Below are 57,067 nucleotides of genomic sequence, written 5' to 3' on the forward strand. Positions count from 1 at the left end.
TCACTTTTAAATTGTCAGTTGTTTCTTAAAGATGGGAAGTCCTTTTTATGTTTGTTGCATTGGGATTTTTTTTGATTTGGTTTGCTTTTTTTTGGTACGGTTTGGAATTGGAGAAGGATCTCCTCCATTCATCAGCTCCATATTACACTGCCTTTTGAATAAGCCCACTCGCTGGTATGTGCCCAGTCACGGTACTTGTAGATGAGGAAGAAACCGAGATTGCATTTCCAACCAAAAAGGAATTGAGAGTGGGGCAGATAAAACAGTCCTGTTGAGATACAGGCGTTCAACTGTGAATATATAGTGTTTTGGTTCTTGACAATTTGGTTTGTATAACTAATTGTGATCTGTTTGCCTGGATGAGAGTCTTATTGGAATGAAAAGCAGAAAGATCAGTCGGTGTGCTCAGAAGGGGCTTGTCTGGTGCAAAGCTGTAAGAGAAACGTGCGGTGAGAGCGGGCGCAGCCTCCACATCGCAGACCCAGGGTGGAAGGAGGTGCTGGTGGTGCAGGAGATGGGCACTGGGACCAGGCAGATCGTCTGTATTGGAGCCGTGGGCTGCTCCTGCACTGCAGCTGTGCTGCGAGATGTGCACAGCGCTGCGATTCACCGTCCTGGCTCTGTGCGGGAGCAGAGGAGGGAAGACCAGAGCAGATGTCTGCTCGCCCGGTCGCCCTGTAGCTCCTGGGCAAGGTCTGTAGGGTCTGTGCCGCTCTACAGAGGAGGAGGGCGAGCGTCCTCCAGGCACCCCAGTTCTGCCACAGAAACTGGGGACAACGTGAGTGAGGGACAACTTGTGCAGTTATATGTGTGAGCCGGCGCAGCAGAGAGCTCTGGAACAGAGCACATAAACCCCGGAGTTCTGCTCTGAGAGCAAACGTGTCACTGCAGAAATGTTGAGGGCATCGGGCCAGCCCGCTGTGCGCTGCCCCGTGTGCCACGAGCGCTGCCCCCCGTGCCGCGAGCGCTGCCCCGCGTGCCATGAGTGCTGCCCCGCGTGCCGCGAGCGCTGCCCCGCGTGCCATGAGTGCTGCCCCGCGTGCCGCGAGCGCTGCCGCAGCCAGCTCGGAGCTGCTGGGGGAGGGGGAATCCTGGAGGTGACTGAGGATTGCGCTTGATCAGTCAACTGGTTTGTAAGGGAGCGGAATAGTTTTAAGTATGCAATTTATGGGTATTTTATTCGTTTCTGAAAGATGCAATGTGGCTTCACGCAGAAAAAGCATTTCCATGGAGTATTTGTTGCTGTAATTTAGTAGTACGACTAATCAAAGATGCTGAAAACAGCGCTTGGCCTGGTCCTGCCAAGGGCTAAGTAGCCTTTACGGTACTGACCACCTTCATGTTTTGCCAGTAGGAATGAAGGAAGGTACTCATGCTGCTCCTGAATTAGGCCGTTAGCTGGTTCAGCTTCGTATTTAGTTATAATTGTGTTGCAACTGTCATTAATGCTGCAGACTCGCGCCCCTCGCGGGCTCTGTCGGTCGCACCGTCTGCCCGAGGCAGCGCTCGCTGAGGCCCCGCGCCCAGGAGGAGCGAACGGCTCTGACGTACCGGGGAGCACAACAGGTCTGATTTTCAGATATCCACATAACAAAAGAGTGTTTCTTTTGTGAGGTCCCGTTTTTCTCTGCCAGCTCAAGCTGTTGATCTGGGGGAAGAGACTTTCTTGAGAAAGAGAATCATTTGGGCTCGAGATAGGCTGCCCTCAATTTGTAAAGCATTCATCCGAATGAAACAGGTTTGTATTCCGTGTAAGAAGTGAAGAAACAAGTGACAGTTTCTGTTTCTAGTATAGCTTTTATTTTTCTCCTACCCACAAAAGAACAGACAGCCGTCCTTTAAAAGGAAAGCACTTTTTTATGGCACGCGTTTGCTGGACATGCAATATTAATACTTATGTTGACAGACTACACGATTAGATGATTTTTTTTTCCTATTATTTATTTCAGCATCTCTGCTTTGCAAAAAGACACCACCACAGCTTCCTGGGAGAGAACAGGTATGAAAAATAGGAAAGCAAATGGTAGCATCTTTTTTTCATCAGTGTATGCCCCAGCATACACAACATTGTCAGCACTGGCTTTGTAAAGACAACTGCTGGAATAAGAGGCCTTACTTTTTATGTTATTAAATACTGTATTTATTTCTCTGCATCAGCAAATCTAGGGGTCCTGTGAGGCAGATGGGATCCAGCAAATAATCTGAGAGGGGCAAGTGTTGCATATGATTTACAGGCTCATAGTGTGTCCGGATTGGCAATAGCATTGACCTTGCAGAAGGGAAAGATGATGGCTGTAAAACCTCTGGAACCAACTCGGGTTTTCTGACTGCAGTCCTCACATTAAGTAATGAGTTTAATATATTTTTGGAAGTATTAGAAATAGGCTGTTTCTGTTGTGAAATGCATAGGTAAACAGATTTCAAACACACTCGTTCCAAGGTTTTAAAAGATGGGTTGTCTTCATTTTTAAATTCATTTAACAGTCAAAAAACCCCGATCCAGAGCTTGACTAGGATCGCCACCCCTGCAGTGAGCTGTGTGTAAGTGACCCGGTAGGTGGCTGGAGTTTTGCTTTGTGGGCCGCAGCAGCGATGTCAGGGAACCTTGAGAAGCACAGAAAAGTTTATTTATTTAAGAAAAAAGAAAGAGAAAAAGAAAAAATGCCCATAGGTGTGATGGATGTACCAGCACGTGCTGCTGGGAGCCTCGAGGGCGCGTTGTACAGCGCTCCCGGGGGCTGAGCAGAAACTTGCGCCGCGGTTGCAGGGCTGCACGCTCACTGCTGGGGTCCAGCACCTTTGTAAATACGTGTGTTTATTCTCCACCTCTGGCTATGGGTTGGCAGGACACACCAATTAAGTCACTTTTTTAATTAGCTGTTTGTGCTGAGTTTCCTTGAGGCCAATGGCCGCACCTCCGCAGGGCTTTCGGTCCGTCTCCCCGTGTCCTGCCACCGAAAATGAAGCACATTCCAGTGAGCGCGAGAAGGGAAGCAAGTACCTGTGTGCTGTCCTCGAGGAGCAGATGTCCCCATGCCCTAGTGTCTGTGCGGCCTTTGTTTCCAGTGTATAGTTATTGGTGTGGCTACTGAATATTCCTCACACTGAGCATGTAAGTACGTGTATTTCTTAGTCCAGCCCAGAGCCCGCGCGAGCTCAGCGCCGCCTGCGGTCGCAGCCGGGAGCCGGGCTTTGCTGGCAGCCAGGCCCTGCCTCTAATCCCGGCTTTGCCTTGCTAAAGCTTATCAAGTCAGCGCTCCACGCACCCGCCAACCAGTGTTGGTCATTCCTGTACAGATGTGCAGGACTTGATGGGCAACCTGACAAAGACACAGAAATGCAAAGGGTGCAATTAAAGTCTTTTTTTTTTCCTGTCTCCCCAGACGAGGTAAATAATTTCACCCCCCCACCCCATTTTCAGGAAGCAGGCAAAGGACGACTTTGTGTTCCAACAGAAACCATTCAAGGTTTCTTGGAGTGCGATTTGTAATTCAGGGATCTTTAAAACTTCTCTTTGTGTCTGTTCTTGAGCTGACAGGGTAATTTGTTTTTCTGGCTGAAGTTGGCAGAATCTTCCTTCTAAATCCTCTCTTTTGCTGTGGTCTGGAGCAAATTGCCGAAATCTTGGCATGCATCAGGCACATAGAGTGTCGCTGGCCTGGACCTACCAATGATTGTGTGCGCCTTTGGTGACAAGAGCCATCTCAAAAGGAGAAATGGTGTTCTTGGAAGAGAAGGAGGGACGTTTACATGCTCTTCATGGCTGCTGGGTGGGTATGAACCTGCAAACTTTGTTCTTGCTTCTGAGCAATTCTCCGAAGCAGCCTAGAAGAGTTTTCCTTGGTGATGTCCCAAGCTGAGGGCAGTGTCCCTGCCTGCACTCCCAAGGGGCCTCTGGCTGGGCTCCATTTATACTCAAGTGCAATCTGAGCTGTGCTCATACATGCTTAGTGGTCTAGAAACTTCTCTTGCCGGAGGTGTTTCCTTGGCCAGGGCCCTGTCAGCCAAGGGCTGACACACACCCACCAGTCTAGAAGTTTCTGATGTTGTTGAAGGGGGCAGGAGGTAGCTCACCCACCACAGGCTCCGCGATGCCTCAGGCTGGTGTGCAACTGTTGCGAACACCACAGAACATGGCCAGTGTTGATTTTCAAGTCGGGTCCCTTGGCTGCTGATGGGTGTGTGGTGTTTGTCCAGCGCAGCCATGGCCGTGGGGTTGTGGTCCAGGCAGCACAGCTGCTCCCACTGAAGCCACTGAGCGCGTGGTGGCTGCAGGGACAGCAGAGCCACTCACTTCAGAAGGGGAGGGGTCCCTTGGTTGAGGGGGTGGAAGGAGCTGCCTCTTGGTCTTCATCATACAAAGCTCTCCAGGGCCAAAGCGGGCAACCCTGCAACAGAACCACAGAATGTCAGGGGTTGAAGGGACCTGGAAAGCTCATCCAGTGCAATCCCCCCATGGAGCAGGAACACCCAGATGAGGTTACACAGGAAGGTGTCCAGGTGGGTTGGAATGTCTGCAGAGACGGAGACTCCACAACCCCCCTGGGCAGCCTGGGCCAGGCTCTGCCACCCTCACCGGGAAGACGTTTCTTCTCAAATTTAAGTGGAACCTCTTGTTGTTCCAGTTTGAACCCATTACCCCTTGTCCTACACCCACGTCTGCTGAGATTCCTGACATTTGCGCTTAAGGTGCACAAAGGCAAGTGCTTTTTGTCACTCTGTTTGTATTATTAGTGTTAAGCAATGCTGCTAAACCAGGCTGTAGCACAGCAACAGGCAAAAAAACAGCCCCTCAGCTCTTCAGGGGTGATTCTCCGAAGCTGCCAGTGTCTGTGGGGGGTAAGGGGGCCGCTCGGGGTGGGATGGAGCAGCAGAGCCCCCCAAGGAGAGCCCGTCCTGCGGCCGCGCCGGCGCCACGCGGTGCTGTGTGTACAGACAAACACTTCGCAACGATTCGCAAAAGAATTCTGCAACTCTTGACTGGGTCAGGATGTAGCCAACGCTAAATGCCAGTTTAGTCTGAAGCAGCCACTTCACACCTATACTGGTGTCCGATAGGGGGGTTTATTTCTTTGTCTTCAGGGTATCCAGATAAAAGTAAAGAGGAGGAGCCTCGTTTTCACCGTTTATCAGAAATGTATCTCATTTTGCTGTACATTCCTTTTTTAGGACGTGTTATCTGTTTAAAAAAAAAAAGGAAAAAGAAAAAAAAGAAAAATATAAAACCGAAAAACAACTGTGTAGTGAAAAATCTTCTGTAACTTTGGATTAAGAGGTAACTGATCTTTTTAAAAAAAGAACTAAGTTATTTACTTTGTAAATGTGCTGATGGCATGGATCCATCTCACTGACCTCAGCATCCTTTTTTTTTTAAGATTCTGGGTTTTGTTTCCAATATTAAGTTATTTTAAATTGTGGTTGAAGCAATAGAAAACTGAACTATGGATTGTGCATGACTGTGTCTTGAGTGTAAAAATATTGCAGTTTGAAACTTGGACCTAAAGTATTGCAAATAAAAAGTTATAAATACCAACGGATGGTGTGACTGCAGCTTTTCCTACAGGATTTGCTGATGCTCCATTTTTCCGTATTTACAAAGAACCAACACCCCCTCCTGCCGAATCTGGGGAGTTACACGGATGGTGCTTTTGTCCAGAAGCAGCTACCTACGTGTTAATAAAATATACAATACAATATATATAGATAGACTGTGTTATCTAGTTATGTTCTCTCTGTGGATTTATAGTAAAGAATACCTATATATACAGAGGCCCTTATATGACTATATAATTTGCTCTCCATCAACATACATATTTTATGTACTATATGTATATTCAGCTAGAGGCACTTATGTAACTACATAATATACTACGTATTATACCTATATAAATACAGTTATAAAATACCTATATCTAGACAGATAGCTAAAGAGTGAGTAAGTAGTATATGGGTGAGTGTATATGCAAATGTGTGTGTGTGTATATATATATGTGTGTGTGTGTGTATATATACACACACATATATATATGTGCATATGTATATATAGACGTGTACATATACACACACACATATATATACACACACATATATATATATACACACAATAAACATAATTATTTACAGCTAGTGTGTTACAGCACTGTAGACATACACGTACTCTATACTGTATACAGCTGTCAAGCAAGACAGATGGGAGATAAGGGGAAGGTGTGCGAGCACAGGTGTGTGAGGCAGGTAGCCATAGTGTCCTACAGCTATAGAAAGGTTTCTAAGTGTGTACCTATTATATAGGGGGGTGGGAGGTGAAGCTGTGTCCAGGAGAAAGAGACGGGGATGCTGCTATAACCATGGAACACTGTACGTATGTACCCACTAAAGACAGACAGCTATATGCTCAGCTAACACACACCCTCTCCCTGGTATGTAGATATATATAGATATATATATATATATATATATATATATATATAAAAGACCATAGTTTATACATTTTTACACGTGTACGTGTGTGCACTCATGCGCACATGCACAAACACCCCATATAACTCTTGAGCCGTGGCTCTCGTATGATGCTTAGCCATCTATATGTTATATAGTATATATTTTTATATATAGACAGAAGCCCTTCTGTAAATGTAAATACACACTATATAATATTGTGTATAGTGCAATATATAGTATCTTCTATAAATTATATACTACATATGTGGGTTATGTATGCACACAAAAGGACACGCAGAGCCCTCCATATTATTCTCTCTAGCCTTATATATAAAACATAAAAATAAAATGCATATTAAGTTAAAATATTTTCATATAAAAATATTTTTATATATACACACTCTATATATGGGGACGGGGAAGAAAGATACATCCTTCTGTATTATTAACTATTTCATACATGTTTAGATATGTTAATATATATAGATAGAGATGAGACAGAGAGAGAGATAAGATGATAGAGATGAGATGGTAGAGATGAGATGGTAGAGATGAGATGGTAGAGATAGAGATAGCCCACATACAAATATATAACTGCATATCTATTGAAATGCTTATAAAGCAGTCTCCATCCATATAGTTTTAATATCGCTATATATGTGGTTATAGCTCTGTGTGTGTACGCACATATTATATATACATGAAAGAGCATGCGAGCAACTTACCTAACTCTACAACACTTCATCTCACACAATCCATGCATGAGATAGATGATAGATAGATACAGAGAGAGAGATAGACAGACAGATAGATAGACAGACAATAGATAGATGTATATAAGAAGACATCGATGCAACTGTGTAACATGCACTCAGCTCTGTGGTCACCCTGACAATACCCACCTGAGGCTGTGAGGCTGCTGGCCTTGTTGCAAAGCCACCCACCATAATTCTTGAGAAGTGGAGATTGAGAGATGTCCCGGCAGAAGGGTCACGTCACCCCCATCTACACGAAGGGCTTAAAGGAGGATCCAGGAAATTATAGGCGCATCAGTATAGAAGCTTCACTTTAGATGCTTGTAGATTACAGCTACTCTGTACTGTTCTGAAAGACAAAACAGTACAACTTTGTTACTACAACACAATTGAGAATATCTAAAAAAGAAGTTTTAGTGTCAAGCTTAGTCCTATAGTTTCTCACTCAAGGCTAAACTTTAATCCAGCATTTTTAGTTATGTTAAAAAATACATTATAACCAGATGAGAAAAGAAGTCTGACTCACTGTTTTAGTTTTCTCTGCAAATATATACTGGGTGAAGTCCTCCACTGATGGAGCAAAATACATGCTATCTTGCCCATTAATACCTTTTGCTTTCATATGCTCAAAGCTGTTAAATCTTGACATAAAAGGGATGTAAAACAGGACCAAATACCTCCCAGCCCCTGGGAAAGTTCTGGAAGGAAGCCTCCTGGGGGCAATCGCAGGTGAGCTGAACCACGTGAAGGAGAAAAGCCAGCACAGATTGACCAGAGGCAAGTCACGCTTGACAAACCTGATCGCCTCGTACAACAAAGGAACCTGCTCGGCTGATGTGGGATGAGCAGTGGGCACTGTCTACCTTGGTTTCCTCAAGGCTTTCAACGCGGTTTCCCCGTGACTTGCTCCCAGGGACATGAACACATGAAATTCAACAAGTGTAAGGTTGTGCACCTGTGAAAACAACCATGGGGTGCAGATGGACTAGGGAGCTGCTCTGTGGGAAGGAACCTGTGGGACAACAAGCTCCATAGGAGTGACCAGGGTGCTGCTGTGGGCAAGGGGATGCTGGGCTGCATGAGCACCAAGGGTGTCTCCAGCAGGGACAGAGAACTCACAAAGTCATTGTCCTGCTCTACTCAGCACCTGTCAGGTGGCTACAAAGAGAACGAAGACTCCCTTTGTCCAAGGAGTCACGAGGAAAAGACGAGGGGCGATGGGGACAAGTTACTCCTGGTCAGACTTTGTCTGGACACAAGAGGGAAATGCTCCCCGATGAGAACCATCAGCCACTGGAATAATCTCCCCAGGGACATGGTGGATTCCCCAGCGTTGGACACTGTTAAGATTCAGGGTGCTGGGCCAGCTTGTCTAGACCGGGCTTTTGCCATGAAAGGTTGGAACAGATGATCCTGGAGGTCCCTTCCAACCTGGGATCCTGTGAGTCTACATATTATAGAATATATACATAGCTGTGTGTGTGCATACACACACAGAGGACCTTAAATAACATTCCCTCTCTCTAGCCACGTATATTACATACTGCCTATCTTTATACACTCTACATACACAGAGATTCTTCTCTAAACATTAATATAACACACTCTATAGTACAAATACGTAGGCACATTGTCACAGAAGAGCAACAGCTGTGTGTATGTATGTTTTAGATACATACATGCATGAAGTACATGGTGGGGGAGAAAAAGCTGTCACGCCACTACGGAGAGGACTCCCGAACCCCGCTGTGACCCGCCCCGCCCCTCGCAGCCCCGCCCCTCGCAGCCCCGCCCCTCGCAGCCCCGCCCCTCGCAGCCCCGCCCCTCGCAGCCCCGCCCCTCGCAGCCCCGCCCCTCGCAGCCCCGCCCCTCGCAGCCCCGCCCCTCGCAGCCCCGCCCCTCGCAGCCCCGCCCCTCGCAGCCCCGCCCCTCGCAGCCCCGCCCCTCGCAGCCCCGCCCCTCGCAGCCCCGCCCCTCGCAGCCCCGCCCCTCGCAGCCCCGCCCCTCGCAGCCCCGCCCCTCGCAGCCCCGCCCCTCGGGCACAATGGCGGCGGCACCACCTCCCGCGGGGACGCGCAGCGGAGCGGGCCGGCGCGCCCCCCAGCGGCGGGGGGGACTCAAGCAGCACTAACCTGGCAGCACCAACAGCCGGTTGTTTCCCCATGAGTTGCAGGAGCGGGTTACACAGCACCCACAACCGCTGGCTGGAAGCTACAGCTCTGGCTGCTCACCGCTAACAGCCGGGATCATCCTCTGCACCTCAGCCCGTAGATGCTGCAGCCATCCTAGAGTGAGAATTTGAAACAGTGAGGATTTAGTTGAGACAAACAGCAAAAAACACGGGTGGAGTGGAAGAGACAAATAAGCCTCAGCCCAACAGGGAGGAGAGTCAGGGCTACACAGAGCTCATCCTGGTGGGGGAAGGACAGGGGTAGGAACACAGCAGAGGACGAAAACTGGGCTGCGCTGAAATAAATAGCACTCTAAGTAAATAATATAAACAGCACGATGAACTGGGAACTCACTGCGGGGAAAGTAGAGCAGTTGTGAAATAAAAGGCATGCAGGCAGGAGAACTGTTCAGTGAACAACTGAGATGTATTTTTCTTTTAGAGCAAGAGGAAAAAGGCCATTTGGGATCACCCCAGAGTGATAGGATTAGAGGAAATGGCCTCAAGGTGTGTATCAGGAGGTTTAGATTGGGTGTTATGAACAAAATCTGGACCAAAAGAGCTATCAAGCACGAGGGAAGCGGTTGAGTCGCCATACCTGCACAGTTGGACTTGATGATCTCAAAGGTCTTTTCCGGCCTAAATGATTCTGTGATTCTATTATCTGAAACCAACTGTTTCATTTCAGAAATTAATGAACGCGTTCATTTTTTGTTAATGTTTTATTTAGGTCAATTCATATTGAAAAGTAAAGAAAGGCCGAAATGAAACCTTTTTCCAACTATTTCCCTCTGTTTTAATTTTTGTGGGCCAAAATTCTCTGCCGAAGGTTGCCCAAGTGCACACATAATGCATCTCACACACAAAAAACCCCTTCGTTTTCCCACAAGTTATCGTTAATTGTTAAAAAATACTGCCCAGCTCTGGCAACACTTGACCTTAAATCCCTGTGTCTGTCTGAGTGCAGCCGCAGTTCCCTGGGTGGCTCCTTCAAGCTCTGCTCCGTATTACAAAGTTCATGCTTTTTAAAAGAAAAAATTGCAGTTTACAAACATATTTGAGAGAAAGCAACTCTGAAGCTTTGAGCTCACAGAGAAGAATTAGACTTGCCTGTAAGGCTGTCAACCACATGTTGTTCACATCTGACAAATGCTCTGCATGTAAAGTGGCTTAAGCCCAAGCTATTTAAAAAGAGAGCTGGATTTAGGTAGTCGGTACACACAACTAAGCTGATGCAGTATACTGTCATTCGTAGCTTTACATTCCATCTCCAACATGACAGAAAAAGCATTGATCCTTTTGGAGGCCTGAGGAGACTTCAAAACCATTCGTGAAACATTAATTCTACTGAGAGCCATTTTATAAATGATCAAAATGGCACAAAATGGCTGAAGTGGTGAGCGGGTACACAGAAATCCAGATTTCCTGGCTGCAGAAAAGGCATTCCTGAGCTTCACTTTCAAAACCAGAATTTGCAACCGTATAAAATCAATTTCTGGGAGGCCTAACACAGCGAGCCTCTTGCACTGCCTGAATCACTGCACCCTTGACAACACAGAAACGCTGCCATGTGGAAACCTGCTGTCGGGCTACAGCAAAAGTTAAAGGAAAGTTTGTTCCTGACCCCTGCTCTGAAGGAAATGTGAAACCATACCTGTCCTCCATTATACCCAAGTTAAATTTCATTAAAGACATTAGCTCTGGCACAGCAAAAAAACAGTGCAGAATTCTGAGAGTGAAACGTGATACCTGCCAGGGCACAGCATCTTTGTTTTACAGGCCCATCTTTATCATAAACTAGTTTTGTCCTCTCTCAATTTGGTGCTACCCATCACATCTAGTAAAGCAAAGGGAGTGTTATTCCATTTATAGCATCATGTGGATTAAACAAAACCTCCTTAGCAGGCTCCCATTACCGAATTTGCCCTCTGGGCAAAGCCACAGCTCAATTGTGAGGTGGCATCCCGGTGGCCAGAGATTTCAATTTGTGAGTCATCGGCCTGAGGTGGACAATAAGAAAGTCAATTGAGAGCCTTCACGCGGGCAAAGCTCCGACCTGCTCTGGTTTCAGACGGGCACTGCAAGACCTGTCCTATTTTCATGTTGCCCAGGCACACCTGGTCTTAACGCTAACCTATGACTGAACTCCTTAAGCAATGACATTTTCACCAAGCAACAGAAACATCTGACCTACAGCAATAACAATGAAGTTCATCCAAAATTTTAAATGCCTATATAGGAAAAAAAAAAATCCAATCAAAGCTTAAAAATGCTCTGGCAGCGAACAAGGACTGAGCCGTGCGAATCCACCCTGCGCTTGCCACCCCACCAGCCTGTGGGTACGTGACCATGGTGATGTGGCCATTCCTGCCCGCATCCCTCCAGCCCCTCTGTGCTCAGAACCTGTGAGAACAGTCACGTGCGCTTCCAGCTTATGTGCCGACAGCTCCTGAAAGATGCTGCTGGGTAAAATGGTCACATCTTAACGAGCTTATCTGCTAACGTTTAGTTTGGCCCCTCTTCTGCTGTATTTGCGATATCATAAACATATAGATGTATAAATATGTATTTTTCCCCCTTTAAAAGCCTCTCCCCCCATTATCCCTGATAATGTGGAGAGTTAGAGGGCTTTTTCTTTTTAAAGCGATTATGATTATGTGCACCCTCTGCTCCCGAGTCATTCACACAGAAAGCACAGACAAGCCCCCCTGCTGCGAGGTGACAGCTCTGTCTGGCTCTGCGGGGCTTTGGTATTCAGAGCTCCACGAGGTCATCGCTGGAAAAAACCTTGACGGTGATGTGACCTGGCACCTCGATGGCTTCCTGGCCGCCTCTCCCTCGGAGCTGCAGAGTCCGCTGTTCTCTGGGGTCACTGGGGGAAGCTGCCAGCACCGCCTGTCCGAGGAACTGGTCACACAAGATGTTGCTGTTCCAGACCTAGAGACAAGGGAACAGAATTAAACCCAGCCGAAGCGGTGCTGCTCTCACACTCCACCTGAAGGGCTGTGCTGGAGGAGGGTGACTCCCATTAACCCCTTGAAAAAGCCATGAGGAGGGGGTGTACATCTAAATTTAGCTAATTGTCTAGAGAGCATGTGGGAGATTGTGGATTTGCATGCTCATTTACATACACTATGCAAATAAGGAGCTAAATGCAGCTTTTTGCTTTCTAGGTCACAGCCTGCCTAGAAAGAGGAATAAAAATTACCTGTTTGAGCTCATGGGCAGTAAAAACCTACATGCAATCAGCCCGTCTGTGCCACTCTGCTTGTGCTATTCTCTGCAATGCCTTCGGTGCTCTTCCTCTGACTGTGATGGAGCCAGGTTGACACTGCTAGAGCAAGGGACTGCAATAGTTTTGGGGTCCTCGGACATGTCCTTTGTCACTGCTCAAGATGGGGTTGGGCATATAGCAAGCAGCAACTGAAACAGTGCTAATGGTGGGTTCTGCTGCTAGTCTCACTTGGCAGTCTTTGGTCTGTGAAGTTCATTATTATCTAAGTTTTAGTTACCCCGGAAAAGTCAAATTGTTTGACCTGCATACTGTAGAGAGATGGGGTGAGGTCCCATGTGTAAACCAAATCTTTATTAAGGATTAGGCAATCCTGCACATGCCAAGAACACAGACCATATTCCATCAGCTATTGTATCAGTTCCCTCTAATCCATAACTACAGCCTGTGATTTGGGGAATAACGCTGCTATCATCCTCCTTCTGTTTATAATATTGGTAGAATATACATATTTGTTCAGAGGAGTATTATGGCACAGGAGCACTATGCAACAGCACTGGATTAGGCAGTGAGAAGCCAGAAATGTCTCTCTTCTTGCAATGCAAGGCTATTTCCATTTCTGGCACTTATGTGCCACAGTGGATTGATTCACAGATTCATTTTAAGATCTCTCTACACTGATGAAAAAGACATAGTCCTTACTATTTGTCTAATATTCAAGAAGCGTGTTATGAAACTGGAATGCTGTTCCACTCTCACGGTTTTCTTTAGTGCCTCATCTAAATACTAAGCTCCGTCTCTCGCGCTAGTGCTGAGGCAAACAGTGTGAACAGTTCCCACAGGACTGGAATTCAAAGTGAAAACTTTGTGATAGTAGCCTTAGCTTTGGGTTTATTTCAAATGCTGACTCTGGATAACACTTGGCTTTTCTTTGTCTCTGTTTTGTCAGGTACTAAAAGAGGGAAAAGGTGATTCTGTAAATTCCTTCAAAGCTTTGGAATGAAATATGCCTTCTGCTTCCTAAGTGTCATCACTCACTGTTCTATGGAAGACACCTAGACTAGAGAATCAGCAGAGCAGCTGAATAGCTCCAGATATAGCTCAGTAAGGGGAACAGAGGTTCTTGGACTTCTATCCCGCCTTTCAGTCATAAGGAGGAAGAATCAGCACACAGCGAGCCCAGTAATGCTGTTGTGCTCCCCTCCCTGCCTTCAGCAGCCCACGCTGTGTGGCTTAGCTCACCTGGACAATGATAGGGCTGTCGATGTTCTTTTTGTAGAAGATCGCTTGTGTGTTGAAGACGGCGCTGGTTGTATTGTGTTGCACAGAGGAGCGCACGCTTTGGTTCTCACACTTGATCAGCACATAGGGATCTGCTCCTAAAACACAACCAGCAAGCACAGCTCTTAGGACACAGAATGGCAGCTGAGACATGCCCAGAAACCCAGCAGAAGCAAGATCCAGTTCTGGGTGCCCAGGCCAAAATGGAAGCTAAAATCTGTTTATCATCCATAATTCCTATGGAGGGCAAGGACAGGAACTGCAGAGAAATGCTGTTGGATGACTGAACGCACATCTCTGTGCCCAGCTTCACACTGCCTAGCTCAAAAGTGCTGTTTACCATATTCTGATACGAGTATTAGTGTTAGGAGGTAGTTTTCAAGAAGCAGTTGGAAAGGAAAATACTGTCAAAACGCAAAAACATTTGTAGGAGTGCACTAGTTTCAGCAGTTTCCTGTGGGAAACTGTCAAAGCAAATCCTCCCTAGTTTCTCATTTCATTCCTATGAATATAAGACAATTTCTTTGGTTCTATCATTTGGATTGATGTAGTTTTAAAGTTTAAGTTACCATAACATGTTTATATCTATTATAGGTCCTAGTTAATGTCTTAGATTAAACTTTAATCATACATAACCCACTGAGATTACTCGACATTCTAGAAATGCTTTGTTGTTTGCACACTGAACATTGTTACTTTGTTATAAATACTGATATTTTCTTTCCATTCCAATAGGGAACAAGAACCGATTTGGAAACACCTGTTTTTATCCTCAAATAGGACAGACTGTTCTACTTTCTAAATAGCTTTTAATTAAACAAAGGCACTACCTTTTTTTAATATATTCCAACATGAATATTTCTGTCCATTCCTATTGCTTAATGACAGCATATCTGTTTGTACACACCTTGCTACTTTTTAGATACGGATTTTAAATAAACCCATCTAATGTGTGCAAGTGTAAGTTGCACTTGTGATCATTTCTTGAGCACATTTTGTCACCATCTACTTGCAAATGCCACCACTGACATGATAGATATAAGGCAGCACCATTTTAAAGCAGCTTTTCTTTTTTTAACAATTCATATCCAGGATGGTCATTCATTTGCAGGAATGGACATCAAGATCTTGCTCAAACAAACCACGTTCACAACCACATCCAAAACAGAAGGAGCTACTTCCACTTCCAAGAAAGAAACACATTTCTCCATGTACTGCACTATGATTACACCTGGCCAGACACAACCAGGCCTGTTACCCTGACAACATCTCACACTTTCTATAGCAGGTACCAATGTGTCGCCTTTTCCAACAGGCAATTCCTTTCTGTGTCACTGAATGTGTGGATTTGGCTCTGGGGCATCGGGCACCACGCTGTGTATCGCAAATAGATTTGGAAAATGGATCTGAATAAAACGGGGTCTTGCATGAAATGGTGTCAAGTACTTTGGCCGAGGGCAAAGAGCAAAGCAACATCCGATCATTAACAGTAATTAGGAGATAAAGGGCATAAGAAGGGGTGGGGAAAGGACACAGAGCTTAAAGAGGTAACAGGCATGTCTGCTGGAGGAAAGAGACACCAGTGAAGGGACCTGCTAAGTGAAAGGAAAGGGAAAGCTGGCATTTGAAAGAAACAGATTCAAATTCTCAGAAAGCGCTAGGGAAACAGAGCGAGGTAGAAGAGGAACACAAGAGGTACTCACACAGCACCACCTCACGATGGCATCGCTGAATGGTCAGTTCTATGAGGAGGAACCGGCGCCAGTTCCAGAACAAAAGAAAGAAATGGGAGAGCAGCACATGTGGGGTCAGACAAGGGATGTTCTCAGCTACAGTTGGCCCAGCTGTTTGCATTTACAGTACAAAGACAATGCAGAAAGGGCTACTAGTGTGCAAAAGCAACGTCGTACTATTTGCCAGGAGCTGGGAGTGAAAACAAGTGGAACTGCTACTCTGGCAGCTGTTCTGGCCGTGGAAGGAGGACGGGGTTCAGTTCTCCAGCACGCGTCTGACCCAAGCTGCACCTTCTACACCCCACCCTATATAAATACCTGTTCCATCTCAGTCCTGCTGCTGTATTGGGAAGCTGTATGACAGAAAAGCACAAAGGAAAAAGCTGAAATCTGTAAATTCCAGAAACACTTGAACAGCAATGACATCCCTAAGGCTTAAATAAATCTAGGCACAGTAGTCTAAAGGCTAAGAAGCCATTCTTGAGACAAAGATCCCAGAGACATCCCCACTCCTCCAGCTAGACCACTCTTACGGGTATGCAGAGAGCTACAACAAGCTCAGTCCCAGGGAAAAGGCACGGGCCAAAGGGAGCAGACACCGCGCTGGGACACGAGCGCTGCCTTGGGAAGCAGAACAGGTTGTTTTGCCTTTTGCAGCTGAGTCTGTGCTCCTGTGATACCTCTGAGCTTCTCCTGCAATGCACATAATCAAAAAGAGTCATTCCACTGGCATCAGTAAATCCTCCCCGCACCTCTGCTCCATTATCTCTCTGCTTCACTTAAGCTTTGACCCGATGTTTTGCAGCTGCTTTTTGCCGCCTTCTTTCTGTTTCTCAAACTGCTCCCAAGTCAACTGCCATTAAAGGTCCCAGATACTCTGCTTACCAGGTATGTCATATATGGAGGATCACAATGCCTAGTTTGGAAAAGCAGCAGTGAAAGGCAATTTGCAAACATGCAGATTCAGCATGGAATTTCAGTGGGAAGACTTAAAATGCAAAAGGTGATTTTTCTCTTGGGAAAAGAGTGTGACAGGCAGTAGCAAGAGCAATTTTTAAGACAGACTTGGGAACGACAGACAAGAAACCTTCAAGCACATGGTGCTTCCTCATCTTGCAAACCTGCCACTGCGGTCGGCTGACATTTGGATCAACTTGAGAACCAGCTCAGTCGGAGAGAGGTCCTTCCAAAGAGGAGCAGCCTCCTGCACTCAGAATCGTGTCTGGGCAGCCCGTCATCCACTGGTCTCAACAAGAGCAAACCATCCGTTATTTTACAGACAGGACAATGGATCAAAGACAGCAGCAAGGAGGAGCTTTCCAATAAACATTTAAAATAGAGATTAAACCATCTTCCTCTGGCAGGGAGCACAGTCCTGATGACAACCGGTTCATGAATCAGGCTGAGTGTGCACTTGCTGTGCAATCTTCATTCTCTTCCAGTTTTGTTTCAGTAGCTGCTGAGAAATTTGTGCTAAGCATAACTGTCAGATGACAGTGATGGGCTTATGTGAAGAACAGTGCATTCAATTCTAAAATCCCTCTATCCTAGTTACATCGAAAAAAGGTATTCCTGTTCAGCTGCTCCGCATACCCCCGTGTCAGAGAACAGAGACATCCTGATGTTTTCAGGACAGTTTGTCACAGAGATGTAACACCATGTCTTCGTCCTCAGAAGCTTCAGAATGAATCATAACCTTGATCAGCAAGTTTTGTCTTCTACCTGTGCTAAGGAATGATGGTGACAAACCAAGCCGATGGCTGGACAAGGGGAATAGAGCTGACAGAGCGTAAGAAAAGCAGCAGCTTGAGAGCTGAGAAGCTGCAGATCAGAGGGTGAAGGAGAGGTCAGGAAACCCTTGTGAAATGCAGTGGGGCTCATCAGAAGCAGCAGCTCACACAGAAACCAGTTGCCATCAATCCTTGCACCAGAAAACGAGTAACCTTTGTTTGAGGTCCTCTTAGCAGCAGGAAAACAACCACTTTTCATCTACCTATTTTCTACTTGAATAAACATATTGACTGTGCCTAACCCGAAAGGAAACCTCTACTTGTCACTCCCAATGGCAATTGCTGTGTGGCTTCTTCCCTCACCTCACAGTATTGAGTAGCCAGGAGGCTGCTCTTAACTTTTAAGTGCAGTTCACATCAGGAAATGCTCCAGGAGTGGCAGGTAAAGCTGGTGTTTCGGTACCTGTCCATGTGACTTCGAGGTCTAAACTCACTTCTGAGAAAACCGGTCTTTTTCAAAAGCCCAGTTGCTGTTTCTCCTTGTGATAAACACGGGAGAGGCTCCAAAACGTGGATCCAGAGAAGGCACAAGAAATGACAAAGGAGTTGCCTAACACCTTCTCTACCACAAGAAGTTAATGCAACTGAGCTCCAAATCTTAAAGTGAAGAGAGCTCAAGAGTTATCTGGAGCAAACACAGCAGATGTTTCAGAAACCACTCTAGTTTCCTGTTCCCATTTCACTGTAGTATCTCTGCTCCTTTGCTTTCTTCCTCCCAAGCACCCAGTGCTGGATGTGTCTACCTTTCTCTATCGCGCCGATCATGAAAAATGAACGTTGACAGATGGAGAGTAGGAGTAGAAAATGAGAAAGCATATGACAACTAGACATGTCTCTAAATTAACTGTCAAGATCAAGTGCCAGAAAGACATTTTAGTGTCCTTCAGGACACTTCCTTTGATGCGTAGGTAACAGTTCTGGACAAGTCATTTCACCTCTCCCTGTCCTAGTTTACCCAGCTGAAAACACTGGTTTGAAAACCATAATTTCCTCCTTGAAGTGCTATTAAGCTTGTGGTAATGAAGAACAAAGTGCTCTGCAGGCCGTGAATGACATTGCTGAGGTAAGTGTAACACACTACATGAGTCTGTGTGATTCAGCTGCCTCCCTGGATATTATCCAGTTAGAAAACACAACCCTGAAAGCTAAATTTCTTACTAATTCCCACAAAAAGCTTCTCAGGAGGGCCTGACTACTATTGCCTACCTGGACCAGCACAGATAACACATAGCTCTTACTGGTTTGCATTGTGTTACTCGTCTGATGTCTCCTTCTGAGGAGATTTTACAATGTGCTGAAAGAAACCCATCCCATAAATCTTCAGTTTATTTGGATAATATCTACTTGCTTACATATAAACTCAGACCATCTTCAGAGGACTGAAGAAGCCCCTTCCACTCTTCCAGGTTTGCTTTACACTTACCACCCGATCTGTCTTGCTTCTGTAAACCCCCTGCAGAGTGGATTTTGATTTGGGTGACTCTGCGTGGATAGCCGCAAAGAAGACTCCAACAGGTCATTTTAGGCTTATCTGCCTTCAGCTCCCTGAAAAGTCATGGGAAAAGCAATTGAAGCAATGAATGTCAAGCAAACAATCAATGGCTGTGGAAATTTGGTATTTTCAGAATATGAGATTTGTACTTGGAAGTTTGTGGTACAGAAATGACAGACTTAAGAAATAAAGCCAGAGCAAAGTAAAGTAAATCAAATGTGCGTTAGCCTTTGCACGGCAGCAAGAGCAGCCGAAAACCAAAACAAAACAAACCCAAACAACTTTAAGTCATGGAAAACAGTATCAAAACAAGAAAACAATCCAGCAGGCCTGATTTCACGAAACGCTAGTTTTGCTCTCACAGACAACCACTGGTTTCAAAGGAGATGGTTTAAGAAATAAACAGTATCAACTGCAACTGCAAGCACCAGTGCTCAGTGTTCTGACCTAGAACTGGAAGCAACTACAAAAGCAAAACTAAAAAGTCAAAAGAGCCAAATTGAATTGTCCACCAGGTTCCTGACCAGGCACAAATCCCTGTGAGCCATCTGAAGGTTCTTGGAGGTAACCCTGACCATCTCCAAGGCCTGCTTCTGGAGCAATATGAGCTAGTGACTCAGGGATATTTGAGGGCCACCAAGCAGCCATTTCCAATGAGGTGCAGCCAGTGTGGGCAAGGGAAGATCTCGTGGAGTTGTGAGTGTGACCTACCTGAGTTTTGATGGCACATCTGTGAAGAGTCTCAGGATAAACTTCGCAGTGATGCCAGGATGATATGTAGTTGGGATGAGGATGTAGCGGCCTTGCTTAAGGATCCTCTTCAAGAACACGGTGCGCGTGTTGATGTACGGAGATGTGGCCACTCTCTCTTGCACAGTCAGCTTGTGTAGTCGATAGTTTCTGTTATCCTCCACCTGCAGGCACAGAGCAGTATGGGGGTTAATAAACGGAGGGTATCAGAGCTAACAGGCAGGATTTTCCCTGCACATCATGCAGCCTTTTGTGAACAGAAAAGACAATATGAAATAAAGGCAAACGCTGTGGCTAGTGGTTTTTCATCCACTGAAGCTGTGGCAGAGATAGTCTTGACAGGCAACCCAGTGCTCCAAGTGCTAGCCCACACAGGCTTCCGAGCAGCTGCCTCATATAGAACCATTTATGTTTTGTTCTGAGCCCTGAAGCTGGGCTTAACCACTAACATCCGCTTCAGGGAACTGAAATTTGCCACAGCACAGTTAAAATATAAACTGATTTCTTAAGCAGCTCCTTTGGACAAAGATGGCTCTACATTCTTTTCTGGTAGTTCTCTTTTGTCTTCGGATAATACAGGCCATGGTCTTTCGAAGGCCTTTAGTCATGATAATTAACCTAGTGGGTTCGACCACTTCTGAAATAGAAAAATTACTGCACAGAAATAAAGACACAGCACTGATATTTTTCTGAAGGTGTGATTTCCAAGCCTTTCCAAATTAGATACACAGGCACAAACAAGGCAAGGTGAATTATGCTACTTTCTGTAATGCTATTCTATATATAATATGTGGTTAACACGTGACTGCCAAATGAATAGGTGTGATGCAGATGTCAGCAGCTCTAACTGACTGTTAAAAACTGATGATTTTTTAGGGTAGGGCCATAGACTCAGGGTAGTCCCATTAGCTATAGCAACAGATGATCAGATAATCCTGATTTGAGTGAAAAAGCATAGCTGTTTCTCTTGCTTTCAACCTTCTTTCAGTTCATATGTTCTCGTTTTACTCAATTTGCCCTGAGAGTGCAATTAAATTTCTGTTTGGGATCCCTTTGGTTCCTTTTCAGACATGCTCATTTCCTACTCACTACTCCAGCTTTTGAAAACACTCTTGACTCTTTTTTCTAAGTGGCAAAAAAACCCCTGCAGACTTTTCAAACTCATTCACTTGGCCGTATTTGCTGATCAAATGGAGACAGGAGCCTCCAAACGACCCATGTTTCAAGTGTTAATATTTTTTGTCTTTCTTTCTCTTCAAAGCGTGGGGTAGGAAAACAACTTACAATTCTTTTGCAGTAGGGAAAAATGACTTATGTTCCTTTAGCTCAAATAGAGTTTGAATTGAACTAAATTCAAGGTGACACAGCGCTGCTGAACGAACCCTGAACCAGGAGGGCGGGTGGCCGCCTACCTTGAATATTTCAAAGCCAATTGGGATGCTGTCCCCTTTCCCCTCTTTCTTGTATTTGCGGCGATCCTCCTGTTGTAATGAGACCAACACTTTGTCCTCAGTCTTCTTAATGTCAAAGACAAACTAGCACAAGAGAGAAGAGGGTGAGCTGTTAGAATTGCCTTAGGATACGACCAAGGGAATATCAGCATATAAAGGAGGAAAAAGAAAACACATTTGGGGACAGACATTCCCAGCAATTCACAGCTGAAAATAAATGCTAATAATGAGAATCTTTAAACCCAAAGTATCAGAGACACCGAAACAGGTAATTCTTGTAAAGGACAGCATGAAACGGTATTACAAAATAACTGCTGAGGCAACAGAACATCTCCTCTGAAAGCTAAAGATAAAATATTCAGTTTTAATTAGATATATGTAAATCAGGAATAAGATGAAAAAATTAAAACAACAGATTCAAGATGGAGTCTTTGATAATTTTTGATCCATCTTTTAACCACAGTATCTAAACAGGGCCTGTACATTTCAAACACCTGTATATAGGATGCACAAATGAATGAATCTTCCAAAACTTAGTCAAAAAAACCCAAACCAAACACCTTTACTCTTCACTTACAATTATATTTAATTTAAGAATGACAAGAATGCTAATTTTGGACTTCCTCAGTTTTCCTGAAAGTGTTAGGAATACCCAGTAAGAAGGGCTAATAATAACTCTGCATCTTTAACAAGCAAATCTTTTATCCAAGGTGTTTAAAGTAAACTTGAATCATCTTGGCTTTAAGACCAGTCAAAGGAAATTATTTCAAATTTAGGCAGAAGTTCCCATCTCAATAAATCAGACTTGAATTGCTTACATTATCAAGTATCACTGCCAGACCAGTTCACAAGTATGTGCCCTTTCAGTAACCAAAAAAGGTCAAATAGGTGTTTCTTTATACAACAAAAAATTAAACACTCAAATTCATTCACTGTTAGGGACTCCTTTACATTTTGCTTCTGTCATACATACAGAGGGCAAATCTGAGTTGTCAGAAGCAGCAGAGTGGAAGAGGCCGCTATTTAGGCCAAGTTTAGACATGCTGTATTCTTCCATCCCCAAAGGCCTCTAAATTGGAAGCAAACAAACAAAACCCCAAAACTGCCAGGGTGCAGAGTTGTGGAAGGAGAACTGTGGAGTGCAGGAGAGCTCTCTTGGTCTGACCAGAGGTATGCAACTGGGACCACCTCTGGTCTGTCCTCATGGGTAACAGTCTGGAAATCAGCGGGTGGCTGTAGGAATACATTTACACTGGGCTTAAATCCCCTTATTTTAGAGGGACTGGGAGTGTCACAATCCCCCTCTGTACAGACAAACTTCACAGGAGGCCTCAGTGTCAAGGATTTCAGTCAGGAAGAACACTGATTATCTCTAGACTATGGTAGTATGTGCCACAATAATTTATAATGGCCCTAAGCTAACATAAATGTGCTCCAGCACTGCTATTAAGAGCTTTTTAATCATCTAGCCTAAAGATAAAACTGGAATAAAAAGAACTTCCATTGCATCACCCATCGCACTCAACCGTAGCGTGTATATTTTGTTCTCTGTGGCAGCTAAACACTTACAAATGAGACCCAGGCAAGCACTTGGAATACGTCCAGAATCATACAGGGTAATATCTGAATAAAATCACCCTCTGGAAATGAGGCACTGACAGAAGACAGAGCGGTGAACAACTGCTGCTCTACCTGCACCTGCATGACAGGATGAGCTGGGAGCTGGGATCTGGAGATTTGCTCCTAGTCTGAACGGCAAAGGCTGCACTTCTCCAGCACCCCACTATGAAAACAGGGGTGCCGACAAACCTCCCATACAAGTGCAGGGCAGCAGACACAAGAACGTCTTTAATTAATCTAAAGTACGCAGTGAATTACAAAAGCATGGAAAGGTCAATTTTCAAATAATAACTAAAGCAGCAGGTGACCACTGACAGCAATGGAAGTTTTATGCCTGAATTTGCATTCACTAAGATGAAAATGAACAACACTGAGAATGGTGGGAAGGTGAGAAATGGAGTAAGAACGGGTCAACAAATAACCTGAATAGCCTGAAAGTCACCAGGTAGGATAAGACAAGGAAAAATCTGTAATGCTGATGAGATGGTGAGCTTGGGGAAGAGACAAGATACTTTCAGAATCTTAGCTTAATGCAAAGGGATACTAACTAAATACAGTGGATCAAATCAATCCTCAGGCTGTTTAAGGGTGTTGTCACTAGAAAATCAGACTTGCTGCCTTTTTACAACTGGGAAACTGAAAGAAGTCCAGGCAAGACTTCACTAATCCTGGTGTGTCTGACTCATCAGCCCCAAACATCATCAGTCCTCAACAAATATCTAAACTCTTCTGAGGGATTTCACAGAAATCACTGAAACATGCCGTGAACCAGCGTTTTCCCACAGGACAAACACTTGGCAAGGAGATTTCTGTGAAGTAGTCACAGCCAGCTCCTAAGCAGGGTGGATATGCCCTAGCTAAAGTGGATACACTTCGATACCTCACAAAATACAGGGATTCCTACCTGGGGATTCTGAAGGAAGGTCTCTTTGTTATCAAAGCATCCACCAGAGCGATTTAGCAGAGGCTCTGAATTCTTTGCCCAAGCCCCACGCATCATTTTCTTCTCCCAGGTCTTGTGGATACTGAAGTAGGAGGTATTCACAATCCGGCAGATGTCCACATCAGTGAAATTCTTACACCAGTCCTCAAACGTCATCCTGTTTCATGGGATACCAGGAAAGCCATGTTTTTTTTAAAAAAAAACAGTGATAGTCAACCAAAGAGCCAAAATAACAGAACAAAATCTTCCAGTAATTTAAAAGGAGGCATTGCTCAGCTCTCCAGAGGACAAACGGATTCACTGGAAAGCTCTCCATGTGGAAACACTTATAAAGCCACAATCACATTATCTTAGAACTTAATTTAGAGAAATTTCACCTCAGTGTGTTTGGTCAGCTCTAGATTTCTTCAGTTGCAGCACCTAAGCCTGAAAGAATAGGTTGTATCTATGAGGCTGGATTTAATAACATGTGTTTTGCAAAGGCAAAAGAGATTACCTGCAACCAAAGCACTATCCAGTCCTCATTATTACAGTCTTTATGGTCACATCTGTCCCTGAGCACGACTCAAACCTCTGTGATCTGGACACAGCTTTTATTGAGCACCGTCTCAACGCTACACCCTGTGCCTGCTGAAGCGACGGGCTGGATTGCTGAGCAGTTAAGAGATTCTTTACAGCATGAACACTTCTCATGCCCGTGCTGGGGAACACAGACAAATATAAAAATTCATTGGCTGCAATTGTATTTACAGCTACCTCAGCTATGGTTGACCTAGAAATCCTACAGCTAGGCACAGCAGTCGGTAAACAGGATTGACAGTGCGTTCAATATGTGGCATTCTGTCATGTAAACCAGCACACGTGTTGTCTTGGATTCTGAGTGCATGCCCTAAATATAGATAAGAGATTTTGAGGGTGTTTGAAACTTATATTTACTAAGACCTACTAGTTTTGTTCTACTAGTTTCTAATCTATCTTTTCTGCTCTTTGTCATCCCTGAAGAGTTTAAAAGAAACAGACTTTGTGTCAGGACTGGATAAAATGATACATTTGGGGAAATTATTTTTGAAGCTGTTAAATGGCAGAATTAATGACAATTACTCAGTGTAGCCAGTATCGCCAAACCCTCCACGTGACTCCTACTCACCAGAACTCTCCATCATTCTCAAGAGTGAGTCCCAGACTCTTCCGTTCTGAATCGCTGACTTTCTTCCACTCCTCTGAACTAAAAGGAAAACAAACAAACAAAAATTAAAGAAAAAGTACAATAAAAATGATTAATAAATCAAATACTCTCACCTGGCAAAAAAAAATGGCAAGTAAAATTGTCGCATGGTTCCTTGTTATAAAGGTAATGACGAAGTACTGAAAGGACAGATGATAGTCAGGAAGAAAGTGTGGGGCTTACATGAGGAGTTTTAAAATATTCATCAATTTGAAAGCTACTAAAAAAGAAAGAGATGAATGGGAAATTGGGGCAACTAGAGAAAAGCCTTATTGATTTCCTTTGTCACACCCTCCCTGAGGACACTTAAACAGCTGGTTTGGAAGGTCATATGAGATTGACTCCATTCCCTGAAGGCCCTTCAAAAGAAACCTGGTTTTCCTCCTCAGGAGCTTCCTGCACATCTCACTTTGACCACAGTATTTCTCTGTGTTTCCATATCCTTAAATAAAACAGCCTGAGGTCTGAGATTTCCCCAGCACGCCTTTGAGAAGGAACTGTTGCAGCAGGAGCCCAGTGTCCAGATTAACACCGCGCTGCACAGACACTGCATTACCTGCATTGTGTACAACTTAGTGCTCTGCGTTGTACCCTGGAGGCACCGGCCTCTCTACACCCACTGCAGGGGAGCACAGGATCCGAAACACAAGCAGTTTGATGCTTAAACCAGACACAGTGGCTCTTCTGCAGGTTCTTTGCATTTCACCTGCACCAAACTCTTTGAACGTCATAGATTTTTGCTAGCTAAAGTATGGAAGATAAGCACACTGTTGTTAAGAATATTCCATTATTAAACACTAACAGTGGCTAGGAAGCACAGTGTTGAACTGTAAAATCCTAGCTAAATGTTTTTCCTGTGTAAATTGCCAGTGATGGAATACATCCCCTCCAGCCATCATTTCTGTCTCTGTCAGGGTGCCTGCTAAGCTCATGGCCCACATTAAAATTAATTAGAAAATAATTCAAGAAATCACAAATGTGGCAATTTTACAGCATCTTTCACCAGTCACTTAAATTATCTAAGAATGAAACACTTGTGCCATCCCCAGCAGTTAGCAATTACATATGAGAAACTGAGTCGCAGACAAACTCAGTGGTGAAGCTGGGAACAAATCTCACGTTCCTGAGTCCTCACTTTAATCGTAAGTTGTTTTTCTACTCATGCTCCAGTGTGCCAGAACAATGATATATACAGTAAACTAATGTCCAGGAGGCTATAACCTCCTGGCTCCTCCAGGATGTATTTGTTTGCTCAGAGAATGCTACACTTGGGAGGAGATGGCACAACAGTTCAGCTGTCACTGAGTATTGCAGACCAACGTCATGTCTTGCGGTGTTTAACCACGCATCTAACGTCCAGTGGCCCTAACCACAGCTTAATTCCTTTGACACTGGATTTGCAGCACTTACTTGTCGCTCCAGGCGCCGTTCCACTCTTTTTTCCCCCAGGGATTCCTCAGTCTGATCATGAACAGCTTTTCTGCATTGAAAGAGAACATGAGGCTTTCTCCAAGGCGCAGCTTCCGAATCGCAGTCACTGAGTAGGCATGACCAACGACAAGACCCATCTTTGTCTCCGCTTCGCTGGTACTGCCAGAGGACACCTTTAGCACCAAGAACGACAACAAAAACAAATGGAACTCGCATCACTGAGGGCATCTAGCAGCTCCACATTTAAGGGGCAGGATGCAGAAGGTTTGTTTTCTTTCACATTCCCTTCCCAAATGATGTAACCATGCAAGAAAAAACCAGCACTGGGGATTAAAACCAGTAGCTGACTAGTCTGGTCTTCTGCATGGTAGTGCCAGACAAGTCCTAGAGACAGGAGCACAGGACAATACTGTCTGCTGCAGCCACCTGTCTGCTCCTGGCCTGAGAGTTAAAGACTGGACTGATGGACAGCCTCTATCGGCCCGCCCAAAATCTTGTCATCTTTACCAAATGGCTTTTTTGGATATTGGTGAGTGTGCTCAGACACAGCACTGTCTGGTGATGTCCTCACCTATACACTGTAGGGCCTAAGGATTTAGCCAGTGAGTCAAATGCATGTAAATTTGACACCCAGGAGAAACTACTGGCAGTGGGTAAAAATAGAGGGCACGGCAGGAAAACATTCCAGCCATTTGTCACAGACTGGTTGGGGTTGGAAGGATCTCTGGAGATCATCCAGTCCAACCCAGCTGCTAAAGCAGGTTCACCAGAGCAGATCGCACAGGGATGTGTCCAGGCGGGTTTGGATGTCTCCAAACCTGTCCTGTACCTCGCTCATGACCCAGCACGCCTTGCGTGCGGCAACTGGCAGATCTGCAGGCTTTCTTAAGAACTGGGTTTGCTCCTCATAGACTTCACATAAAAGCCCAGTTTCCAGCAGTGATCAGGCAATAAACTGTCCTGCTGGATGACACAGGCCTGATCAAATGCTGATCTAAGGATAAAAAATGTCAAGCTCTGGAAAAGACCACAATTTCATTTAATGACGGCAATCAAAATCTGCTGAGTACATCTAAAACCAGAAAAGCAGTATCATCTGAAGCTGCTGGAGCTGCTTTGAATGACTGGCCCTTTACAAAGCCAGTACATTTGAGCAACACACACCAGGCAGGACAGTGGAAAAAGTGAAGTTGTACCAGCGCTATAACCCTTCTTCTGAGCCAGAAACCATCCAAATGGTCATGTTTGGATTCATCACACCCTCACTGGTGCCAGCACGGGCACCTTTGCACCGAGCCGGATCGAGTCTCACCCATATTGGGCTGTAACCCTGAGACATTCACTCCCTTGGACAGCAAGAAAAGAAGGTTTGACTCAGTGCAGTTCCCTGAGTGTAAGCTTGTAATAACCTAATTAAGAGCTCAGTGATCAAGCAAACCTTTGCTCTGGTGAGAGAGATTGACTTCAGACTACAGTTATGAAATGCACATAGCACTTTCTCAGATATTTTTACACATTTCAAAATTTCTCTGGTCTAAACAGACGGGGTCCCTCTCCTAAGGCAGGTTTGCACTGGTACAACAGCATTCAGACCCCAAAGATAAGAAATCAGGAGAAAAATGTAAAAGGAAAAGAGAAATGTATACCAAATTGGAACTGACAGATGGTCTGGCAACTGTGAGACTCTTGCCAAGGTCTCTTTGCCTTTCACCAACAACAGGGCGTAAAGAATCAGCTCACGTGTTCCATCAAGACTGGCTGACATTCCCAGCGGGTTTGGGCTCTCCAGTGTAACACTTCCACTCGCATTTTTCACAACTAAAAGCGAACAAGAGTCCTGGACAGCACGGGAGTCTGTAACCTCTCCTACTGCCTTTATTATCCCCCAGGCTCTTCCTACTGCTGGGCTGCCTTTCCCACCTCATTCTGGAGATATTTATTTATTTAAATGAGATATTTAAGCATCTACTGTCTGTTCAGATTTCTAAATGGTGGAGCTCAAGGCTATTTTGGAATCCAAGGAAAATGATGATAGGTTTGTAAGTCAGCAATGAAGCTACTTGAATATTAAACATTCTATACCTAGCAAGCTTCACTGTGTGTATAATACATCTATCAAAAAGTAATAAATGTAGACAAGTCAAGCCAACCCAATAGGAATAGGCCCTGTGTAATCGATGTTTAGAAACATCTACGTTTGACAGGTAGAAATATAATGTCAGGAAGAAGTGAAAGCATCACAATTGCCCAATCAATTGCTTTTTAAAATACAACTCCCTGTACTTAGCCTATCTCCTCACCAGATCCACATTAAAAAACCAAATTGCTTTAGTGTTTGGGAGCAACCTCTTGTCCCAGAAACAATGTCTACAACGACAATCCACACTGGGATGTCTGGTCTGAGCAAACCAGAGGGAATGCTTTCTAAGCAAAAATTCAGACCTTATGAAAAAGGTAAAACAAACACCAAAGATCTACAGGAATTTGTCTCTGAGCTGTTGCCTGATGTTGCTGGGAGGGATAATTCAGGACTCCTGTTCTATCACACCTGAGTTCTCAGGTTCAAATTCACCTCCCAGCAGGTACCACATGTTCCTCTTTGGTACCATGGCACTGGTGCGGAGCAGCACATGGCCAGATAAACAGATAATGTTCTCAGGCACCTCCAAACGTGGCTGATTTTTTGTTGTTCTAGACAACTCCACAACTACCATGACACTTGCAAGAATCTGTGAATGAACCAACACTCGGAGGTCCACCAGTCTACCAAGAATTTAGCACTTCCACTACAGGTATGAAATAGTTAAATGCTAGAGTAATATGATCTTTGTTTCACAGACAGGAAAGCTAAAGCAAAGTGTTTAAGTGGTTTATCTAAGTCCACACAAGATCAGCCTTAGCTAAGGTCCTAAATTGGAAGAAAAGGGCACAGGAATAAGATACTCGAGTTCACCAAGATGCCGATCCTGCAGCTTCTCGAGAATGATCCCTTTCCTGCAGATGGCACTTTAAAAATCATTTAAAAGCAAACTTTCAGGAAATATTCAGGTGCCACGGCAGTTTGTTAGCCCTCCACATGTGGCAACGGCTTCAGACAAGGTGAGAATTTCAGCGCTCCCCAGTCATGGCTTGACACGGCAGGCTTTACAGAAGGCAAGTTTTGCTGGTTAATTCCAACAGAGTGTCTTACTAACAAACAGTGCTACCTGAATAACCAAGCGAGGTGAGCCCTTCAGCTCCGCTCTGGTGCTGACCAGACCTCTGCACCATCACAACCAACGTCCAGAGCAGCTCAGTGCCAGCAGAACTGTTTTCTGTAAACAGATTTCCCTAAGAAATAAAGAAATTGAACCGCCCTCTGGCCTGTAAATTAAGGCATTCTAGGTGGATTAACCCTGGGTCAATACCCAACTGTGACCATTCAGAAAAAACAGCATTTCAGTTCCACAGTAGCACAAATGGCTTTGTGGTTTTGTGGCTGTATTTAGCGGCTCGTGGAGTTGTACTTGGCTGGCAGCACTGCCAACTTGCCAGCTTTTTCTGTACAAAGCTTTTCCAAAGCACATGAAGGACATACTCGATATACTTATACTAATAATAGTAATTTTTTTCCAGATTTTTTTCATTAAAATTAACTCTTTAAATCCAGCTCTCTATACATACCGTAATGAAACAGCTGATCAACCCGCCTCTTTTATGCACTTTCAGCAAGTCTTCAAACAGCTTCATCTGCTCAGAAATGATCTCACCATATTTGCCCTGTACCAAATCAATAGATTCTGCCACTGCTCCTGTGAAATCCACGATTGCATCCGCAGCGCTGCCTCCATCCAGGGCTTCGTAAGATCCAGCCAGCCTGCAGGTAACATGGAACATTCTCAGTCAAGAAGCAGCTGTTAGAGATGCTCTAATTTGGCTTGGATGTAGGTAATATATTTGTGTCTCACCAAGGGAAAAACATAACAGAATGAAACCAAAATGGCAGATTGCAGATAAACCCTTCCTGAGTTTCCCAGAAAGGAGTGTAATGATCCTTAAGGCTGCTGAAGTAGAGTGCATTGCATTCTTTTATGACTCACCTCCTTCATGCAGATTAAAGGAGGAGTTTTCAATCTTTCTTAGGTTCTCTACTAGCAGCAAACCTAAACCACATGGCAAGTATGATAGAATCAAAAGACAAAAACAGATGGACAGAAGGGACACCACTGAGGACTAAAAGGACAATGAACTAGCTCATACTTTGCATAAGCCTTCTCCAATAATGCGCTCCAGAATTCATTTTTCACATTGGAATGGCAGTAGATCAACATCCCGTCCATTGTTGGCAGCAGGTCATCAACAACCACCTCTGTCCATTCTCCAAGGCACCAGAAACGGAAACGGAAAATCCCTGCATATTTCTCTGGGTTTTTAGGGTCCCATTCTTGTTCATTAAAGTCTGGAATCACCTGAGAAACCATGCAAGGGAAAGTTCACCAAATGTACTACATTAACGTTTATTCAGAGGGCAGACTGACCCGCAGCATGCACTGTGCTGGTGTTCAGCTTCATAAGCAATTGGCCTTAAACAGATGAAGCGATGAAAGAAAGAGGGTGAATTTGGTACAAAGTCAAATATAGTCCCACTTCAAAGAGCCTTTCAGGAAAGTAAAATTCATACTGATCTGCAGACAAAGGCAAACAACCCATTGCACTCTGGCTTTGTTATATCCCCTCTTTGGTGCTCAGTGGGACTGTGGAATGCAGAGGTCTCATAACATGAAATATGAACTTCTAAGGAAAGGGTAGATTTGAATCCACCAAAATCCACCGTTTATCAGAGGCACATTAGTCCTAGAGGGAAACACATTGGCTGACAGGCTTTATTTCATGCACCAAGCACACTGATCACCCACCTGCTGCCAGAGGGTCTTCCTCAGAGCCAAGCAGGAACACGCAGCCACAAACCAGCAGTTCCCCAGAGTGCCTTGGTGTAAGTCATGGGCGCTGATTCCGTTCACAAATAGGTGGGGGTCTTCACAGAGGTCCTAACAAAGCAAAACAAGAGATTACTGGAGACTCCACTCCAGAAAGGATCACACCATCCTTCCAGCTAGTCCCCTCCACACTTGTTCTGCATCGCATTCCCATCGAAGCGTGGAGTTTTTGTATCAGGCAGTTCAAAAGCCCTCTGGCTTGAGTATATTTGAAAGTCAGGGTATACAGGATTAAGTTCTTACAAGTCAATTGTGTTGCCTTATCTAAACACCAGGATTTGCCCATTTTTTTTGCCAGAGTTTCTAGTTCTGCCCTCAGCTGAAGGTCACCTTTGAGGACTGGAATGAATTCAACATTTGGAAGAATCATATGGCATTGGGGCAGTTAATGAACTGAAAATACATGAAAGGAGGAGGAGGAAGCAATAAAGGGAAAGGCTTTGACCAATTAAAAAAAAATCAAGAAAAGCAGCAGGAAATGATGCTACTGACCCCAAAACTCCAAGCTCCTCTTACTTCATTGCCCCTCCCTTGGCTGACACACTGAGAACCCTCCTCCACCACCATGGGCTGTGCAGCTGTGAAATATGCCTCTCATTCACTGCGTCTCGTCTTTCTCATTTATCTGGGTCTTATTAGGACCACTTGTTCCTTCTCTCCCATCGCTTTCCTGGCTCCATCTCTATTTACATGCAGACTCTCACCGAAGCACAGTTGGCTCTTGCTGGGATGTCTCCCTGCTCCTCACCAGCTTGCCCCTTGCTGTGTCTTTGTAGCCTGCAGATCAAGGCACTAAAAGAATCACCTCTCAGTATCATTGACCATGGGAAGGCCACGGGGGTACATTTTGCAGCAGTATTGTGTTTGTTATCAGGATATCCGTGGCAGACCGTGCTCTGTTGAGCAGATATGTATGTGGCCTCACAGTCTCAGAGAGAACCTCCCAAGCAACAATTCAGAAAACAGGTCATTGGACTGTCCCAGAATTTATATGAAACCTACTGGTTTCAACCCAGGGATTGCTCATGACACTCTTGTGTGAATCATTGCTTTTCCTGACTGGTTGAGAGGATGGAAGAGCAGACAGTGGTAGGAAATTCTGCTCTTTCGCAGTGTAAGAATAACCCTAAATTTCAACATTGTGGGAAGGAAATGATCTTATATCCAGGCATTAGAAATGCAGAATAAGTAACTCCCTCTCACCTCAAAATGGCAGGAGACTCCAAATTTACTGCAGCCTTTCCAATTTGTTACCAGCAGCAGAACAAGGAGCTGTGCTCCTCACCTCATGGATTCTCACTGCCCTTTGGTAATTAAAGAGGATGATCCCAAAATGCCAAGATTGCAATCAAAGCCTGGCTACGCACCACGGGCATGTCAAAACCTCTCAGCCTTCCCTTTGAAGGGACTGTGACAAACGAGTGCCAGCTGAACTGATTTTCAGAGAGAAGAACCACTCCAGTGCTGAGCTGAAAGCCTGTTTTCCAGGGCTGGTTTAGCAGATGGCAGCCTGAAGTCGGCTCACCGTACGGAACACACAGAGCTGCTGCTGTTTCCTTTAAGAAAATGGTATTTTTGGCATGAGACTTTTCCCATTGAATAACAATTGGCAGAAATTTTATATGCCTCTGGGGAAACAAGTGACTGATCATTACATGACACTGTTCTTCTGTCAGTGTTTCTTACATGTGTCTTCACTTAGAGAAATTTCAAAGGTTATTAACAGACCTTAATAAAATTCTGAATAACAAAACGGTGCCTACGAGGAAAACCGACCATATACAAGATACTCGTCTGCATCGCAGACAGATTCATTCCATCTGCCTGATGCTCTGATAGGGAATGGTAACTGAAATCAGTTGACTATGTGGAATTCACCGCATGGTGGTAGCAAACATTCCAGACCCAGCTTGGGTAGACTCGAGTTTCATACTCCATTTCCACTCATCTCCGGCAGTAATCATTTCTAGTTTGTTTTTCCTTTCGAAATGTTATTTTCTTAGTGTAATATGCAAGGGATAAATTGAGTCTTCAAGGTTAAAATTGTCCAAATTTTTCTGTCACTAGAAAAAGCCGATACTTTCATTGGTTTTGAAAGAAATTAGGCACTACCGTATATTACAAATATATTTTCTTATTTGGTTCGTTTTGCTAAAAATAACCGCATTAAAGCCTCATTTTTTAATCAAAGGGTGTCTCGCATCTCACAGTCCTCAGAGAAAAACCAGAGAGCTGCATGTGTCAGCTGCCAAACATACGGATGCGATCAGCATCTGCTGAGCACCGGGGCCAAAGCAAACAGGGAGGGCAGGACTCAGAAACAGCACCCCCCTGTTTCCACCACAGCCACTAAATTCTTCAGGATCCTGCTTGATAAACCATTTTTTATTAAACTCCCAAGAAGCCCCAGACTTCTGACACTAAAGAACAGGGCAAGAAAATGACATTAGCTCCATTTCTCTTGTCGTTAATTACAGCCATTATGAGGGCTTCTGTAACGACTGTCACTGTGTGGCTCAGATGAGAAGCACAATGATACTCCGGTGTAACCTACAGCTAATTTCAGCTGTTTGCTCTCTTCTGGGCTTTTTGCTTTTCACTATTTGTATGGCACAGCAAATTCAAAGGAATACTTTTGAGATGGAATTAGCTATCTAAGCCACAATTCCCACAACTCAGCTAGAAATGTGCTATTTAAATAGGTTATTCTACAGTCCTTGTGAGGATCTTTACGCATTTTCAGTTGCCCCAGGCATGTAAAAATAAAATAACTTTTCCAATAGTGGTCCCAACAGTGATAATTTTGGATAGTTGAGGACCAAGCCAACTACCATCAGAGGAATTACAAGGAAGAGAGACTTATATGAGACGTGGCCCAGGCATTTCAGGACACCTGATGCCTTCTCTCCCTTGCAACCTAAGCACTTAGGTTCTGAGTTTGACTAGAAGTGCCTCCTTGCAAACATAGTGGTTTAACCCTAGTCCCTTTTCTCAGGATCAGCCTGGATCATCTGTGCTTCAAAAACAGAGTAATGCCTTCACATTTCCAATCAAAAGTTTAAAGGAGGTTACTGGGTCTTATTATACATCACTAACTTACAATAGCCACACTATTTCTAATACAACACCACTAATAAAAGCAGCTGTTGTGTTATTCAGGCCCATGGGGAGCATTCCACCATGCGAGATGCAGAGCTCTTCCCAGTTCTCCCCTTACGCATGTGCATAGTAAAATAAACACCATCTGCAGCAATATAATTAGGCTGCACAGAGTCTGAAAGTGAGGTGAGAGCTTGCAGGGGCTCACGGTTCTGCTGAAAACCCTGATGCTCCTATTTTCATACCAGACTTCCATTTGCACGACAGAAGTCTATTTGTGTCACCTCCTGTCTTTGCTGCACCACGTAGTGAGTCTGACATTTAGTGTTACTCAGTCACTGACGTTGTGAGAAATAAAGGGGCTCACAAACCCTTTTTTCTGATTTTAATTGGTTCATCTCTTTGTAACACAGCAAGTAAATGAACTGGTTAATGAGCACACGGGGAGAACACTGAGCAGGCTGGAGATGAGAAACTCAGCGTGGGATCACAGGAATTAACAGTGGGAGAGACCTTGACAGGTTAATCAGACCCAACCCTTGCCTAGTGTCCAGATTGGCTGTTCCTGGCCTACTTGTGACTGATGCTTCTCTAACTTGCATTTAGCACAGCCCAGGAGGGCAAGTCCATGTGCCTCCTCTAGTGGTCAGCAAGTGATGCACTGCTGAGCTGCTCCACGAGCCCAGGACCTCTGTGAATTGAGCCAGCTACCATTCCTTTCTACAGCAACCCTTCATATGATCTACAAACCTCTAACAAGCCTTTCTTCCCTAGTCTTAATAACTGGTTCTTTGTGTTTGTATCACTGGTGAAGGGTGGTCCCAAACCCAGATGCTCTGCTCCAAGAGAGGCTGTATGGACTTGCTGCCTTGCCATTCTTTCCCCCTACCTGAGCCACGAAGCCACTGAATACCAAAGCACTCCACTTAGTTGCACTGATGACATGACGCTGAATTCCATCCTATTTATTCCACACAGTTTTCCCAAGACATCAAGATAAGCTCAAATTCTCAATCCTGTCAATTGGCTTGCACTCCTGTCCCAGTCTGTGTCCCACGGCATTCCCACACGTGTCTTTTTAGCCCCTAATCCAAGTAGTAATGAAAATACTGAGGAGTACCAGACCAAGGGAGATTTCTGTAGGACTCCATTGATGCAACACCAGCTTGAGAGTGCTCCAAGCCATTGGTTTCATCAACTATGTATCCCCATTATGGAAGTCTGAATTAATGCAAATTTTCATACATTGGAGAGACATACCAGGTATTGCCAAAGTCTTGTGAAGGTCAAACTATATCAGATCTACTGCGCATTTCTTAGTCACAAGATCTGTCCCACCATATGCTGAAAGAGAATCAAGCTAGAACATATTAGTGTCTCTCACACAGTACATTTTTATAATATATTCTATACCTAGCACACTAACAGTCATCTGCTTAGATCTGATAAACTGCAGTGGAGAATCTTACTGAGATATAAAAATGTTTGGACTGTAGCAGGAATATGAAAGATGGCAACTCTTCTTTGCTACAACATATCTTCCTTAGGAGATCTCAAAACAATGGGAACCATGGTGAACAACAGACACCCATTTCACTGGAGCTATTAAATGGTTTCTATGTTGCTCTGTCATGATTCCTTTAAAAAAATAATATAGATAGATAGATAGATAGATAGATATACATATGGATTTTATTTGAGACCAGGAGCACCACAGAAAGTACAGGAGATAACCAATTAACTATACACATTAACTCCAGGTTGCTGTGGATACCTTGAATCTTAGAATAATTTAGCTAAAGGAAAAAGTTCTTAACTCTGAGGATGCATCTCTTGGTGTAAGTATTTCCAATATCCATGACCTAAAAATATGCAATATTGGTTATAAATAGGGAGGAGGACATTCAAAGCATTAATTAATTTGCTTTGTGTCTTCACAGACATTAACTGAACCTGCGCTGTAAAACACGAGAGATCTCTGACGTCTGAGAAAAGGGAAAGATTATTTTTTCATGGATTAGGGTCTGTGGTTCAGATAGAAAAACAGAGATTCAGGGAAAGGGAAGAAGAGAAAAAGTAACAATTATGTTTACAAGTCAGATTTTCAAAGGACTCAGTAGCATTTAGACCTTACGTTCTTCAGCACCCTTTAAAGACCCCAGCCCTAACATAAAAAAGAATCTACCTTTTCTTGCACGCAAGACCTATGGGACAGGCACTTTCCTTAATTGTATCAGACTGATCTACTCGAGCTCAGTAGACCACTCCTGTACGTTTTTTAAAGCAGTTTGAATTATGTCAGAGCTGAGAAGTCTTTCCGTTCTCATCTCTTCTCTCGTCCTTACATCATACTGAGTTAACTCCTGTAGAGAATGAGGTCAGTGCAGGGAAAAAAGGGGGAAAGACAATTTTTTCTGAATATGGATGCAAAAAATTCAGCTTTGGCTACAGCTAACTATGAACCAACCTCACCTAAAGGAAAGTAGCAAAGACAGCACCTGTTTTGAGCTTGCATAGCTGAAGAGGGAGAGGAGATTGTCTATCCTATAATAAAGCCCAGCTGTGCTGGCATGTTTATTGAAGCCCTCAACAGATCGGGCTGTTTGCCAAGGCAATTGCACTTGGCCCAAAAAAAGAAAAATAACTGTGCTAAGTACTTCAGTGCTTGCAAAAAGACTTTTGCAACCATGTTATGCCTGAAAAAACTCTGCCTACGGAGTGAAAAAAGACAAGTCTCAAGTTATAGTCGTGCCCTGTGGTATAGGTGTAACCCCCCAGAGAAATTCCATCAAAAGGAAACTGGGGTCAGATATGACCCTGACTGAAACGGCCCTTGCGGATATCAGGCAGTGACTTTATCATCAGTGCTGTTAATGCCATGTAAACCAGCAAAAGGAAGATTTAGCTCCCCCGCTCTGCGCACCCTGAGCTCAGGTAATTACTCTGTAAACTTTGTGCCCATTGTCCAGCAACGTCAGTACCTGAGAGCAAGATAATGCCCAACACTGCTTAAAAAAAGAGACCCAACCGTCACTGCATAGTAAAATAAACACCATCTGCAGAAATATAATTAGGCTGCACAGAGTCTGAAAGTGAGGTGAGAGCTTGCAGGGGCTCACGGTTCTGCTGAAAACCCTGATGCTCCTATTTTCATTTCAAGTATGCCAGTTGGCTCCAGTTGGCTCCAGCCTTGTGTAAAAGAAAACTCAGTTATTTGGGGATTGAGAAATGCTTCTTCCCCCAGCTCTCTCTCCAATAAATCCTGTTACAAAACCAAATGCATCACAGACATTTTTTATAGTGTTCTTTTTTCCCATTTTCATTTTAGGGCTAGTGTTGACTAACCCTCAGCAAAGGCCATAGGGTTCAGCCTTGCCCTGCCTACAGGACATGAGTATTTGGGGAGGATCTGAATCAACGTTTTGGAAGAAAAACAACCAACCAAACATTTGGCAACACGGTGCATATCTTGGCTGGCTCTAGATTCCACCTGCCCCTTGGAGCTGGAGCCGCGCTCCTCCAGAACGCTGACGGCTGCTGCAAAGGGGAACACTGATGTGCTGCCCGGCCGAGCTTTTCCTGAACCTCAATAACAAAGTGCTCACTGAAGCTCTTCGAGTCCCCTCCCACAAATTACCCAAACTATGCTGATGGACCTTCTGTTCTCCCAGGACCCTCTTAGATGTATATCAGATGTATATCATACCGCCTCTTGCTGCACTATCTTAGTTTGCAATGCTTTAGATCAACATTCTACAGAACTGCAGCACATTCAGCTGCCTTGAGAATAACATTTTCGTTTTTTGCCACAAAATAAAGCCAGTAATACACAACACAAAAGCAGGCCCAGATAGTTACAGGAAATGCATCCAAAATAGCACAGATTGAAAGCTAGAATATAACTATTTCAGAGGTTATTTTATCTGACATTTTTTAAAGTATTAACTGGTGACCTGAAGTTAAAACCTCAAATTATTGTTGATTTAGTGAACACAGATGCTGAGCAGCCTGACACCACTTTTGGCTGGTTAATGTTACCACCGTTTCTGGGATATCTTCTTTCCTCCATATCTCACCCATTAGTGACTCCAACCTCTACGGAATTTCATCCTCTGCTATTCCAAAGCTACTGCAAGTGTGACATAATTTGGGGAGAATTATTTAATCAAAACATCATTTTAATTGGCTAAAAATATATATATTTTGATTTCTTGAAAAAAATTATTTCCCACCAAAAAAGACACTATTTTCAGGCCACTAACCCGAAGTTTTCTTGTAAAATGCTTTTACAAGAATTTACCATGATTTTGTGATGGTGATGCTCCACGAAGAACAGATAGCTACCATAGATATATTACTTGAGGCTGGACAATATTCAACACTTGCTACTGTGAACATAGACATCAAGAGAGCTTTTGTTGGCTGAGCTGCCCAACAGCAGGAATAAGGACATTGCAAGTCTGTTTCTTAGTGTTTCATAAAAATCCATCACAAATGAGTTCAAAATCACTATCTGAGATGAGAATGCGTATGACGGCGAGGGGATAAACAGCATAGTGGGAAGGGCTCCAGACAAGCCAGACTCATAGCACATGAGCTCTGCAGGCTGCGTGTGTGCGGTAACCAGTTATTTGGGATGCTACTGAGCAAGGTGTAACTGCTCCCAACAGGCTGCCCCCGGTCAGGGATCTCAGACAACTGGCCTTTTATCCAGTGGAAAGGAAGAAATTGAGAGCGTTCTCAAGAAAAACAGAACGTACAGTTCTTTTGAGAAGCAGGTGGTATAAGCTAGCCTAACTCTGCTTCTGCAAAGAGCAACCTACCAAAGCAATGGAAATGTCTCTGCATCAAATACAAGTAACAAAAGGACGGCCAAGTTCAGACAGTGAGTTATAGGCGACTTCCGAGATCACGTCCAGGCACACACTAGTGTGGCTCAGGTCAGACACGGGCCATAAGTCCACTCATGGTTCATTAGACTAAAAGGCCACCCAACGTTTAGCTGTGTTTTTTTATTGCTTCCTCAAAACATGTTTTTCAATCAAGTTCTTGAACTAGTTTCCCAAGAATGGAAATAAAAACAATAAGAAAAGGAGGTTGGAAAACATCGCGCACAATTTTTCACAACACTGAAGCATTCCGCGGAATAAACAGTTCCCAGGTCTGTGCGCCTGAGCGTCCATCCCTGGCTCGGGAGCAGCTCTTTGCTTTGCCTAATAAATAAGCATCATTTTGGCTCAGTGGCCGTGACCTTTCTAGGCTTGTCCAGTCTGACCTTAAGCTGTGTCTCAGGGGGCTGGTAACTGATACAAACTGAATTCTTCATCACTGCCTTTAATGAGGAAAGGAATATGCTGTTTACAGAAAAGTATTAGGTAGATTTCAGCAAAGGATGAAAGTCAGGTCATCCACAAAACATTATCTGGAGTAAAAATTCAGATTAAGCTGGAGTGCTTTGTTTTACTTGAAGAGAGATATTTGTTCCTTGTCTAATGGCAATACACAGACTTTAAAAGTTAAAAAGCATAAGTCTAAACCACAACTTTAAAGAACACAAACCTCTTTAGCAACATTTTCCTCCTTTTTCCATCGCTTTTCCAGCAGGGTTTGTTTCAGCCTGGATTCCAATATCTGCTAATTGTGGCATCTATCTCAGACACTTGATTGAAGATAAAAATCTCTTCTCTTCTCCCAGTTTCATCATCTTTTCCAGACAGCACCTTGAGGGGTTCTCCCTCAGCTATTTGCTTAAAGCAAAGAAAAACTCAATGCTTGGGATAACAGTGCACAGAAGACACTTAAGGGATCTCTTGCTTGGAAAGATGCAATGAGAAACTTTATTTCTTATTTATATCGTGCTGGTTCTTTATATAGCACTTTCATTGTATTTATTGAGCTTATTTTTCGTGATCTAGACATACTGATTTGAATTCACTACTTAATTTCAGACAAATTCCTTTGTTAAACACTGGCCTGATCCCAGCCTGAGACAAAAATGTTACTCAACTATCGGAAAGCAGAGAAACCCAACAGAGCCAACAGAAGACCCAGAATCATTTTATCACCAAATTCACTGCTAGCAGACCTGTATCTTCATCATGTCAAATAAAGTTAGTACAAAGACCAGGGTGTGCATCAGACTGGATGGCCTTGCATTAAGGATCACGCGGGACTCCTCATCTTCAGGAAGAGGATCGTATAAATATAAAAGGAAAAACTGACTCTGTAGAACTGTTTATTTAGAAAATCAAGTTAGCAGGAATCAAGCAAAGGTCAGTGATCGCCAACAGCTGAGTCAGTGCCACCACTGAGAAATTACGCTCCTGATTTACCAGTTTAGAAACCCTGGCAATCCCAATAAGCTCCCACTCATCTTTTGCAGTGACCACTACCAGCCACAGGAACACCACAGAACCAGCCTCACAACGCTCTTCCAGAGACAACAAGCTCTTCAATTTGCGGTTATGGACTTGAAGTTACGTTCTGGGTAAAACAGAAGGGACCCGGACCTCCAGTTTCTATTACAATGTGTTCAAAGCACCACAAAATTTCCTTTAAAGATGGAGATTGTCTACAAACATTTAGGAATTGCTGTAAGAACTTCAAGCCTCCCATCACTTGAGAAGACAGAAACCTCCCAAGGTCTTCTACTGTGGAAAGAGGCTGCTGGTCTCCCAGAAAGAGAAGTTTGAGAGGTGTTGATAACTCAGATATGAACTTGAGTGGACATCAAATTCCAGCTAGAGCACAGTGCTGGAGAACCACTCCAGCTCCAGCGCTGCTCCTCTACCGCCAGTTTTCATTCCTTTATGATGTACCAGGAAAACCATCTCAGCCAGCTGGAATTCCAAAGCCCATCAGGGACACTGAAATCATTCTGGCTCATTCGTGCCTCCAGTAACCTCTGTACTAGAACTCAACACACAGATCGCTTCCAAGAGAAAATCATGAGTCAACTTCAACCCCACCCTCACACTATCAATCACATTAATTATTTTATTCAGTCAGGGTCTAATAGTCAACTGAAGTTAGTGGAACACCTAAGGATGCATATCTTAACTCTCAAAGGCAAGGGGAAGAGACTGTTTCTAATAATGTTGACCTTTACCAATGTTGCTTTTTTTCTTGTCTTACAATTTAAGAATTTATGGTGCAGCCACTGTGTTCACTGGAGGAGACTTTTATTTTTACTTTTTTTGCAGATTTTTGGAACGTCTACAGAAGTCACAGAGCATGGTGTCCCTGTTTCTTCCAAGAACACTGTCCCCCTTACTGTCTATAGTTGTCCACTCCTCAGCTCAGGCAGAGGCCCCAGGACAATGCCCACATGGCTTCTGAGTATCTCCAAGGACAGAGATGCCATTTCCCGAGGCACATGAGCAGTCACGATGGCTTCTGACACCTGCAACACCAGGCACAGTTCAGATCCTGACTCCTACACTACCACACGTTGCAGCTAATTGAGCTTGGAACTCAAATATGCAAGAACAAAATTCTACTTCATGCACAGATGCTGGAATATAATATTTGCTCTTAACAGAGACAGCGCATTTTCCTGAGAAAGAACATTTTATTTCCTGCAAACTTGAAAAGACACAAATGCAAAATGTTTTAGCCTTTATGATTAAGTCAGAAACAATGCCACATACAGGCAAGACAGCAGTTATAAAAGGTTCTTTCAGCTGTGAAGGATTTTTAAAAGCTTCTTTTTAGCCAGATAACAAACTTTTATTTAATTTTTAAAGAGATTAATCTTGAAGGCAACATACATTTAAATCACAGGGAAACATCATGAAATTCAGGCAAATTATTTTGGAAATCTAAGACCTAATGGCTTACAAAAATCTCTAATTCCAGGATTTAACTCATCCCAAATACCCTTTTAAATTATGGAAATAAAACGAGAACAGCATAAAGCTCTTAACATACAAAGCATTTTTTGGATGTGGATGCTTTCCACTCTTGTGGAAGAGTGTTGACAGAACAGTACCTTCATTTCCTTTGCAACTGGCATGTTTGGACTATTATTTCTCCTTCAGAGAAGCCAGACATTTAATTCTTTAGGACGACTAAATCAATGAACTAGCAATTACTGTAAGAAGACTTACACAGGCTGAGGATGTGATCCTCGGGCTTTTTGTTTCACAGGCTCAAAATAAATCTTACCATGTCATTCTTACCATCATCACATTGCCTCAGGACAAACAGAATCTGACTCTCTGAGAAACCAATTTTCACGTAATGACGATTGAAGCAACTAAATAAAACCTGACATTTTAAGCTCTCTAAAGAAACATTCAGAACCTTGGAATTGTACTGTTTATGTTCCAGAAGTGACACTGAGGTTGTTGAGCATTTTTTCTTTGGAAGAAACAACCAAAACAACGTAAGAAAGCTTCCATGCAGCCTGAAGGAGGGAAATATAAACTGGACAATCTGCCAAGACAGAAGATAACAAAATGCTGGCATCTGGAGAGCTGTCTGCTTGGCAAGCACGCATGTCATTTACAAATGTTTGCTCATAATTATATCCCTGGAAGACTTGGGTGAATAATACCGTTGAGAAAGATGCCACTTTCAAAAAACTGCCTCTCCATCATATCTAAATAATGCAACACTCCTTAAAGGGTCAGCATATCTAAGGACATCACCACAAAAAACGGGGAACCCATGCCTCACGCTGCCTCAGTACCTGCGAGACAAGGAGGGGAAAGATGCAGCTATACATTGGGACATCCAGTGAACTCCCAGCTCCTGGGTGAGCTCTCCGGAGGACGGGGGGCAGGAATGCTGGCAAGGTGCCACTCTGGGTTTTGTTTCCTATCATGATACGGGCAACACAGAAGGACACAACTAAGAACAAAGAATTTGCTTAAGTAACACCAGGAATGGGATTGAGCCATCAAGTTCACGTCATACAGGGTCCACTCAGTCACCAGACTGCCACGGAGAGGTTAGACACGGGGTATGTGCTGACGGCTGAAGGTTTTATCGTTCCTTGCTCATCTCGTTTTCTGGGTAAGCTCCATCTTGACAAGATTTTTCCAGGCAAAATAAAAATAAAATCATGGAATTAATAAGAGTGAGCAACAGCTCTGTTGTGGGAACATTTTGGCAATTCAAGAAGAAACACATCACAGCTTCACTAGATGAAAACATAAAATATTCTGGGGGGGAATGGTTTATCCAGTCAGAAACTAAAATGGAAACATGCCAAACAATGTTTTCATGATGCCTCCCATACTCAGCCCACCAGGGGACTGGCAAGGTGATAAACCAGACCACAGCGAAAATCCCCAGGCTTTGAAAGGGGCCAGGGTTTCACTCCAAAGACACGTTACTGAGGCACACCACCTTATATCACTGATGGTAATGAGAGTGAATCAAACTAAGTTCATAAATTCCTATGGTTTAAAAAAGGATGCTTTCTAAAATAACATCCTTAAGAGAATGAAACCGTATCTGTTTCAGTCCCAATAGCACTTCTTAAATTAAATACTCATCTCAAAAAGTGAGGACCTCCCTTCCCAAGTTCTGGAGCACCAAGTTCTCCCATGTTTTCATTTTTCGAAGTTCTTCACAGCCAGAAGCACAATCCAGGTCTCCTCAGGGCTAAGCAAGCCGCCAGAGTCACCCTCACCACTCTGTTGCAGAAAGGTGAGGAGAAACACAAGAACCCAGAACACAGCAGAGTTCTTGTTCCTACTTCTGATGAACCTCCTTAAGCACAGAAACAGAGCCCATCTGAATTAAATACCATGAAGTTTTCTAGGCTTCTTATTATATTTAGAGCATGGCCGAGCCACAGCATACTCAACTCCCCCGTACGCCTCAGCCTTGATTTGAACAACAGATTCTAGTCTAGGAAAATGGGACACAGAGGAAGGTCACACAGCTGTACATGACCCTTCGAGACTTCAAGTCCAGCCACCGCCAGCAATAACTGCCGGGGTGGATTAAGGGAGTTAAGAGATCCCTACTTGTTTGCTTGGTGATGTGAGAAGAGTCCTTAGGGCACTGCACACAGTTCTGCTCGCTTCCTTGCTACGAGAACAAAACAATTGGGAAAGCAAGCTCTTAACGACACATCTGCGGCGGCCCTTCGCATTTGGTGACTGCTCTGTCCAATAACTTCTCCATGCTTCTTGGACCTGTCTTCTAGAAAAGCAGATGGCTGTTTCTGTCCCTCTGGAAAATGACTATTTTCCCATCACTCCTCTTAGAACACGCAAATACTGACTCACCTCAACAAGAAAATTTTGTTTTAAATCCCCCTCATAAAGCTAACACCACTCAAATTTTATTCCACAGGTTCTGGCTCTCTGGCTGCGTGCAGAACGGCACAGATTTGCTCTGGTGTGACAATGCAAGTCCAAGTCACTGCTCCATCCTTCTTCTCAATCCACCATTCTGCTTCCCAAGTCCCTGTCAGATGTCCACGTACACACATCCATGTTCGTTCGTCCATGAACACACATCCATGCACGTTCATCCATGAACACACATCCATGCCTGCTTGCTCTGGGTGAGGACCTGTGAGCATGAAGCACTTGCAGTTATTAATAGTCATTGGGACCAGACACAAAACTTCTCAGTGCATATTGGCTCTGGCACACACAGCCCTTCATATAGGCTTCAGATTTACATTCGAAATCGGGTTGGTGTTGTCACAGGTGAAAAGTGCTATTGCAAGTGAACCAAGATTTCAGGTTGCTGGGGGTTTATATTGGTGACATTTATACTCGTATATGAAGTTTATATTGCTTCACCTTTAAAATTCTCTTTCTAGAAAAGTGCAATCAAATACAAAATATTTGCTGTTAACAGAACTCTTGCAGGGTCCAACGCACAGCAAACTTGCAGAGACAAGCCTGTTAATTATTACTTCAATATTTTGGTGACACAAGTTCCTTTTGAATGATAACAAGTCAAATCTGTAGACAAAACCAAGACACATTTTCCAAGCCAAACCTCTGACAATAAACTCCAATTAGAGCACCTGCTGGCAGATGAGGCACGACTTGCACCCACTGTGATGGGATCAACATCACCCTGAACATGAACCAGCGCAGCGACCTCGGCCGGGGCACTTGGCCCAGGGTGGTCTCCTATCCACGCTACTCCCCTTGTACTGCGATCAGCTTGAGGAGGGATATCTTGTGGCAGCTGTCTCTTCTACTCTGGCAATAAAGGCCCTTCCCTTCACCCTTCAGGAGCTGATTCCATAAAGGATTAGCTAACAAAAACAGACGAATGATAATGTTAATGCAAAACACAGGAGACTAAATTGTCCGCTCTTCAGTGTCTCCTTTGGAGTCTCCCTGTTTCCCCAGGCTGCTTTCAGATGTTGTGAGCTGTCAAACATATTTTACATGGCTAATGTAACAAAAATGCTCCTGTTGGTTTGTTCCTTTTCTAGCCAGCTGGGAAAACACAAAAACAAATTCCTCCCAGTTATGAAACTCACCTCCCCCCCAAAAAACCCACCTTGGCCATTTCTCGGCTAAGTAAAGGCAAAGCACTGCATGAAACAGCTGCCTGGAGCTCAGTGCCCTCATCTGCCAGGGCGCTGCTAAAGGGCATCACGTCGGTTCTGGTCTTTCCTTCTGCTCTTAACTCATTTTGGCTCCCAGCTCCATCTGCCCAGTTTCTGGGGCAGCAGGACACAGCACACCCCACATATAGGAGCAACAGCATCTTGATGCAAGTCATGAACAATCTGAAAAGGATGATGCTCGTTTGGTCTTGTAGCTCCTTCCTCCTCAGGGAAGCACCCTTTCCCTCAAACTCAAAGAAAATCACCATAATAAGAGCTAGAAACATACACACACACATGCTCTGATACTCTCACCACATCAGACCTATTTATTCTGCAAGGCAATTATGCTGATTGAGTCCTAAAAATAGGTTCCAAAACACAAGACTTGAAGAAAAGAGCTGGAAAAGCCCAGCATGGCTCTCCTCAGAATATCTAGATCATCGGCTACACGGCCACAAACAGCATTAGTTCAGATGATTTGCTGGGCTTTAAAAGCATGGGAAATATTAGTCTCAATATACTGAAAACATCAAGGTGCTGCTCAGTGCTTTATAATGTTTGAAATTTCCATGGATTCACATGTACCTCTCAGTGCTTCAGGGCAGAACCAAGTGGCAAACACCCCCTGTGAACACCACAGCACTACATTTCCCACTGCTTTTGAAAACAACCCAAAACAACAGCCAAATAAGACAACAAGAAAGTAGATTCCAAAACAAGCCAATCCAGAGTTGCAGTCAAACAGTGAGGATAAGACTTGTTTTGACCTGGACTTGGAAGACACTGCCCTCCACTTTCAGACACCTTCTCCTAGTAGCCCAGTTCCATGGAGCCTTTGTAAAACCTACTGTTCCAGTCTGTGGATCACCAGCATGCAAGAACGATAGCTGAGACATATGGAAGATTGTTAACTCCAATAAATCTACCCTCACTAAAAAAATAAAGCTCTCGAGGCAGATTCTTTAGTCTCTCCAACAAAAAGAAATAAAAGTTCAGAAGGCAAGTGCCAGCATTAATTTTACCCTTAAAGAAACACAGCATGATGGATTCCTGCCCACACCAGGATCTCAAATGCATGGCAGTTCATTGTTAGTATCACTAATGTTCACCCATCACCCCACCCCTTCTCCCCCAGCTTAAAATTAAATCTAACAACCTGAAGACAATTCAGCTTAATTGCAACTGCACCATCTTCCGCAGGGTTCGCCTGCCAGTCCCTGCCATTTCAATGTGCAGTTGCCAGGGCAACGGTGTGAAGAGCACGCTTTTGTGTTGCCACATGCATCTTTGGGAGCTGAGCCAGCATCCCAGCTCCCGCAGCTGGGGTGGATTAACGCCTTCGTCCCCAGGAGCAGCCTGTCCGTCCTCACAGCCCTTGGCCAGCAGCTACTTCTCTGCAGATCGACGCCTGCGTGAGAAAGACCGAGGATGCTGTAATGCTTTATCACGTGAAACGTTCAGCAGTGCTGGGCTTCATTTGGAGGAGGTTAGAGGGTACAAACCTCATTGTACACATAGCTAATGAGGAAAGAAAAGATCATTTACCATCCTTTAATGTTCTTCTGGTGGTTTCCTGCCTACCTGTTGTTGTTGTCTCCTCACCCACTCCCTCCATACTAACAGAAGTTAGTATGTAGTTATCTAGATGACTACACAGTCTTCTCTGTGCCTACACAATTCTAACTCAGAAAACATGATTAATGTGTACAGAACCCTTCCCATCAACCTCTCGGATTATCTCCCAGAGCAGACTGCTTCCCAGAGTTCAGCGCTTCATTTCTTTCCTATTTCTTTAAGATGAATGTTTTAAGCTTAGGTCAGAGCCTACTTCGCCTGCTTCTTTTGAGTCTGCAAGGCTTATGTTCTTCTATAAAAAAATGAGTTGTAATCCAACCGTTTCCTTTATATACGCTCACATGTATGTCTAGCAAATAAACATCTGGCTGAATTTTTTCCATAGCTAAGAACAAGCTGGAGCTCAAGATGACAAGCTAAACCTGCTCTTAATGGCAAGTAAAGCTATTCATAACAACGGCACTGCACTCATGTGCAATCACTGCTAATTACAGCATACAATAGCGCTGTTAGATGATAAATACTGTAATCTAGGAAGTGCTATAATCCTCTAGGAGCCCCAACCAGCACCAGTGATGGAGCGCAGTGTCTGAAATGTCACCCACTGAAGGTTACGGTCGGTACCTCAGACTCACTGGGTCTGCCTGCGCTGGACAATATCCATGGTGTTGTGATCTAGGATGTGACGGCCACAAAAGGCTTTCACAGTCCTTTTCTCCTGCAAACATGCTCCAGAGAGGCACATCAAATAAGCTGCAAGACGCTGGTGTGTAGCTCACACGACCTACAACCTGAAACCACCGTAGTATTCCCATCAATGCCTCCAAATGTTTGAGGCACCTAAAGGGACTTGGGAGCTCCCCCAAAGCTCAGCAGAGGCTCACTGCCACACTTTGACATACAATTCCTCACCTCTCAGATTCAGGCGCATTCCACATGTGCCAGTATTTCAAGTACAAACGCAAGTATCACAGCACACAGGGCTTTGCAACTTGTGTTCATCTGCACTTCAACAAGAGTCAATAGCCACCTACAACGGAGAAACGCGGACAGTTCTGGGCACGGAGACGGAAACAAAACCCAAAACTTAGGCTGTTTCAGGACATGTCAGCAGCCTTTGCAGAATAAGAATAACGAGATCCTTCAAAGCTTGAGGGGTGAGGAAAGAGGGTGGGAAGAGACCTCTATTCTGATTAAGCAAGAGCACCGGCGTTGACCCATATTTTTAACTGGAAAGAAGAGGCTGAAAGAAGAAAAAAAGCACGTTCAGATTTGAAAAATCAATCATTAAATCCAGAGCTCCAGAAAGGAGCTGGGGGCGTGGGGAGGGAATGTGGCAAACCAAGGCAGTGTCACTGTTCATGGGGGTTGTTACAATCAAACCCGCTTGTCACACCGAAGGCAGCAGCATCACTACACTGTACTGCTAAGAATCCACAGCACTTTGTCATGCCAGTTTATGGTATTCCCCTTTAATCTCCGTTCTCTGCCAGCTCTGCGTTATCCCCAGGCCCCGTCCTGGCAGCTGTCCCAGGGTGCGATGAGCTGTCACTCTGCTCCGTGCCCCAAAACTGTTCTCGCAGTGCACTGTCGGGCAACTGCACAAATCCAGACGCGGTGCCAGGACACCCCCTCTGCAGCGCCTCTCCTGCACGCCTTACTGGCCTCTGACACGCAGTCCCAAATATAAGCAGATGTCCCTGGTCTTGTTCACAGTCAAACTGGAAAATAGGGTTAGGCTGCAGCAGTGCAGTTACAGAAGAGACAGAGGAATCAAATGATGGAGCTGTGCTTTATCTCAGGGGTGCTCATGCCTGACAGCCAAGTCTTTCACGACACTCATTTCACAAAAATTATGAGAACTAGGTTACTGTTAAACATTCTGGAGGACTGCTTATTGTGACCACAAATCTGCCATTGAGAATATATAGGGAATAAAGAACTTAAATGCAAAACATGTAAAGCCAACCCAGACTAAGTGCCCAGGCAGGGGTGCCCCAATTCTCCTCTGCTCTCCAAAGGAGGGCAAAACCTTCTCAGACAGCTGTAGAGGTTTCCAAGGTTCAAACTAGCACTTGCAAACATGAAGATGTTTTAGCTCCTAAGACAACTGATCATTTCCCACCGGTTTGAAGCAATCGAAAGCTGGTGATGCCTCCAAGAAACATGTGCAGGCACAAAAGTCAGAGCTCCTGAGTTCTCTGGTACCTCGGTGTCTCACACTGCCCTGAATAAGTCACCAACCAACTCATCCTATACTCACAGGTTTGGGATCTGGGAACTTGCTCTGTTCGTTCCTATCGCTGTATCATTCCAGAACACGGTGCCTTATTTCCTGATCCTTCTCACTTGCATGGTCATAACCATCCCTGAAAGCATCAGAAAATCGGTGAAAAGAGTGGAGAATCGGGCCCATGGCATGCAGCGTTTCCAGGAACATGGGGCAGGCAGTGCAATGAGTGTGCAATTCTCCATCATTACTCAGGCATCAGACCTTTGGCACCAGCGAGTTAATGGGGATTTAATCACACACAGGCCTGGGAGCAAGAGGGGTTTCTTGGGAAGCAGTTCAGCAGTATTGTCACACAGTGTCTTTCTGTACTGTCTTACTGAAAAAGAACTAGTTCTGCCTTTCCAGAACATAAGAGTACAACCATATCCCTTTCATAAGGAGAAGATGCAGACAAAAGTAGAAATATGCCTTCTAAAACAGGGGGTCAAGCAGGGAAACCAGTAAAGCACATAAGACTCTTGTTCTGTACGATCAGACTATTATTTTCGTTTATGAATAACTCCAGAACGTCACTTATCTCTGAAGCAAGCTTATCCACTCTTTTCCCACACGGATGCCTACCCTGGTTGAGGGAACCACTGCTATTTGTTTAACGCTGACAAAGATGTCCTTGGGATTTAATACTTTTTGCAAGGTCAGCGCTCAGTGAAAAACCCGAGACAAACACAGGGTTTAGTTAAAAATAAGACAGAAAAAAAATATATCCTTTTAGCGGAGTGACTGTCATTCCCAGATACTTACACCAGAGCTGCTCGCTGCTAAAAGCCGCTGTTGGCCAGGACCTCCCCCCAGAGGCAGCGCTTGCCCTCAGGAAGGGGCTGACCAGGCCAGGTGGCCAGCAGAGACAGCAGGGCAAGAGGATTCTCCTACCTCTTGGCAGGACACGGCTGCCCGCAGGCCCCCTTCAGTCTGCCACAGAGGATGGAAACTCCAGGGAAATCACAGGAAAAAAGCAGGATCGGCTCTGACACTAATATCAATGGGCAGAAAAAACATCCACCAATGCAGAGGGATTCTTTCTTACTCTTTTTCTAACGAATCAGTAGGTTTTCCCCAAAGAAAATTTCAGGCGTCTTACATTATTAATTTTCATCTAAATGGTGGGTGGCTAGTTCTATAAAGGAGAGTCTCTGAGCTCTGCATTCGGTTCTAAAGGCAATTCTTGAGAACGGCTGCACAGAATCAGCCATGTATAAATCCTTGCTCATGGACTGAGCCCTTCTGCCCAAGGACAGCTGTGATCAGCCCCTGCATGGCTTCCCCCTCCACAGGCACAGACACTGTCCCTCGGCGATTGTGAATAGAAGATGGAACGATGTACCTTGATTCTCATGTGATGCAAGGGCGCAGAAGCAGTGGGAGCACCTCCCTGTGCAGTGCCAGGTCCAAAGGAGGGAATAAGCTGTACCTCATAAAGACACATAACAGCAAGGGGGCTTCCTGCATGCTGAAGGGCTCTGGAAGATGCTGCACCTTTAAAATGGTTGTGCACAGCTCAGGTGTTTTACAGGTAGACAGAGGAACTGAGATATTATCAGAGCCCAACATCCAGAAGCATCAGCAAAGTGGTTGTGTTGTTGGCATCAACACCCAAATTCACCCTCTGGACTCCTGGCTGGCAGAGATCAGGCACATGTGGGGTATGATCCATCTTGGTCTGAAGCCAATGTCTCAGGTACGTCAGTGTGACACCCTAAATACATCAACTCATGTCCACTGCCTGGGACAGGAGCTGGTGGTGGCTGCCCCACAGCAGACACTCATTACGGACATCTAACCCTTGGACAAGGCGAGTCCTGCCCAAAGTGCCCATAAACAGCCTCGGTCTGGGCAACCAAAGGGCTGGCCAGGCCTGGCCATCCCTGCTGGGGCTACAGGAGGCGAGACAGGGAAATCACAGCCCGCAGGTCGACACCAGTCTCATCTGCCAGCAATGCTGTCAGAAATGTCACTCTGACAAAGAGGATGTCTTTCTATTAAATCAAGTCCAACATTTCCAGGTGTTTTTACCAGAAGTGAAAAACAGTTTGGCATTTCTGTACTATTTTTACTTTTCATAAGCCATCACTGGTTTGGAGAGTGTGTCAAAAAGGAAGGTGATATAGAAACAATGCAAAATAAGGTCCCAGCTCATATTTAGGCAAATCTTGCAGGACACTCAAACTTCTATTTTTCCTATTTAGAATAAAATAGAGAATTTCAAAGTGCTACAGCCTGGCAATCCCATGTTTCAAACAGCTCTATCAGATATCCCAGGTGGGATATCCCTTGGAGTTCATTTCCCCCCCAGCACCTAAGCTCCTCTGTACAACCAGAACCCAGCAGCCTTGCCTGCCAACTGCACCCAAAGAAATCAAGACCCAGTACTGCACACGGGCAGTGTGTACTCCTCTTATTTGTTTGATCATCTTTCCATAACAACATTTCTCCTTGGAAAGTCACACCATCCTAGGGAGCCTGCACCATAATTACACTGTGCCTTTTGTGTTCTCCTGTTTCTTAATACTGGGGTGCCAAAGAAGTAACTCTACTCTGTCTTTGCTCTCTTTCCCAAAGAGACTTTAGAAGTACAAAACAAGTAATTAATGTCAGATTGTTAATGACCTATCCCTTCGAGTCTGACTGGAATGAGCAAACAGAATGCATTTAACATCGCAGGTGCAGATCCAAGGACAAAAACCAAGTGGAAAAAGCCCTTTATCCCTCCTCCTCTTTTCTCTCTCTCGTGTGTACTCTTTTTCCATTAGGGCAGAATAAAACCCCTTAGACTATGCAGATACTCATCCTAAGCATTTGCTCTGTCTGGCCAGCACCAACCACTCAGGGTAACTGAACAAAGCATGAGTGTATTTGTGAGCTGAAAATGAAATACCAGCTTTAACCTCTCAGAAAAGCTTTAGATTCACAGATCCCAAATGTCTTTGTTTGGGCACCAGCATCAGCAACTGCAGCGGCATCCCCCAGCTGCTCAGACAGCTACACAGGCTTTCTAAAGCCTAAAGCTGCTTGCTCGTACTACTGTCCAAGTACCAGCATCCAGACAGGCTACCCACTGTCTATGTAGGGGGCAGAAGGACTGGAACCAGGGTATCACCATTCAGTTCCTTCACATTCGAGATGCTGTGCCAACATCTGAGGGTGGTCAGGAGAAACAACTGTAGTTTCTGGGTGAGCTGGTGAGGCAAGCAGCCCACTCAGAGCATGTCTGAGCAGACGACAGTCTGGCCTTTGCCTCATGCTCACATTGCAAGGCCATTTCCCTCCCCAAAAAAGGAAACACTCTGGAAAGTCCATGACTCCAAAAGGACAGTTAAGCATTCATCAGTTAACTTCTAGGACAATGTCATTCCATGTGGCAGAGAGGAGACAATCCATGAGCAGGTGCCATGAAGGAGATCCTCACCTCTGCCCTGCTGCACAGACACAAGCCCCTCTCCCCCAGGATGTCCTTACAGGCTCCCCATGAGAACAAAGGCAGCGTCCACCACCTCCTCAGCATCGAATCCCTCTCCCACTCAAGAAAGGCAAGACTTGCCTACAACTGGACTTCGTACCACTGATCACCACCCTGAATGAACGCACACACACAAACAGCCTGAAACCGCATCCTTGTCTAGAAGCACAAAGGCTTTCCCCGACCTCGCTGTGACTGGTTGACGAGGGCACGGGCACGCAATTAATTCCATTGGCGGCATTTAGAAATATCCAAGCATTTTTTTTTAGTGTAAGAAGACCGCTCTGCCAACGGTGCTTTGCTCTTTGCTGCCACAGAGATCGCTTGCTGGGCAGACTGTGGCTCTTCTCTTTCCTACTGTCTCCTCCAATAAAAATTACAAATCATTTGTTTATAGACATAAGTGAGCTAGCCAGATATCTGAGACTGGAGAAACTTCCACTTGCTGCTAAGATTTCCTTTCCTCATACACTTTAATAAGGCACAAGTTACTCTGAAAACCTGAAGAGATCTATAATAATGAATTATAATCCTCCACTATTATTTGAGTTGTTTCCAGTATTCCAAACAGGAAGACGCTATCTATTCAGTTAATTAAATCTAATTTTCTATAGTGCTTTTTGCAAGGGTAATATTTAACTTGAGAAATAATATATAATATTTAATAATATAATATAATAATAATAATAATTAATATTTAACTTGAGAAAAACAACCAAACAAAACAAAACAAGGCGGGGGGGGGGGACACCAGGTTGGATAGCTAAGGGTTTATATTGCAAGTACTGTGTGTAGACACCAAGCCCTCAGAAGTGACAGGTATTGAAGAGAAACTTCAATTAAGAACCTCAACATCTTGGTGAAATGCTTCTGTCAACGCAGCAACCTAGACAGGTACATATCCACGGACTGACCCAGGAAGGGAATAAATTATTTGTGAAATATACTCCTGTATTGACTAATCTGTTACTGGTATTCTTAACTAATTACTGGTATTCTTAATTAAATAGAGGACTGACTTAAACATCATTATGGCTGGAGTCACACTGCTGCTCGTTAACAGGGAGCCATTGACAGTAAAAAGCAGGATTAAGCTGCACAGAACACTATCTTTTTGTCTTTTTACAGTAAGGCATGATTTTGTTTCAGACAGTAGCACAGCACAGAGGGGCTGCTGTCTGAATCACACAGTGATGGAAAATAATGGAAAAAGGAGAGAGAATATACTCACGTAACTGTGTTTTAGCACAGAGAATACAATAGGAGTGGAACAACACACACGGCACTTCCTCACAAGGAGAGCATCAATTACCTTTGGACGCTTCCATTCAACTTTCCTTGGTGGCGCTGACTGATAAAAAAGGGACTCATCCGAGGCTGGAAATTTGGGGTCTTCGAAGAGCCGCCCCTGCTGGACACACTGCGCTTTCAGCTCGTGGTACTTCTGGTCTCTGAAGAGCTGCACTGATGAAGACATCTTTCTGTCTAGATAAGATGAATATTGGCTTGTGCAAATTATGAAGGCTCTTTAAAGTCCACAGATGATACTACTCATTGGTCTTTAACATGCAAGCATATAACTTGCTCTAAACAAGATTAATTACTCATTTCTGTTAAAAAAACAACAAAAACACACAAAAAATTATAAATTATATTAAGCAGTAGACTAGAAAACCACAAAACCCAAGAAGATATTAAATATTAGGATAGTAATTTTGGCTGACCAGAACTCTTATCAGTAAAGACATTAGAAAGTCCAGAGAAGGCACAAACCCAGCATTTTGTTCTGTCCGATTGGAAAGGTGGCAGAATGGGGCTTGGCTCTCAGTCTTAACCATGTGCGAAGGGCTGGACCATCTTTCTGTCCTACATCCTTCTTCTGGCCACTAAAGCTCTAATTAGCTACTCCAACTCTTATGCCTAAAGAAAACCAAAACCAGATTTCTACAGTTGTCTGTCTTAAATTAAGTGACAACACTTTGGCTGATATTGTCTTTGAACTTTATGTTATATTTCAGGGAACTGAATTCCTAGAAGCAGCAAATATTCACTAATAATTGCTGAGAATTAAAAAAAAAAACACCCAACAAACCCAAACTCACAACAACAAACTCAAACCATTTTCTCTCAGGCCTTCATTCCCAGAATCATGACTATCTGACCTGGCAAGTATACGGTCAAGCCACAGAGCTCAAAAGAATTTCGTAAGAACATTCTACGAATCAGAAATCCTCTGGAGAAATCATTCAGGATGGAATCATAGAATCACTTTTGTTGGAAGAGACCCTCAGGATCATCAAGTCCAACCCTAACCTAACCCAACTCCAGCACTAACCCATGTCCCTAAGAACCTCAACTAAACACCTTTTAAACCCCTCCTGGGATGCCTGACAACCCCTTCCATGAAGAATTTTTTCCTAATATCCAGTCTAAGCCTAGTCTGAAGTCTGGGGCACATGAAGGGTGCTACCTCTGTTACAAGAAAGGGAGTGGAGAGAATATCAGAACTTACTCTGTTTGGAACGTTCCAGTGCATCAATTCCTCTCCTCCTCCTTCCCGCCACAGGTTAGAGATGTGTCTCCCCTTCCTTGAGTTATCTACAGCAATAAAGACAAACGCAGGTTTTCCTGATGTCAGATCAAGAGATTTAAACAACACGCATGCATGGGAGCGTGGCATCACATTGTCTAGCAGCCTACTTGCTGTGCCCTCTCGCAGTGCCCTCAGCTCATGCTCCTTGAGCCACTTGGAGCTCAAACTGGATGAGATTCCACAAATTAGATACAAACTAAACCAAGATAGGGACAAGTATTTCCAGGCACGCAAGTGAGCACAACGGGAGAAATACAGAAGGGTAATGAGGAGCACTTGGAAATGTCAAATTTACCATAGTCTTTGTTCTTGCGGGTGAAAGTACTGTGGCCAAAATAGTCCAGGGAAGGTTTTAACACCCTTTTTCTCTCTCCTTCCCCTCACTCCTCTCCCCCTACCTACCCCAAAATAAATCTTATGGTCCTTCAGGGATGAGAAATGCTGCTCTAATGCCTTCACTCATGGGAATGAGGGCAGTACTCAGGATTGCTCTTGTTGCCATTCCTGCACCCATTCCAAAGCCTCCTAATGCCACTCAGAGCAACCTACCCACAAGTGTACACACCACCTGATTTCTACCAGCACAATCTTACACAGCAAAGTGATAGAAGGAAGAACCAGATTATTCTTGAGACTTCACCCATCCAAACCTTCAGATGCCAGCTCATTCTCCACCCCTTCTCAGGGCAAAAATCCAGCCATACGTTTTACATACATCAGCACTGTAATGACTTTGAGTCAAATCCTGATGCTGCTGAAATGGATGGAAAAATTCCTATGCCTTTAGCCAGACCAAGGCGCTCCCTTCCACAGAGTCCCTTAGACACTGTGTTATCCAGCTTCAACAAAACAAAACTACATTTAAATGAACTGTTCAATACAAAAATAGCTCACTGATACTATGCCATTTTTTGCAATTTCCTTTTTCTTAAGGGCTATTTTCTTCCTAATTATCGCCCTCAAAAACAAGTCACAAGCCATCTCACCTGGCAGATGGCCTCCCAAGACAATGCAAATAGCCTTGCTTCCCCCCCACAAACCAGGTTTTCAAATCGAAGTGCAGAACAATTTGTCAATTATAAAAAGATAGCTCAGCAACAATTAAAGAAAAAAGTTTGGCTGATTTGGGTGGGATATAGATGGGATATAGATTACTTCATGACAACCGGCATTCTCGCTTGTTAAAAACCCCCCACAAGCTGACATTCTAAACCAAGCCTATTT

The 57,067-nt window shown here is 44.3% G+C and overlaps 1 protein-coding gene across 1 annotated transcript; it reads right to left on the minus strand.

Moving 5' to 3' along the window:
• Window positions 1-12,120: 12,120 nt before the first annotated feature.
• Window positions 12,121-54,862, minus strand: CAPN6 (calpain 6; the record flags this gene model as incomplete). The annotated part of the gene is made up of 12 exons (XM_080352888.1): window positions 54,563-54,862; window positions 31,210-31,341; window positions 30,554-30,762; window positions 29,978-30,170; window positions 26,294-26,487; window positions 24,806-24,883; window positions 23,620-23,815; window positions 21,057-21,179; window positions 19,606-19,808; window positions 18,826-18,947; window positions 13,841-13,977; window positions 12,121-12,303 (listed from the first exon to the last, which is right to left on the minus strand). The coding sequence occupies exons 1-12, from the start codon at window positions 54,725-54,727 to the stop codon at window positions 12,121-12,123; spliced, it is 1,935 nt and encodes a 644-aa protein (XP_080209014.1). The 5' UTR covers window positions 54,728-54,862.
• Between the last annotated feature and the right edge of the window lie 2,205 nt (window positions 54,863-57,067).

This window comes from Nesoenas mayeri (genome assembly GCF_963082525.1).
Source record: "Nesoenas mayeri genome assembly, chromosome: 13".
NCBI classification, from domain to species: domain Eukaryota; kingdom Metazoa; phylum Chordata; class Aves; order Columbiformes; family Columbidae; genus Nesoenas; species Nesoenas mayeri.